The sequence below is a fragment of the Hyperolius riggenbachi genome, chromosome 5 (assembly GCF_040937935.1).
Source record: "Hyperolius riggenbachi isolate aHypRig1 chromosome 5, aHypRig1.pri, whole genome shotgun sequence".
NCBI classification, from domain to species: domain Eukaryota; kingdom Metazoa; phylum Chordata; class Amphibia; order Anura; family Hyperoliidae; genus Hyperolius; species Hyperolius riggenbachi.
Genome location: NC_090650.1, coordinates 362,147,562 through 362,219,650, shown reverse-complemented (window position 1 = coordinate 362,219,650; position 72,089 = coordinate 362,147,562). Strand labels below are relative to the sequence as shown.

The window sequence follows — 72,089 nt, the reverse complement described above, 5'->3', positions numbered from 1 at the left end:
GCTTAACTGCTTGAGGACCGCGTTGTGACCGCCCCTGGACTGCCTAACGCCGATCGGCGTAAAGTCCTGGGGCTGGCTTTTGTAGGAGATCGCGCGCGCAGTCTGCTCCGCCTTCAGTCTCCCAGCGGCGATCGCCGCTAGGAGACCGATAGACGGCAAAACCGCTGTCTAATTAGCATGTACAGAGCTACGATCTACAGCAGCGCTGTACTGGGGACAGCCGTATGACACGACTGTCCCCCTGGGGGACACAGAAGCGATCGCTGTGATAGGCAGACGGGGGAGGGAAATTAAAATAATAAAAAAATAGGAAAATGTAATAAAAAAATATTTATACAAAATAAACAAACCTGGGGGCGATCTGACCCCCCACCAACAGAGAGCTCTGTTGGTGGGGAGAAAAAAGGGGGGCAGGGTCACTTGTGTGCTGTGTTGTGCGGCCCTGCAGCTCGGCCTTAAAGCTGCAGTGGCCTATTTTACAAAAAATGGCCTGGTCTTTGGGGGGATAAAGTCTGTGGTCCTAAAGAGGGTAAAGGCTCTGCCTCTGACACAGGAGACCTGGGTTTGAGTTTCTTTTTTTCCTGTTCAGTAAGCCAGCACCTGTTCAATGAGGAGACCTTGGGCAAGACTCCCTAACACTGCTACTGCCTATAGAGCGCATCCTAGTGGCTGCAGCTCAGGCGCAATGAGTTCGCCAGGAGAAAAGCGCAATATAAATGTTCTGTGTCTTGTCTAATTGAAATCTATGCCCTGGCAGGGATAACGAGCAGTAAAGGGAGTAGATTTAAATTAATGAGGTCCAGGAAAGGTTAATAAATATTTGCTTAGAATGCACTGTGTATTACAAATAGATGACAAAAATTGGGATTACACTTCAAAAAAGAATTTGTACCATGGCTGACTAATGTTACTGTCCCTAGAAAACAGGAGAGTTGGTAAATTGCCCATATGCTTTGGGATTTGTTGAATCTCATTGGATAAACATTTTGGACAACTTGCAGTGACCAGCGAAGGCCAGAGATAAAATATATAAAAGTGTTGTTTTTTTTTCATCTTGTGTTTACTAAAGCATTAGCACGTGTTTTTCAGACTGCTTGGATAGCAAAAAAAGTTTAGCTACACTGCTGTGAAAACATATCAGTAGTTCCTTTTAAAATGAGCCAATACTTCATTTGTCACATTAAACGGGAAAAATAAACCATGTAAACAGTCATCCAGGATCTGAACAATCTCGCCATCAACGATGCATTATGTTTCATTTTAGTAGAGTGGAGACATAAATAACATATTATAAGCCAAGTCCGCATGAAGTTTGAGGCTACGTTTCCACTTATTCCGGTTCATGTCAATTCCCTGCACGCAAATTCAGCAGCAGGACTGCAGCCTGTTGAAATCAATAGGCTGCTTCCAATTCATGGGGAGGTGCCTGGACTCGGAGCATATTTTCAGACATCGTATCTGAATCCTCATTGGAACGGCTATTGGATTCACATGTGATTTTGCTTCAGCAGGGTGCAGTGTCCGTTTCGGAAATGGATGTGGCGCTCAAGTGGAAACAAAGCCCTAAAGCAACCCTTTCCTTTATACAACATAAAAGTAGAGTCAACCACAAAGGCTTGGCCAACTCCATCCAAAACCGAGGTTTCAATTCTGAGTATTGGAAAGGTGAATCACAACCCGGTATGGTATACCTCTGGCATTTCTTTGGTGAAATACCAATACCTGAATTCTTAGTTTTACCTTTGCCATGCCTTTTTGACCAGATAATTGTTACATTTTCTCACCATGCTAAGCAGGGACGGATTTGTAGTCTCTACTACCCAAGGCCACTTGTCAGCACTCACCCTCCTTCAGTATAGATAGTTACATGACTCCCCCCCCCCCCAGTATAGGTAGCCAGATGACCCTTCCCCTTCCTTCCAGTATAGGTAGCTAATTGACCCTTCCTTCCAGTATAGGTGACCTTCCCCCCCCCCCTCTTCCAATTTAGATGGCATGATGACCCCTTCTCTCCAGCATAGGTATCCTGATGACCAATGCCCCCCTCTAGTTAAATAAGCCAGATGTCCCTCCCCCCTTCTGTATAGATAGCCTGATGGCCCCAATCCCTCCAGTATAGGTAGCCAGGTGACCCTTCCCTTCACTTAGTATAGCCTGCTGCCCACCCGCCCTTGATCCTGTGGTGCCCTAGGCCATGACCTATGTGGCCTTGGCTTAAATCTGGCCCTGAAGCTAAGGTATCAGTTTAACTAGTCGTTGCTCCCATGGAAGTATATCTACACCCTGCAGGACTTCATCTAAAAGTCCAGAGGCGTAAATATAAATCTGTCGCTGTGATTGCCTGCCACACGCATTTTTGTCACCGCCCGTTAGTACACTGATCAGTGAATGGGAGCACAGTTCCCATTCATCGATCAAAGTGCCTGTGACCAATGATCACCAGCATCAATGAGATGCTGTGGTCATTGACAAAGTGAAAGTAAAACATACACACACCACTTCCTGTCTACTGTTCACAGTACACAGGAGGCATAAAGTGTGTGTGTGGTATTTTTGCAAATAATAGCTTGTAATTAGACAGGACAAATGGGCTACTAAAATGTATGGGTTGTATCCATCAATTTTTTTCTTATTATTCCAGTTAAAATGCATTTAGAATAAAATAATTCTTAGCAAATGTACCACCCAAAGAAAGCCTAATGGGTGGCAACAAACACCTCCCCCCCAAAAAAAAACAAAACATAGATCATTTAATTGTGAAAAGTAGTGATAAAGTTATTGGCTAATTAATGAAAGATGAAAGATAAAAATTGCTCTGGTCCATAAGGAGAAAAAACCCCTTAGTGGTGAACTAGTTTACTTAAAGAGAATCTGTATGCACAAAATGAAGTAGAAACAAACATCCCTGCCTGTTTGGGGTCATCTCCTAGCCCCCTCTGTAATATTGTCGCTGCTCTCCGCTGCAATAAAGAGGGTAAAAAAAACTGTTTTATAAACTGTTTTGTAAACAGAGCAAAGAAATGAACAGCGCTACTTAAAAACAGATGAGTGCTTACCTGCAAAAGAGTGCAAGCCCCACTTATGGGATAAAATACACACTGAGCATACACATGACCTGTCTACCACTGGAGGATGTTAGTTTCCTATAACAGCTTGCATGCAACTTGTTAAGTACTTGTCCCTCCCACTGTCGAAGAAGTCTTTCCTCCATGGGAGGGGACCTAACACTAACTAAATCCTACCTATGCATATGCAAAGCCTGGGCGCGCTACCAAGTGAAATTGAAAATTGCGCAAAAAAGTGGGATCAGCGCATCACCAGGCCGCCTCTGAATGGCCTCTGCTCAGAGATGCGCTGAGCCCCCCCAGAAACTACAAACTCACCTTGAACCCAAACAGAGGCTCTACATATACACCAAAGGCAAAACTGTTAAGTGGGAGCAGCTGACCAGAAATAAAATTAAAACATAGCAAAGAAATGAACAGCGCTACTTAAAAACAGATGAGTGCCTACCTGCAAAAGAGTGCAAGCCCCACTTATGGGATAAAATTCTGCGCAATTTTCAATTTCACTTGGTAGCGCGCCCAGGCTTTGCATATGCATAGGTAGGATTTAGTTAGTGTTAGGTCCCCTCCCATGGAGGAAAGACTTCTTCGACAGTGGGAGGGACAAGTACTTAACAAGTTGCATGCAAGCTGTTATAGGAAACTAACATCATCCAAGTGGTAGACAGGTCATGTGTATGCTCAGTGTGTATTTTATCCCATAAGTGGGGCTTGCACTCTTTTGCAGGTAAGCACTCATCTGTTTTTAAGTAGCGCTGTTCATTTCTTTGCTAGGTTTTAATTTTATTTCTGGTCAGCTGCTCCCACTTAACAGTTTTGCCTTTGGTGTATATGCAGAGCCTCTGTTTGGGTTCAAGGTGCGTTTGTAGTTTCTGGGGGGGCTCAGCGCATCTCTGAGCAAAGGCCATTCAGAGGCGGCCTGGTGATGCGCTGATCCCACTTTTTTGTTTTGTAAACAGAAAAGATGGCCACCAAAACAGGAAGTACATCAGCAGAGCAGTGAACTCAGTTAATACACAGTGAGTACACAGAGAATTCAGTCTCCAGAGGTTATGTGCAAGTTTTGAAAGAGCTCTGTGTCAATGAAGCATGACAAGCTGTGTCTTTAGAGCCTGGAGTCTTGGCTCTGCACTCGTGTCAGCCTGACAGGCAGCTTCCTCCTCAGCCAGCTATTCTTTGTTCAGTTTATCAGTCTGTGTTTATCAGCCTCACAGATAGCAGACAAGTTGACAGTGAGAGCAGGGACATTGTCTGTGAGGAATAATTATCACAGGAGCACTGGAGGGGCTTGGAAGGAGTTAACTTGTTCACATTACTGAACAGTTGGCAGCCTTCCAGACACAGCCGACAAGGGAAAGATAAGTTGATTTATTACAGAGATGGTGCAAGTAGAAAGTGCTGCAGTAAGCCAGAGCACAATGGAAAAGCCTTAGGAACTTGTAGGATAGGAGAAATACTGCTGAAATTTTTGTTACAGAGTCTCTTTAAAGTGGAGATGACCTCTACGGTAGCACTAGGGACCCTATTCAACTAACATTTTCTCCTGCATTTTGTCCTGTGTAATAATTTTGCATGTTGCCAATAACATGCTTGTTAAGCCACCAGCAAGCAAGAAAATAGTCAAAATTATTTTGAAAGTACATTCTCATATTACTTTTTTGGTACTTTTTCCATTGTAAAGTGCTAAAAAGTTATGTGGAGAATACAAAAAAATTATATCCTAGGAGAAAGTCAATTGAATAAGGGCCTAAGCCTCAACTATCTCTCTCTCTTTGTACACAGTACACACTAGTGTTGGGCGAACATCTAGATGTTCGGGTTCGGGCCGAACAGGCCGAACATGTCCGCGATGTTCGGGTGTTCGACCCGAACTCCGAACATAATGGAAGTCAATGGGGACCCGAACTTTTGTGCTTTGTAAAGCCTCCTTACATGCTACATACCCCAAATTTACAGGGTATGTGCACCTTGGGAGTGGGTACAAGAGGGAAAAAAAATTTAGCAAAAAGAGCTTATAGTTTTTGAGAAAATCGATTTTAAAGTTTCAAAGGGAAAACTGTCTTTTAAATGCGGGAAATGTCTGTTTTCTTTGCACAGGTAACATGCTTTTTGTCGGCATGCAGTCATAAATGTAATACATATAAGAGGTTCCAGGAAAAGGGACCGGTAATGCTAACCCAGCAGCAGCACACGTGATGGAACAGGAGGAGGGTGGCGCAGGAGGAGAAGGCCACGCTTTGAGACACAACAACCCAGGCCTTGCATGAGGACAAGAAGCGTGCGGATAGCATGCTTTGTACCACCATGCAGTCATAAATGTAATAAAGATAAGTGGTTCAATAAACAGGGACCACGCGGCAACGCTAACCCAGCAGCAGCACACGTGATGGAACAGGAGGAGGCGCAGGAGGAGAAGGCCACGCTTTGTGAGACACAACAACCCAGGCCTTGCATGAGGACAAAAAGCGTGCGGAGAGCATGCTTTGTACCGCCATGTAGTCATAAATGTAATAAAGATAAGAGGTTCAATAAACAGGGACCACGCGGCAACGCTAACCCAGCAGCAGCAGCAGCAGCAGCACACGTGATGGAACAGGAGGAGGCGCAGGAGGAGAAGGCCACGCTTTGTGAGACACAACAACCCAGGCCTTGCATGAGGACAAAAAGCGTGCGGATAGCATGCTTTGTACCGCCATGTAGTCATAAATGTAATAAAGATAAGAGGTTCCATAAACAGGGACCGGCAACGCTAACCCAGCAGCAGCAGCAGCAGCAGCACACGTGATGGAACAGGAGGAGGCGCAGGAGGAGAAGGCCACGCTTTGTGAGACACAACAACCCAGGCCTTGCATGAGGACAAAAAGCGTGCGGATAGCATGCTTTGTACCGCCATGTAGTCATAAATGTAATAAAGATAAGAGGTTCCATAAACAGGGACCACGCGGCAACGGTAACCCAGCAGCAGCAGCAGCAGCAGCAGCACACGTGATGGAACAGGAGGAGGCGCAGGAGGAGAAGGCCACGCTTTGTGAGACACAACAACCCAGGCCTTGCATGAGGACAAAAAGCGTGCGGATATAGCAGCAATGCTTTTTGCCGCCATGCAGTCATAAATGTAATACAGATGAGAGGTTCAATAAACAGGGACCGGAAACGCTAAACCATCCCAGATGTTCATCGGTCATGTTACTTGGTTGGGGTCCAGGAGTTTTGCGTAGTCGTTTCCAATCCAGGATTGATTCATTTTAATTTGAGTCAGACGGTCTGCATTTTCTGTGGAGAGGCGGATACGCCGATCTGTGATGATGCCTCCGGCAGCACTGAAACAGCGTTCCGACATAACGCTGGCTGCCGGGCAAGCCAGCACCTCTATTGCGTACATTGCCAGTTCGTGCCAGGTGTCTAGCTTCATGCCCGGTTTCAGGTCCAGCGGTGCCAGCCACAAATCCGTCTGTTCCTTTATTCCCCTCCAAATTTCCTCCCCTGTGTGCTGCTTATCCCCAAGGCAGATCAGCTTCAGCAACGCTTGCTGACGCATGCCAACAGCTGTGCTGCACTGCTTCCACGATCCTACTGCTGCTGGTGCTGGGTTAGCATTTCCGGATGAGGTACAGCTTTGAGATGCGTTGGAGGAGAAGGAGTCAGAGAGGTAGGTGCTGCTGTTGTTATCCAGCTGTTTGCGGCGTGGGCAACACCCGCGCCGTAGCAGGTGAGGAATCGCTGCCAGGCTCCACAAGGTTCACCCAGTGCGCGGTAAGGGAGATGTATCGACCCTGGCCGAACGCACTCGTCCAGGTGTCAGTGGTGAGGTGAACCTTGCAGGCAACGGCATTCTTCAAGCTTCGGGTTATTTAGCTGACCACGTGCTCATGCAACTCAGGCACTGCAGAGCGCGCAAAGTGGTAGCGGCTGGGAACAACGTAACGTGGGATGGCCACTGACATCATGCCCTTGAAGCTGTTTGTCTCCACCACTCGATATGGCAGCATTTCGCAGGCCAGAAGCTTGGCTATGCTGGCTGGCTGTTACTGCCACGGCCCGGGGGTCATTTGCTGGCAATTTCCTCTTGTGCTCAAACATCTCAGAGACAGACAACTCAACCGTAGCGCTGCACACCGAAGGGCTGTTGGTTGTTGTGTTTGATGAACACTGGGAGACCTCAAGAGCACTAGTCCGGAAAGTGACAGTGTCAGCATCGTCTGATGTTTGTGAATGTTGTGAACCACGCAATGGCTGGGCTACTGCTGCTGCTGAGGCGGGTCTGGTGGTGAGTCTGGTGAACCCAAGGGAGGCAGTGTTGCTGGTGGTACCCTGTCCTGCCGCGTTTGCCCACAGAGTGGGATGTTTGGATAGAATGTGGCGGCTCATGCTGGTGGTGGAGAGGTTGTTAATACTTTTCCCCCTGCTCAGGCGGGTCTTGCACACCTTGCAAATCGCCATGGTAACATCCTCAGTGCAGTCTTCAAAGAAAGCCCAGACTTTAACTGGCTGAGGACTCGGACCTCGTGCGTGATGTGCTGGTGCTGCTTAACCCACTGCTGGACGCTTGAGAGGTCATCCAAGTAATTATCTGGTCCTGTTCTTTTGGATCTGTGAGGGTTGTTGTCCTGGACAACATGGGCAGTATTGAGTGGGTTTTCTTGGGTGCTCCCCTGTGGCCTGTACGTGAACCGTCAGGGGAAACACCTCTTCCCTTGCCCCTCCCTCTTTCACCGGATTTCTTCCTCATTTCACTTATCCTTAAAGTACACGCTGACTGGCAGCAGTACAGTGGCAGTACAGAAATGCTATACAGTGGTGGGTGAGCGGTGTACCACTATTGTCAGCAGTGACACAGAGCACAATGCTATACAGTGGCGGGTGAGCGGTGTACTACTGTTCCCAGCAGACACAGAGTGGAAGTAAACACAATGCTATATAGTGTGGCTGAGCCGTGTACACAGAGTGGCATTAAACACAATGCTATATAGTCTGCTATATAGTCACCCCGAACAGGGTGATGTTCTGCAGAACCCGAACAGTGGCAAACACTGTTCGCCCAACACTACTGGGAGGGAACGCAGATTTTAGTACCTAAACACACGATACAACATGTTTTCCGGGGTCGGACTCTGAGGCACATACAGATGGTCCCGATCATCATCCTCATCATACAACTCTTCTCCTGAGTCTGACCCACCCACCACCTCTGCCACCCCAACATCCCCAGACACAGACCCCTCATCGTCCTCAACATTAACTTGGGATGCTGGCCTGAGCCAGACCTCCTCCTCCACATCAGGCCCCATCATCTCCTCAATGGCAGCCCTCATTAATCGCTCTGGCGACGGACTGATGGACACAACGTTCTCCTCCGGGGAGGGCTGCTGCTGACCACTGGCTGCTGGGGTGGATGTTATAGCTTGCGTGGGGCGTTGGCTGTTGCTGTTGTTGGGAGTGCTGCTCACAGCGGAGGTCTCTGGGGAACTCATGTTGAGCTCATATAGTGGTTGACGGTGAGTGGAGTATTACTGATCCCAGCAATATACACACTGACTGGCAGAGTACGCAATGCTATATAGTGTGGCTGAGCGGTGTACACAGAGTGGCAGTAAACACAATGCTATATAGTCTGGCTGAGCGAGCGGTGTACTACTGTTCCCAGCAGAATCAGAGTGGCAGTAAACAATGGTATATAGTCTGGCTGAGCGGTGTACACAGAGTGTCAGTAAACAATGGTATATAGTCTGGCTGAGCGAGCGGTGTACTACTGTTCCCAGCAGAATCAGAGTGGCAGTAAACAATGGTATATAGTCTGGCTGAGCGGTGTACACAGAGTGTCAGTAAACAATGGTATATAGTCTGGCTGAGCGAGCGGTGTACTACTGTTCCCAGCAGAATCAGAGTGGCAGTAAACAATGGTATATAGTCTGGCTGAGCGGTGTACACAGAGTGTCAGTAAACAATGGTATATAGTCTGGCTGAGCGGTGTACACACAATGCTATATAGTCTGCTATATAGTGTCAGTAAACAATGGTATATAGTCTGGCTGAGCGAGCGGTGTACTACTGTTCCCAGCAGAATCAGAGTGGCAGTAAACAATGGTATATAGTCTGGCTGAGCGGTGTACACAGAGTGTCAGTAAACAATGGTATATAGTCTGGCTGAGCGAGCGGTGTACTACTGTTCCCAGCAGAATCAGAGTGTCAGTAAACAATGGTATATAGTCTGGCTGAGCGGTGTACACAGAGTGTCAGTAAACAATGGTATATAGTCTGGCTGAGCGAGCGGTGTACTACTGTTCCCAGCAGAATCAGAGTGGCAGTAAACAATGGTATATAGTCTGGCTGAGCGGTGTACACAGAGTGTCAGTAAACAATGGTATATAGTCTGGCTGAGCGGTGTACACACAATGCTATATAGTCTGCTATATAGTGTCAGTAAACAATGGTATATAGTCTGGCTGAGCGAGCGGTGTACTACTGTTCCCAGCAGAATCAGAGTGGCAGTAAACAATGGTATATAGTCTGGCTGAGCGGTGTACACAGAGTTTCAGTAAACAATGGTATATAGTCTGGCTGAGCGGTGTACACAGAGTGTCAGTAAACAATGGTATATAGTCTGGCTGAGCGGTGTACACAGAGTGGCAGTAAACACAATGCTATATAGTCTGGCTGAGCGAGCGGTGTACTACTGTTCCCAGCAGAATCAGAGTGGCAGTAAACAATGGTATATAGTCTGGCTGAGCGGTGTACACACAATGCTATATAGTCTGCTATATAGTGTCAGTAAACAATGGTATATAGTCTGGCTGAGCGAGCGGTGTACTACTGTTCCCAGCAGAATCAGAGTGGCAGTAAACAATGGTATATAGTCTGGCTGAGCGGTGTACACAGAGTGTCAGTAAACAATGGTATATAGTCTGGCTGAGCGAGCGGTGTACTACTGTTCCCAGCAGAATCAGAGTGGCAGTAAACAATGGTATATAGTCTGGCTGAGCGGTGTACACAGAGTGTCAGTAAACAATGGTATATAGTCTGGCTGAGCGAGCGGTGTACTACTGTTCCCAGCAGAATCAGAGTGGCAGTAAACAATGGTATATAGTCTGGCTGAGCGGTGTACACAGAGTGTCAGTAAACAATGGTATATAGTCTGGCTGAGCGGTGTACACACAATGCTATATAGTCTGCTATATAGTGTCAGTAAACAATGGTATATAGTCTGGCTGAGCGAGCGGTGTACTACTGTTCCCAGCAGAATCAGAGTGGCAGTAAACAATGGTATATAGTCTGGCTGAGCGGTGTACACAGAGTGTCAGTAAACAATGGTATATAGTCTGGCTGAGCGAGCGGTGTACTACTGTTCCCAGCAGAATCAGAGTGGCAGTAAACAATGGTATATAGTCTGGCTGAGCGGTGTACACAGAGTGTCAGTAAACAATGGTATATAGTCTGGCTGAGCGGTGTACACACAATGCTATATAGTCTGCTATATAGTGTCAGTAAACAATGGTATATAGTCTGGCTGAGCGAGCGGTGTACTACTGTTCCCAGCAGAATCAGAGTGGCAGTAAACAATGGTATATAGTCTGGCTGAGCGGTGTACACAGAGTTTCAGTAAACAATGGTATATAGTCTGGCTGAGCGGTGTACACAGAGTGTCAGTAAACAATGGTATATAGTCTGGCTGAGCGGTGTACACAGAGTGGCAGTAAACACAATGCTATATAGTCTGGCTGAGCGAGCGGTGTACTACTGTTCCCAGCAGAATCAGAGTGGCAGTAAACAATGGTATATAGTCTGGCTGAGCGGTGTACACAGAGTGTCAGTAAACAATGGTATATAGTCTGGCTGAGCGGTGTACACAGAGTGTCAGTAAACAATGGTATATAGTCTGGCTGAGCGGTGTACACAGAGTGGCAGTAAACACAATGCTATATACTCTGGCTGAGCGAGCGGTGTACTACTGTTCCCAGCAGACACAGAACAGTGAACAGAATGCTATATAGTGTGGCTGAGCGAGCGGTGTACCACTATTCCCAGCAGACACAGAACAGTGAACAGAATGCTATATAGTGTGGCTGAGCGGGCGGTGTACCACTATTCCCAGCAGACACAGAACAGTGAACAGAATGCTATATAGTGTGGATGAGCGAGCGGTGTACCACTATTCCCAGCAGACACAGAACAGTAAACAGAATGCTATATAGTGTGGCTGAGCGAGCGGTGTACCACTATTCCCAGCAGACACAGAACAGTGAACAGAATGCTATATAGTGTGGCTGAGCGAGCGGTGTACCACTATTCCCAGCAGACACAGAACAGTGCACAGAATGCTATATAGTGTGGCTGAGCGAGCGGTGTACCACTATTCCCAGCAGACACAGAACAGTAAACAGAATGCTATATAGTGTGGCTGAGCGAGCGGTGTACCACTATTCCCAGCAGACACAGAACAGTAAACAGAATGCTATATAGTGTGGCTGAGCGAGCGGTGTACCACTATTCCAAGCAGACACAGAACAGTGAACAGAATGCTATATAGTGTGGCTGAGCGAGCGGTGTACCACTATTCCCAGCAGACACAGAGTGGCAGTAAACAGAATGCTATATAGTGTGGCTGAGCGAGGTACACAGAGTGGCAGTAAACAGAATGCTATATAGTGTGGCTGAGCAAGCGGTGTACTACTATTCCCAGCAGACACAGAGTGGCAGTAAACAGAATGCTATATAGTGTGGCTGAGCGAGGTACACAGAGTGGCAGTAAACAGAATGCTATATAGTGTGGCTGAGCAAGCGGTGTACTACTGTTCCCAGCAGTGACACAATGACAGGGGGGACCCTGGCTAGCGTGGCTGGAGCGCGAACTACCCTGCCTGCCTACCCAAAGCTAAACCCACAGACAAATGGCGGAGATATGACGTGGTTCGGGTATTTATTTACCCGAACCACGTGACCGTTCGGCCAATCAGAGCGCGTTCGGGTCCGAACCACGTGACCCGTTCGGCCAATCACAGCGCTAGCCGAACGTTCGGGGAACGTTCGGCCATGCGCTCTTAGTTCGGCCATATGGCCGAACGGTTTGGCCGAGCACCGTCAGGTGTTCGGCCGAACTCGAACATCACCCGAACAGGGTGATGTTCTGCAGAACCCGAACAGTGGCGAACACTGTTCGCCCAACACTAGTACACACTAGTAAGCCAAAACATTAAGACCACAAAACTGCCCAATATTGTGTAAGTCCCCCTTGTCCTGCCAGAATACCTCCGATCAGTCAAGGAATGGAGTCTACTAGACCTCTGAAGGTATCCTTTGCTACTGTGTAAGGCACCAAGACTCCCATGGATCAGACTTATTTAGATATACTTATTTTCTAGCACATCCTACAGACATGCAACGAGATTTGGATCTGTGCAGTCAATTGGAAGTTGGCACACCATCCTCAATTCTTCCATGAGAAAGTGCTTGATCCTTGGTGATTGGCTGTTACCTGAACTGAGTAATAAATCTAGTTAGGATCAGCTCACCATAAGCAATATCACAAGTTTCAAAATGTAATTTATTCCAAAATCTGCAAACGCAAAAATTGCATCAGGGTCTTATAAGGATCCCTTTCTGGTGTCAGCATCCATTCAGAAAGGGGACTCGGCAAGGCCCCAAAATGATTGTCAAGTTTGACTGCAGATTTTGGAAGAAATTACACTGATACTTGGGATATCGCTTGTGTTGTGCTGAGCCTTACTTCCATTGTTACTAGATTTCGATCTGGGAAATTTGGAGGCCAAATAAAACCCAACTTTTCAGATCAAGCTACCTACCTCCAGGTCGATTTCTTATGCTCATATGGCCACTTTTTGGTATTCCTGGCTGATAGGGGTCAGCATGTGCACTCTGAGTGACATACAACTATACAGCACTGTATGCAGAAGGCTGCAATGCTCTGTGTTCTGATGTCTATCACTGATGGCCAAGTGTTTCAGCAATATTTGCTACAGTAGCTCTTCTGTGGAATCAAAACAGGATAGCCATTACCCTGTCGCCAGTTCATCAGTTGTGCTTCCTTGGACTACTTGGGTAGGTAGTACTCAGAGCAACACCTCACAAGGGTTGCTCTTCCATAAATGCTGTGCCCCAGTCATCTAGCTATCACAAGACTGTTGTCAGAGTCACCCAGATCCTTGCACATTTTAATTCCCTCTAACATGTCGCCTTGTAGAACAGATGTTTCTTACGGAATATTAATTTAAAGAAAGTAAAAGGGAGTTCTCTGAGGAAATCAGAAAGAATGTTATACACAAGCTACTGTACATGACTGCTTAATTATAATCTGAGAAATGGTTGTTGAGGAAAACAATGCATATTGTTTGCTTTTCGTCTCCTTTAGCTAATGTTATGGTAATTAGAACCTTAGTTTTATTAATGGAAACTGGGCCACGTTCATTTTTATTCTGAGTGTGCTTACTGATTTCAAGTTACACCCTTTAAGTTAATGTACATTTAGGGATGTTGAAAAAAAGAGGGAATGTACAGCACTCCTGTTATGCTTTTTTATTCTTCAAAAGTACACTGGTGTAGACATTCAAAATTGAACAAACGGTGTGCCGGATGGATGTGCGGGTGGTGAGTGCAGGGCTCTAATGTTGCCTCACGTCCGTTTTACTCAAGCATCTTCCAAGGCAAATGTTTTAGTGTTGAAGGCCTCTCCCTTTCTTTGCTAAACATAAGCAACATCCATGTGCCCAAACAGTTCCAGTTTAGTCTCATCAGACCAAAGCACAGACTTCCAATACTTAACTTTAGCTTTCAGCAACAATCATCTTGGCAGATTCCTGGGGCTCCTTGCTGACATCTCTATTTTCCTCTCCGGAGTTCTAGAAATCTTGCACTTACGGCCATGGCCAAGTTTGTTTCTTACAGAATTTGTCTCCTTGTACTTGGCAATGACGCAATGTACAGCAGTTCTAGACACAGTGAATCACTTGTAAACGGCTGTGTAGCCTTCCTGGCAGGAGCCTTTACTATTTTCTTTCTGAGCTCCAGACTGATTTCCTTTGTCTTTGGCATGGTGAGTGACAGTAGTCCTTCTCGTGTTTTCAGGTGCCCTGTTCCTTGAAGTCTTTTTATGCTGATTGAATGTTGACCCTCCCGCTGGGCGGGCGTTCCAGCGACAGTAGAGCGTGTGTACAGTCTGTCGGCAGACTGATAACACGGTTTCTGAACGATTCGTTCAGCAGATCAGTCAGAAACAACTTCTGGTTGAACTCAATGGACGTATGTCTTTTTTCAACCCAAATAACTATGTAACAGTGTTATCAGTCTGCTGACAGACTGTACACATGCTCTACTGTCGCTGGAATGCCCGCCCGGCGGGAGGGTCTGACGGACCCGCCATTCCTTATAGTAGTGCGTGTGTACGCACCTTTAGGAACCAGCTAACTGGACAGGCGTGGTTTCATGGGAGCTCAGTCTGGGCAGGGGGAGGAGGAGGTGTTACTAGCCATTGATTTCAGAGGCAGAGGGGAGGAGGTGGGATTAGGTTTTTTTCACAGTCTGATGGTACAGATAAGCCTGCCTCTGTGTAATGTTTACAAACAACATGGCTGCTGTCATTGTATCACAGAAAGAAATAATCATTTTCTATTAAATCTGTTTGCAGCTAGATTTGCTGTGTAAACTATCTAAACTTTAGATAAGATATATAGACAAGTTACTTGTTATAGTTCGTTTTTCATCTCGGATCCGCTTTAAGCCTCAGAGTTTACTATATGGAAAGCTGCCTTGACAGAACTGCAGTTTATTCTCAGTTACTGATAAGAACTAATTAGGCAGCTTCATCTGGCTAAACAAACAGAAGTGAATTTCTTCAGCAACTATATGTGGAATAACTCATTTTTATTGTGTGCTGTGCATGAGTTTGGGTCCGCTTTAAGCCTACAGTTGGACTTCTTGATTATGGAGTTAAAGGTCTTGAAAAAACACTCATCTCACACGCAGTACTTCAACATACAAATCACCTTTATCATTTCAGTGGGAGTCGGAGACATGAAACGAGTCTCACAAAAAGACATCTTACCTGATTTCATGCGTTTCAGATCTCATAAATCACACATCCGCAATATACACCAGTCAACAGCCACACCCAATTCTCAGCAAAAACACCACTTGCTCCTGTAAGGTAGTTTGCTTTAATAAAACCAGACACTGGTCAATATTTAAGACGTCAAATGATAAAAAAAAAAAATGTAAATCACAGAAATCTGATAGTAATTTCCAAGAGAAACTGAATACATTTAGATACAGAGGTAGAAATTCGCTATACAATGCTTTCTAACTATATTTGTACTTCCTTCAAGGCACAACTGTAAAATGCTTTCTATACAAAAACATCAAAAAGTAGTTTTAGTTTGAACTAAAAAAAAAAAAAAATCTTTACATCTCTACATTTTTTATATATATATATATTTATATATATATATATATATATATATATATATATATATATATATATATATATATATATATATATATATATATATATATATATATATATAGTCATGGGGAGAGGCAGGATGCCCATCTCAACAGGAGGGTTGTTGTGTAGTGTCCACCATTTTCTTCAGCTCCATTGCATTATTGAGGCCTGGAAACAGGGATGGCATCCATTTTGACATGAACGGAGACAGATGTCGCAGGTCGCTAAAATACTAATTAGTATCCTTTCACATCTAAATGCATCCTAAGGCCTCACAAACAAAATAGGTTTTTAATACCAAGCAACCAACCAGTCAGACCCATCTATTAAATATAGCTGCAAACAAGGGAATAAGAAAAGGCTTTGCTGTGGGCTGCAGCATAACAATGCCATACGTACCATTAGTGTTAAACAGAATGCCTGTAGAGTGGAAGTCTATTATCCACAAGTATGTGCCACCTTGTTTATATAATAGGTGAGGAGATCTAGGTGCAGTTTTGATGGTTACAGAAGATCCTATCCTTTTTGGATACATTAGGCCTAACGCTGTTAAAGCATTACTCCAAGCAAAAGCTTTTATTTTAGTTCATACAAAGCTAAAATTAGTCACCTGATATAGTTTCAGGTGGAACCATAGTCCCTAAACTAGGTGCCAAGTGATATTGTATGGGGGCTGGACGAGTGGGAGGCGCTCAACTGATGGTGTTCCAGAACAACAGTGCTTGGGTAAGCAGGATCCAATGTAAGGCTGAATGGCAGGCCACAGAGGGCCATTATATTCATGCTACATTTCTATCTGTACAATCACGAAAGTTTCTCCAGGAAAGAAAAAAATGTATGGTTTGTTTTGAGCAGAGTTGGGAAGAGTAAGGCCCTGTTCACATTGGCATAAAAAAAAAAAAACACCGGTTCATTAAGCGGATTGTAATGGGACTGATCCTATATTAATAGGATCCATTCACACTGCTCCATATGAATGGATCAGTTCATCCTGTTCAACTGAACGGACCACAAGTTTGGGAAGGGAGCGATTTTCAGAATCGACTGACCCATCATGCTAATGGAACAGATCAAAAACTGTTCTGCAGATTAGTTTTTGATCCATCCAGGGTGAACCGGGCTTTAGACCATGGCCCATATGCAATTAACTTTTTCTCCTGAGTTTTCTACTAGGTGATATTTTCAAAACAATACCTTTTAAACAAGCAGCAAGCAAATACTAAAATAATTTTTATAGTATCTTTTCAACTAGTTTTGGTAGTTTTTAGAAATTGTAATGTGTGGAAAAAGTGCTTAAAATAGGAGATGCAAATTATCTCCTAGGAGAAAACTCAGGAGAAAAAAAAAGAGTTAATTGCATATGGGCCCATTTGTTCATTTTTATTGCTGGGAGGGTTTTTTGTGGGTGAAGAGCTGAAAACTTTTTATTCTAACTCACTGCATTCAGGCTTTGTCTTAAAGTCTATGTCCAGTATCCAGTGCAGTTCCCACGCATTTTATGCAATGCACCATTGTGAATGCAACTCAACTATAATGCAAGACAGACAGATGTCAGCGAGTTTTCATTAAAAGAAACTGTAATTGGACAAACAAGAGTAGCTACGAAATAGAAGGTGCTTGTTTAATGCTTGGGAGAGTCAGTAGGGCAGATTTAGCAAGACAAGTGCAAAGTAAACTAAAACTAATACTGTACTCCAAGCAAACAGGCAGAATCCATATTTCATTTAAGAGACATTTAACATGAAATAAATGCAAGTCATTGAATTTCAATTTCTTTTGAGGGCAGTGTTCTCCCAGGCTCTTTTAGCCGGGTGCTCCACCCAGCTAGTTTTGGTGAACACCCGGCTGTCATCTGCTCACATCCTGCTCTGCTGTAAGCAGAATAGTGCCGGCCCTGCATTCTGTCATCTCGCCCCACCCAGCTACTTTTCCATGCCACCCGGCTGGCAAAAAATTCTGGGGAGAACACTGGAGAGGTTCTTTACCAGATATAGTAGTAAACAAAAAACACACCACACCATCATCCCAACAAAGGTCTTTAACTTTCTTGAAGCAAAAGTGGACAAAACACTTGCTACTTACACAGCTTTACTTACTGCACAGTGGAGGCATCTATTCTTTTGGGCTGGACCAACTCCAGATCACAATGAAGATTCAACCTCATGAATACTGGTTGCCATTACAGAGCAGAATGTACAAAGCACGGTTCACAGTGGCATAAAAATAGGACTAATGGAACTGATCCTAACAGAGGATGAACGGATCCTTTGATCAATAGAATCCATTCACATTGCTTCCATTTTCTCAATGTGAAATATAAGAAATTTATATGACTAGTTAGCTTATTTCTCATCACCCAGTTAGAGGCATCCTCATTTACCCAAAATAGTATGAATTCAAAAGTTCAGCAACAAAAAATGACTGTTCACCTTTTGCACATTAGAACTGGTTTAAAACTAAACACTGTAGTTTCAAGGTCCCAAGCATGACTTGAGATAAACAGATGTTTGATCCAGAAAGAGGGCTGTGGAGTTGAAGCAATGTTTGGGTACCTGGAGTCAGTGGTTTCTGAGTTGTCAAATTAATTTTGTCATGAGTATGGGCATAGTTCCCAACCCTGTCCTCAAGGCCCACCAACAGTAAACCACACACAATCACAGGTGGGGTAATTAGTCTCAGCAGAGCTGATTAACTACTCTGGATTTCCACAAAACATGCACTGTTGGTAGGCCTTAAAGGACATCCAAGGTGAAAATAAACCGTTGTACCTATCCTCCTAAAAATGACTTTTTTAGATATCCTACAGTTTTATTTTATATTTCTAAATCTGTTTTTTAGGTTTTTACTGTTTCATTGTTGCTACTCAATGACAACTTCATTGAAGTACGTCAGAGCTCAGATCTATGGATAACTGATCTTTTTTTTTTATCTCTGTCCTGCTCTCAGAAGTCATTTACTAACAGGAAAGTGTTTCATGGCTGTAATTTCTCATCAGTTAGGGTTATGCCACGTACACACTCTGTACTACAGGGAACGACGGGTCCGTCAGACCCTCCGGCGGAGTTGGGGCAGGGGGGGCAAAAGGACAGTCCTGCGGCCCAACTGCAAACGTCCCACGGACAGGATCAGCGGGACAGCTAGGCAATTTGCATTGTTTTAAAGGAAACACGTTAGCCCTCTCACATCAAGTGTCCTTTAAGCCCAATTTACACGATACAACTATTTGTGCAATTCTGGATTAGATTCAAATCGATTTGCCATTGCAAAACAATGGCAAATCGAATACCAATCGGACATGTCAGATTTAATCGGATCGTAAATAGAATCGTAATCAAATCGCACAAAGAATCGTATCATGTAGATGGGGCTTTCAGCTCAAAACATACCCCATTTGTTTGCCTAGATAGAGGTCCTGTCACTGGATATGGTTCACTTTTCAGTTTAAAGCCAGGTACACAAACTGGATTTTGATCAGAAAATTGTTGACCAGAAAGAAACTTTCTGGCCAGATTGATAATCAAGCGTGAGTACAGATGTCCCCTCAAACCCACAAAACTAAACAAATCTCTAGCGGAGAAGACCCTTTAGACGACAAGTGACAACTAGATGTACCGTACATACATTGCAATGGGATCGCTAGTTATGGCAAATAGTCACTGGCACAATGAACGGTCAAAGAAGCCAAGCCAATTGCCATGTGTAGCAACCATGTGTTGGTGATAGGACTTTACAGACATCAGATCTGTTGGGATGGCAAGATTCTGCAGCTCTGCCCAGCAGTGTGAGCAGACAATGGCCTCGATTCTGGTAGCTATGTCAGGTTAAAAAAGATTGTTAGTAAAACCTCATGCGGCATTTTCCTCTTTATTGGCAATTCTGAAAGATTTTTCTGCATTTCTGAAATGGTAAAACAATAGCATGTAATTGTCTTCCACAACTTAGGATGCTTTTTGGAAGGTGTATAGATTTTTTTATTTATTTTTTTAATGGGGGAGGGGGTATTTTACCATGTAGCAACCTATTTATTTAATTTATAAAGCGCCAACATATTACGCAGTGCTATGGAAAGTATATTTATAGACATTCACCTATTAAAAATAAAAAAATCCAGTAAATATATGGAGTTTTATTTCTACTATTCTTCTCGATTACACAGCCCGAATAGGAACTCCACTAAAATCTGCAAATATGCACACTAATTGAATTTTCCTGCCAGGTACAGGCAGGTCTTAAACTGAAAATTATGTGCTAACACACCCCCTATTTTTCATGAGAATTCCAACTTTTGGTAAAATACAGCGCATTTTATGAACCAATTTACCGCATGAGGTAAATGATTCAAGTCTACCAGAATAGCAAACTGCTTTTACCTCATGCGGTATAATACCACTTATGAGGCAAAACGGAAGGCAAGCATACCAGAATTGAGGCCCATGAATAGTTTAGGCTTGAACACTGGAGTTGTAATGAATTAGAAGTTTGATTCCACTGGTTAAATATGGAGGTATCTGAAATGTCCTGTTTGAAATTGTAACATCTTATTCCCACTCTGGACTGCTTTAAATTCAAATACCCAAGGAACACTTTAGCAGATTCCCATAGGTAGGAAAAACTGCAGAGACTGCAAACACAGGATTCTTGCTGACAAAACAGGCCTTGAACTGTTAGGTCTATTGCAATTCCCTCAGACAGGATCACCTGCTATGAATCACTGGATTGTACTTACACTAGCCAGCATAGCACTGCTAGAAATGGTACAATGTGATATTCTGTTCCTAGCAACTGAATATCAAAAATGATTGGTTAGCAAATGGACATGTGACACAGGTGCAAGATCTGGACAGAGCAGATAGTACAGAGCAAGGTTGCCTTGACAGCTCGTTTCCACTAGTGCGGAATCGCTGGAGGAAATCGCATACGGGTGCGATTCCGCATGCGGTTTTTGCAGCGATTCCGCATAGGTAAGGGTATGTGCGATTTTAACCATGTCACTGCCTGTGTAAATTAACATTGATTTTTATGCGGAATCGCATGCAAAAACCGCATGCGATTTCCCTATTAAATACATTGAATGCGATTCGCATAGCGGTGTGCGAATTCTGACTGCTCTGCCGTGCAGATTTTCCCCGCACACAAAAACGCTCCGCACAACGCACAAGTGGAAACGGGCCCATCCACTTGTATTGGCTATGCGAATCCGCATGCGGACAACGCATGCGGATTCGCTATAGTGGAAACGAGCCCCGAGTATCTACAGCAGTCAGATTCCTTGCGTCATTTAGGCCTATATCAGTAGAGTGCCTTGGCAGCCTGTAGACAAACTCGCAAAAAACAAACAAACCCCACACTTCAATTTAGGTCTGTGTAATCTCAGAGTTGGAAACGACTGATAATGGTCAGTTTTTACTGTTTTTTTATTTTTAGTGGTTTCAGTAGCATTCTGTGCCTGCCACACTTGTAGGCAAGTGATTTTTTTTGTGCTGGTCTTCATTGTACCATCTATGTAGCTGAACAGACTTGCTGCTCTAGGCAGTTACTCCTTAGCAACGCATCACTAATGATAGAGATCTGTAGCTCTTTCTAGTGTCTCCCGTTATGCCCCCTCTGTGCCATGGTCCTTACACTGAATCATATTGCAGGCTTGTGGGAAACCTTTTACTTCAGATTTTCCTGCACAACACAAACTTGTTGATAAACTTGTCTGATAAAACAAACTAAGGGCCCGTTCAGACTGCACGCGTCTCCAGCCGCGTTTTGGAAGCGCGTGCAGGAGGCCGACACGCACGACAGACAGTGCATAAAGTGCACTGTCTGATGTTCACACTGCATGCGTTCCGGACCTGTGCGGTCCAGGAACGCATGCTGCACGCAGATTTAGCAAAAACGCGCGGCTGTCCCATTCACTTTTCAGTGATGGGATCAGCCACGCATACAAACGCGGATGGCGTGCGTTCGTACGCGTTGCGTTCCGCATGCATGGCCATCCGCGTTTTTGTAATGTGAACCGGCCCTGGTGCACACCAGAGGAGTTTTTCTGAGTTTTTAAATCTGCTGCTAATGTTATCCTATGTGTCTGTGCACACTGGAGCAAAGAGGTTTTGTAAAAAAACCCATAGCATTACATTGGGAAGAGCTTTTAGAGGTTTCAAAAGCTCTTCCCAATGTAATGCTATGGGTTTTTTTTTTTAAAAAAAACCCTCATTGCTCCAGTGTGCACAGACACATAGGATAACATTAGCAGCAAATTTAAAAACTCAAAACGCTCAGAAAAACTCCTCTGGTGTGCACCAGGCCTGAGGGCTGGTGCACACCAAAACCCGCTAGCAGATCCGCAAAATGCTAGCAGATTTTTAAACACTTTTTTTTATTTTTATGAGGCGTTTTGCTAGCGTATTGCGGATTGCTGCTGCGGTTTTCAGTATAGTAGATTTCATATATTGTTACAGTAAAGCTGTTACTGAACAGCTGCTGTAACAAAAACGCCTGCAAAACCGCTCTGAACAGGCGTTTTTCAGAGCGGTTTGCGTTTTTCCTATACTTAACATTGAGGCAGAAACGCATCCGCAATCCAAAAAATGCCTCACCCAGGCATTTTTCGTTTCTGCAAAACGCCTGCCGCTCTGGTGTGCACCACCCCATTGAGATACATTGACCAAGCAGATCCGCAGCCGCAAGCGGATCTGAAAACGCCCAAAAAGCCGCTCGGTGTGCACCAGCCCTGAGAGCAGATGCCCACAGCAACCAATTAAGGTTTCAGCTGTAAAATGAAACAAGTGTTCTGATTGGTTGCAGTGGGCCACGCCTTCAGGGTTCTTCACACCAGTATTGGTAGATTAGCATCCCTCCTGCACATTACAATTTAAAAAAACAAGTTAAAATATAAAAAGTTCTAAACAAAAAAAAAAAAAAACAAAAAAAAAAAACAAAAAAAAAAACTTACAGGATGCCAAGCAGCAAATTTCCATACAAACATCTTAAAGTTGATCTAGTTTTTATATCAGAAATTTTATTGATCCTTTTACCTTTAATATAAGCTAATGTAACAGTGCATTGGTAGAAACGGGGTTTTACTGTCTTACAGTAGCTCTACAGAAAGTTTATTGCTACATTTAAGCTTCTCGTATGCTTGTTGGTCACGTGTTGCAAACGTTCTTGCCACATTTTCAGTGTGTCAAACGAGAAGGGAGAAACCACGTTATGAATCAGCCTCCAGCCACGAGTTAGAAGGATAGATGCGCCATAGTGTAGTGTAAGGAAAAAAAGTCACATATGTGAAGCTCTTGCACAAGTGCCTTTCCCAATTCAGTCTTTAACGGGTTGACTGTTCCACAATACAGGTCAGTCTAATCACGAGACAAAAAAAAAAAAAAAACAAAAAAAAAACAACTAAAAAATGATGAAGGAAAATTATATTCCGTTCTTAGCTTCGTTGTTATTTGTGGCTTGTTTCCGCTGAGCAATAAAGGGGTACATGCATTTGTCTGCTCCCAGGAACCGGTACATACACACCACAGCTTCAAAAGGCAGGATGCTGCAAACAAAAGGAGACAACAGCTTACTACAAGAAAGGAGAGCTCAGCAGGATTATTCAGAAAGTCAGTACAAAGAGCAATACAATAGTTACTTCAATATCCCAGCGCAGTCAAAATGTTACTGTTGTTACTTGGTTCTCATCTGCTTTAAGATTACTAAAGGTGCATACGCACATCCAATTTGATTGGCCAATCATTGACCGATTTTTACTACCTCCATGTAGTAGGATGACCAATAGACTTCAAATCCTATGAACAGATTATGTAAGTAAGCTCTCAAACACGGAAGTGGTAAAACTAGCCAATCAAAATTAAATGTGTGTACCAGGATTCAGGATATGCATTTGTTGGGCTGTATCTGAAACCAGGATTCAAAAGCTGTATTGTTCATTTGTTTTTGTCGTTTTCTTTTTTTCCCCATATATAAATACAAACACAGTAGATAGATTATAGATCTAAAACTAGAAGTCTGCGCATGTATGCATAATGGGTAGAGATGGTCAATGAGACGCAAATAATTTTGAGTTCATGCAGGATTATGCAAATTTCGTATGCAAATGTGGGCACCTGAAAAATGGACCAATTTAATTTTTAACTCCGCAGGATTGGATTAGTTTATATTCAGGCTGCATACATTTGCATACAAAATTTGCATAATGCTGCATCAACTCAAAATTCTCTGCACCTCGTTGACCATCCCCAATAGTGGCACGTTACCAGAAGCACAATATTAAAAACGTAAGGGCCCCCAGGTTTATTTTTCTTCAGCTATACCCAAGGCCACCTTCATAGTGACCTTTGTGCTCTCTGTGACAACAGTAAGGCAATAAAATCGGGACAGTGGCAGTGAAGCATACAGTCAATGAAAAGGACGCTTCACCGTTATAGTTAATGTGCGCGTTTAGCATTAATGCACTGCATGCAACGCATTACGATGCCACAACCCGTGACACTGCAACCCACCTGCTACTCTGAATGTCGTATAGGTGGTGCATTGCAGTGCAGTAAGCGGCATTGCAAAGTGGCTTTTACACCGCAGCACTGAACGTAGCCTAACTGTCCCTGTACACAGTGCTGGCCATTCCTACGGTTGACAGAAAACTGCCTACTGACTGCATTTCATAATTGCAGAAGGGGTTGTGGATTGATTGACAGCCCATCGCATACTGCTTCGAGCAGGGCAATGCAGTTTGATCGATTGTTAATACAATTAATGCTGAACTCTACTGAAAATGAACATGCTGATGGTGTTAGGCATCAATCTCTCTATGATCTGAATCTGATAATTTTGCCAATTCTCTCATTGGGGTTGTTGCACTAAAGTACAGTAAATATTGCTGTGTGCAGACAGCCCACGACAGTACCACAGTTACCATCAGCAGAGTGCAGCAAGTTATGCTAATACACTACCCGTGCTACTTGAGTAGTGTGAGCGTTGCCAAGGTAATGTGCGCTGCTAATGGTAATACTAGTTGGTAATACTAGTTTGTAATGCGCATTACCATAGCAACACTCGCGCTACTTAAGTAGCGCAGGTCATGCAAATAGTGTAACTTGCAATACTCTGCTGCTGGTAGCAATATTACTGTACTTTGTGCGCTGACCCTTGTCACAATAGGTCACTAGGTTGATGCACTAATGTCTCTAGTTCACGATCAGTATAGTGTAGTATCTGTAGTTATACATTGGTTTGTTCTGTTAGATAACTGTTCGTCACATTTACATTTAGGCTTTGTTCACACATAAAAAGGTGTCCAGTCCTGTCAGGTGTTAGTTTTGTAAGATAGAAAACTGAAGCACAACTGATAGGCCATGTACAGATGTGTGAACAAAGCCTTATTATCCTGGCATTATGCACAGATTATTCACCTCAGGCTTTCAGTTTTTCCAAAATCAAAGTTTCACTTAGAAGTGAAGCTCTGAGAGGGATTTGTTATTCATTATATTCAATAAATAAGAAAGGGCCAAGGTTCTGAATACTTTTACTAGGCATAATAAAAACTCTGGCCAATTCCAGACATGGCTCACAGCCCAGGAGCACGCTGGGTAACCTGTCATTACTTATACACAGAAATACAATGCGCTTGTTTCAATAGGCTCCGCCACACACACAAAGCAGTGAAGAAGATTCCCTGGTTACCTTTTCATGCAGGTCACAATGTACATGAGCCGAGGCGTACAGATCATCGGCTGGTCTGTTAGGATGGCTCTCATGGCCTGCTTCACACAGTAATCTGGTTTCAATGGTGGGAGGAAAGGCTCGATTTCTTTCCTGAAAAGATAAATGTTTCAGTGAGTTTTATTTACACATTCCATCTCCAGCTCTGTCTCCATCCTTCATAACAGCCACAGAATAATGAGGTGCACCTGGATAGAAGCTGCTCGGCTGCCCATTAGGTATTGTCTGGGTTTACTCAACAAACAGACATTTAAAAAAAAATAAAAAATTATGATATATGGGAGCAGAGACATGACTTAATGCTTTTAAATCTGCAGTTTATTCCAGATACTAAACACATACTTGAAAAGCAAAAAACTGCTGACCAACAGCGCACAAGTATGTGGGCAACACAGGCAGCCGAGTACACTTCAGGGGGGGGGGGGGGGGGACACTGAACTTTACCAGCAGCACAGGAGTCCAGTCAGGTGAAAACACCTCAAATCTCTTGAGGATATACAAATGTGACTGGCTACAACAACAACAGGGTTCCCCAAACTTTTTCTGTCAAGGGCCGGGTCAACATACTTCAGACGGATGACGACCACTTGCAAGTCTCACTGGTGGTGCCGCTGAATAGATTGAAGGGGCCCATACACTATTCGATTTCAGCCTTTGATCGATTGGAAATCGATACTATCGAATCAGCAGAGTTGCATTGGATCTAATGGTCCAATAATGCATTTAGATAGATTTTCAATAGATTTCATTCTGAAATCTATTGGAAATCTGTTCCTAGTGTGTGGCCCACATCAGGGCAAGTCTCCTGTACAGTAGAAACCCCATGTCTACATGAGGGGAGGGGAAGGCACTTTGCAGATTACAAGAAGGAGGTGTAGGAAATTTCAAGACCCCGCTCTCCTATCAGAAAGTAACAGCTACGGGTTTTGAGCATATATGAATAGCTGCAAAGCAACAGGCAAGCATAACTACGCAATTGATTTTTCAAAGTTTATTCCCAAAAGGCAATACTTCCAAATTTACATTAAACATGATTGCTTTTATGCTTTCATAATATACTTGTTCAGTTTTGGGCAGACTATATTTTTCTCATATCTGCCCTTTATAGGCCCAGTGCACACCAAATCCGCTAGCAGATCCTCAAAACGCTAGAGGTTTTTGCAGCAGATTTCAGAGAGACACTAGGCATGTTTAGAGACATTTTCTAAACATGCCTAGAGTTTTCTGGAGCGTTTTTGTGTAGCAGATTTCATAAATTGTTACAGTTAAGAGGTTACTGAACAGCTTCTGTAACAAAAACGCCTGGAAAACCGCTCTGATCTAGCGTTTTTTCAGAGCAGTTTGAGCTTTTCCTATTCTTTACATAGAGGCAGAAACGCTTCTGCAAACCGCAAAAGTGCTGCAGGACCCACGTTTGCGGTTTGCTAAAAACGCAAACCGCCGGTGTGCACCAGCCTATTGAAATACATTAGCCAAGCGTTTTCACAGGCGGAAGCGGTTCGAGGATTGCTTAAAAAAAAAAAAAAAAAACACCGCTCGGTGTGCACCAGGCCATAGTCAGCTTTTGTTGATTTGCAGCCTTAAAGAGACTCCGTAACAAAAATTGCATCCTGTTTTTTATCATCCTACAAGTTCAAAAAGCTATTCTAATGTGTTCTGGCTTACTGCAGCACTTTGTACTATCACTGTCTCTGTAATAAATCAGTGTATCTTTCCCTTGTCAGACTTGTCAGCCTGTGTCTGGAAGGCTGCCAAGTTCTTCAGTGTTGTGGTTCTGCTATGAACTCCCCCTTCCAGGCCCCTCTATGCACACTGCCTGTGTGTTATTTAGGATTAGAGCAGCTTCTCTCTTCTCTCTTATCTTCTACAAGCTGGATAAATCGTCCTCTGAGCTGGCTGGGCTTTCCCATACTGAAGAATTACAGACAAGGGCAAAGCTGTTTGCAGGAAGAAACAAGCAGCCTGAAACTTCAGTGCATGAGAACAGGGGGAAAGAAACACACAAATGATCTCTTGAGATTCAAAAGGAAGGCCGTATACAGCCTGCTTGTGTTTGGATGTATTTTCTATGTGTGGACATACAGTACATCAACCTACTTCCTGTTTTGGTGGCCATTTTGTTTGTTTATGAACAAACTTTTTAAAACTGTTTTTAACCACTTTTAATGCGGCGAGGAGCGGCGAAATTGTGTCAGAGGGTAATAGGAGATGTCCCCTAACGCACTGGTATGTTTACTTTTGTGCGATTTTAACAATACAGATTCTCTTTAAAAATGAGGACACTAAAATGAATTTCCTCACCTGTGTATACACAACTTACGTCATCCAAGTGAAAGAAAATAGCAACTGGGTTCACAGTGGTCAGTTGCAACCCCAGTTGTAAGGAGTGTGAACTGCAATGGAGACTGGACATAGACTAATAGAAAGCCAGCAGGCAGCGAGTTAGAATAACGCGATCAGTTACAAAGCGGTACTGTGAACAGCCCCATAGCATTGTATGGGCAGTAAGTTGACATGCAGAATTATTCTGTAACGCAACTGAACTAGCCCTTAGAATCTTTGAGGTAGGATTGACAACTCATGGACTCCATGTGGCCATTCTTGAGTGGCTTTTTTTCTTGTAACCCTCCCATACAAGTTCCACTTGCTAGGCTATTGTGAAATGCGCAAAATAACCAGTCTTTGCCATACATTCCTGTAACTGAAGTGGAGAAGACTAGCGTCTGATAAAATCTGTATCCATCTTCTGAAGTGCCCATCCACAACTTTATCTGACGTCTTTTGACAGTGCCTTGACACCCATAGCTGATTGTGTGTTTTCAGTTGCAGCACCAAGAACTGGAATGCTCCAGGAATAGCAGTTTAGGCTGAATCAATCAAGGATTCCATATGAGGAATTATTCAGATATTCCAAATGACAACAAGTGGAATAAAATTAGATGTGTGCAGCAGAAGGGATGCATTACACCTGACTGAGTTTACAAGCTTTTTTTTGGATCTTTTATCCATTGCATGCAATGGAGACTGGACAGACTTTATTCTAGCTTGCTGCATGCAGGCTTTGTATTAACCGGTTCAGCACCGCCGTGCCGAAAATCTCATGCATCCGAGCAACGTTCACCTCCCATTCATTCGCCTATAACTTTATTGCTACTTATCACAATGAATTGATCTATATCTTGTTTTTTCCGCCACTAATTAGGCTTTCTTTGGGTAGTACATTTTGCTAAGAATTATTTTTTTTCTACATCTATTTTAACAGGAAGATTAAGAAAGAAATGAAAAAAATTCATTTCTCAGTTTTTGGCCATGATAGTTTGAAATTAATATACGCTACCGTAATTAAAACTCATGTATTTTATTTGCCCATCTGTCCTGGTTATTACACCGTTTAAACAATGTCCCTATCACAATTTATGGTGCCGGATATTTCATTTAGAAATAAAGGTGCATTTTTTCAATTTGCGTCCATCACTATTTATAAGCTTATAATTTTAAATATTATAACATATTCTCTTGACATGCATATTTAAAAAGTTCAGACCCTTGGGTAACTATTTATGTTTTTTTAATTGTATTTTTTTTTTTATAAAAAAAAAAGTGGGTAATTTTTGGTGTGGGAGGGAAACTGCTAAAATATATATTTTTTTTTATTTATTAAAAATGTGGGTGCAGTTTACCATTTGGCCACAAGATGGCCACAGTGAAAAAAGTCCTGGATGCGAACGATCTCGCATCCAGGAACTAAAATGCTGGGGAGAAGTTTCCTGGGGGCAGAAATACCGCGCTTTCTGGATAGAAAGCATCGGTATTTCTGCGGGGAAGTTAGATCGGTGAATGGGAATTATATTCCCATTCACTGATCGGGGGGCTAGCGGCGGGAGCGCGCGCGTGGAGTGCCCGATCGCGTGCACCAGCCGGCGGTAGCAGCACCTATCTGGACGAGGAAGCTAGTCCAGATAGGCCGAACTGGTTAATGTGATCAGTTACAACGCTGTACTGTGAACAGGTCTATAGAATTCTATGCAGAATGCAACTGAGCACTGAACTAGCCCTAATGCTGGGAATACACCATATATTTTTTTCAGCAGATAGATGGTTCGATAGATAATTTCCGACATGTTCGATCTTATTTTCGATCGTTTTTACTGTTCTCATAGAAGTGAATAGAAATAAAAGATCGGAGAATCGAGCAGAAAAATGATTTGAAAATCGATCGGATGGAAAACAAACCAAAAACAAAAACGCATAGTGTATTCCCAGCATTAGCTTATAAAATGTGTCTGCAAATCAGGATACACAATTAATATTTTTAAGCAGTGATTTTTTCCTGTAAAACCATGTAAGGTTAAACATAAAACAATGCTTGTTGTAAAAATAGCCTTTGCTACTTTCTGTACCTGAGCTCTACTCACATCCATTTAATGTGTAACACACGTAACAATTACTCATCCAACTAGTATTCACAGGTGTCTTAAACAACTCAATACCACAATGTATAGATTTGACATTATGAATAGCCACTGGAACAAATGAAGACATCACTTCAAGGACAGTAGAAAGACAGCTTGCTATAGGCTCTAACCTGATTCTGCAACCCCGGAACATGCCTGTATCCACCAGATAGGGACAAACCAAAGTAGTTTTAATCCCATCTTTGTCTGCAGCTTTCAGTTCATGGCTAAGAGACTCGTGGAAACCCACAGCGCCGTACTTGCTTGCACAGTAATCCTGCATTGCAGAGAAAGGAAAACATTAATAAAAATGCATAAACTGGCAAATTAACATTCTGCTAAAGTAACCAAAAAAAAACAAAAACACCAAACAAAAAACCATAAGGCCCCATTCACACTTGCAAAACGCCGGCGATTTTTGCAGGCATATTTTCCCGAGATTTCATGCGGAAATTAAAAAAAAAAAAAAAAAAAATCACTGAACACTGCGGCGATTTTGCCACGATCACGTTTAGCGCTTCTATAGCATTGAAACGCGATCGCCGGGAAATCGCCTAAAAATTGTTCCGGGCGATGCGTTTGCGTTTTTTGGCGATTAGCACAAATCGCCCAAGTAAGAACGGGCCCATGGGGTTTCATTACGCTAGCGCTTTTAAAAAGCGCTAGAGTTTGAGTGTTTTGCCGAAACTGCGGCAAAACGCTCTAGTGTGAATAGGGCCTTAGGGAGAGGAATTGTCAGGAAGGTGAGCATAAAGCTTGGTACAGATAGCAGCCAAACAGGCAATTTGGGCACTGGTGGGTGATCAAATGGGCCCTGCAAAGACTGCAATGTAAATTGTGGCACCCACTGTAATTGCTACAGCTGCAGTAGTACTGTGCAGACGCAGAACGCTCCCGCGCATGCTAGAGTGCACAACTGGCAAATTTACTAGGCCTTATCGCAGGCAGCCCAGGAGGATGGCGATGGAGCCAATGGTGTGCATGGGGCTGGAGGAAGCCCCAAGTATAACTACTGCAGCAGTAAAAGTCTCAGGTACACAAGGCCCAGTTCACAGTGGTTAGTTATGTTGCAGAATAATTCTGCAAGTCAACTCACTGCCTATACCAGTGATGGCTAACCTTGTCACTCCAGCTGAGACAAAACTACAAATCCCATCATGCCTCTGCCTCCCCAAGTTATGCTTAGAGCTGTCAGAGTATTGCAATGCCTCATGGGACTTGTAGTTTCACCACAGCTGGAGTGCCACGGTTAGCCATCACTGGCCTATACAATGCTATGGGTCTGTTCACAGTACTGCGTTGTAACGGACTACATTATTCTAACTCTGCATGCAGGCTTTGCATTGAGGTCTATGGCCAGTCTCCATTGCAGTTCACAGTCATAACATACTTTATGCAACTAACCACAGTGAACCTAGCCTAAGGCGTACACCTTAACCTAGCTGCATACACGCTGCCGGGAGAGCGCATGTGTGAGGTCACGTGCTAGTGTGCTATGTGCCAGCAGCGTGTATGCAGCTAGGAGAGTGGCAGAAGACAGGTAATGTATAAAACGCACACTTAGGCCCAGTGCATACTAAAACCGCTAGCAGATCTGGTTTTGGGAGCAGATTTCAGAGCGATTCTAGGCATGTTTAGAGCGGATTTCTAAACATGCCTAGCGTTTGTGTAGCAGATTACATAAAATTGTTACAGTAAAAGCTGTACTGAACAGCTTCTGTAACAAAAAAAGCGCCTAGCAAACCACTCTGAAGTAGCGTTTTGCCTATCCTTTACATTGAGGCAGAAACGCTTCTGCAAACGTGCAGCAGGAGGCACGTTTGCGGTTTGCTACAATCCTCAAACCGCCGTTGTGCACCATCTCATTAAGATACATTAACCGAGCGGTTTGACAGGCGGATCGCATCAAAAACCTCTCGGTGTGCACTGGGCCTATCAGCACATTTATACATTCGGGAATGGCAGTGGGAGATTTGTCGCTCGTCCCGATAGCGCTCGCAATACCGACATGCACCCAAACAAGCAAGCCGGCCCGACATCTACCAGCATGTCTAATCGATGACTACGACCAATTTCAGCCCGAAATTGGTTGCATCGTTGATCGTGCATGCACTTTGCGGCATCCAGTTCCATTTATAGAATGGTCATCAGCCGCCAAGTCACCTGATGCATGGTCAAAGGTGACCATGCATCAGGTGACTTGGCTAATTGAAGTGTCTGAAGAGCTGTGCAAGCATTGGCCTTTGTCATCCAGAACAGCCATTCTGGGGAGACCATCAGCCTGAGTAAGGCCCGGTTCACACTTGCGGTGGCCCTCCGGAATCGCCGTGCCGGAGCCGCACCGCCTGCAGAACGGACGGAACGGACGCACGGCATAGCAATTAAAGCCTATGCGTCCGTTCACATGGGTCCGTTCTGCAGAACCGGAGCCGGGCCGGATCCGGCCTCCGTTCCAACATGCGCTATTTTTTCATCCGGCCCCTCCGGCAGCCGTATCCGGGGCGGAGCCGGACTGCACCATCCGGCCAATACAAACAAATGGGAACCGGAGGCCGCACAACACACTGGCTAAGAAATCCGGATCTTCTACCCCACTTCCTATGCGGATTTTTGCGGCGATATTGGCTGGGGACACATGGGCAAGCATTTTGGAGTGGAGCAGCACGAGCTGGAGGTGTTGGCAGGATGTTGGCAGCATGTCGGAGGTGGAGGTGAGTGCTAAACAGCAGAGGGCCTGATTCCACAGGTCCCCCTTCTGCTGACCTCCCAGACCCCAACATTTTTTTATTTTTTTTTACGTATATTTTGCCAAACGGATCCGGATCCCATCCTGATTGCCACCTGATGCAACCTGACCGGATCCGGATCAGAACCGTACGGTTCCGATCCGGTCAGGTCATCCGGTCCGTTTGGCAAACAACCGCTAATGTGAACCGGGCCTAAAGGTACGCAGGCTGATGGTCTCCCCAGAATGGCTGTTCTGGATGACAAAGGCCAATGCTTGCACAACTCTTCAGACACTTCAATTAGTGAAGCTCATAACAATAGCTACAAAGAGCGCCATTACTGTGGAGTGGAACAGATCAGGACTCACCTCTACACCTGCAGTGCTGAATAAACCCAGGGAACTGGCCACAGTGACAATGTGCCCATGATTCATCTCCATCATCTTGGGAAGAAAAGCCTTTGTAGTCTAGAAAAGAAAAAAAAAACAGGAGTCAGTGGAGAATTCCCCATTTACACTTGATCTCAGACACCACAGGCAGCCAAAGGGAGATTAGCTAAACAAGCGCTATCAATGAATTTACCATCTGTCAACTAAGCAACAATAGCAAAGAGAGTGACCAGGACAATCAGCAAAGTCTGCAGCACTATTTAAACTAAACTAGTTTCCTGGCAGAAAGCAAGCTAAATCGACAGCAAAAGGCTACAAGAAACAGTAGTTAAAGTGGATCCGAGATGAACTTTTACTCATTGCATAATTGTGTTCCTTTCCTATTGTTTATAGGGCATTCCTCAAGCCAAATACGTTTTTTGTTTTAATACCCTAATTTACTATAAACTAAACAAACCACACCCACAGCTTCTCCAGAGTGCCTTGGCGCTTGCAAGGGATTGTGGGATTTCAGTCTGGGCAGGTGAAAAAGGTGTTACTAGCTATAGATTTCAGAGGCAGAGTTTTCACAATCTGAGAGCTGCAGTGCAGATACAGATCAGTTGCCTGTGTAATGGAGGAGATAAGAGTGGAGTTTTCACAGAATATGCAGATTAGCATGCCTAGATACAGATAAGCTTGCCTGTGTGTGTAATTGTGTAATAGTGACAAGCAGAAAACATGTCTGCTCCCATTGTATCACAGGAAAAATTATTAATATACTGTTGAAGCTGTTTGAAGATAGATTTGCTGTGTAAACTATCTAAACTTTAGATAAGATATATAGACAAGTCACTTGTTATATTTAGTTTTTCATCTCGGATCCGCTTTAAAGTGTAACTGTCAGCCATAAAATAAAAAAACAATTCTTTTATCTGGTAAAACAAGTAATACGGATGCTAACCAGGCAATCCAAAAGTTAAAAATTACTATTACTTTTCTTGTTGGTAAATGATAATTTCCCAGTTTACCTGATCCTTTGTGTGTACCAAATAAAGTTGCAGGGCATGCTTTTTGCTTCAATATTTCCCCTCAGACTTAACTAATGCAGCCCGATTGGCTGAAGCCTCTTTCCCCTCCCACATCTCTGTTCCTCTGTGACTGGCCAATATTTCAAAATGTGGACAGTGCAATACATGTGTTATGTAAGTAGAGCAAGTATTTATCTACTTATATATGTGGGTTTTTTTTTTCCTGAGATAGTATGGCTGACAGCTCCTTTTTAAGGTGGACATACATCAGGCCACTTGGCGGACGAAAATCTGTGCTCTCTCAAGCATGCCCCATTTTCTATTAAACTGATTTTAGGGCCAAAATTGGTCATGCTGGGAAATCTCAGGCCAACGTGGTCAAACAGGCTCGTGGTGGCAGCAGCGTGCACCCGTCAAGGACTCCCGGCCGCTGCCCCCCCCCCCCCCTTCCTTCCCAATATAAAATGTGCATAAATACACTTTCCCTGTCCACTGCCGCCCACCGTGGTGCCCATACATTCTTTCATTTCCACCCCATGTGGCTACCGGCATATAGCGCCATGCATGCTACACACCAGTAGCTACGTGAGGTGGCAATGTGGAAGTGGCATAGGCACCACGGCAGGAGTCAGTGGACAGGTAAAGTATTATAATTAAATGCATGGGCACATTTACGTGGGGGCCAGCGACGGAGGCAGCACCACGAGGCCGAGTCCCTAAAAAAAATTCAAAAAAAAAAATTTGTGAGTCGGCCTGCAGTGTGTGGGCAGTCGATCAGAAAGATCTGACTCTTGGCTAAATCTGCCCATCACTAGATGTAAGGGCACTGAAAGTAGCTGGGGTTCAGTACCCTCCAGCCACTCTGCACAGGAGCAAATGAAAGGCACAATGCCAACAGAAGCTGAGAAAGTGGGGAGATTTTTCAGCGGGCTAGATTCTGCGTATGCATTCATAACGTGAGTAAATAGTCATATCACCAACTGTCCAGAGGAGCTCACAATCTAACCCCTAAAATGGCCAGGTCTCTGGCATAGTCAGAGGACAGTTTTTCAGTGGGAACCAAGTCAACTTCAGTTTTAGGTTGTGGGAGAAAAAAAACAAAAAAACAAACAAAAAAAACAAACAAAAAAAAAAACACGAGAGCCTGGAGGAAACCCATACAAACATGGGAGAACTTTCCAGGGCAACATCACTTGATGCATGAACAGAAACAACATTAGCCCTTTAAATACATAGGGCCTGATTCACAAAGCGGTGCTAACAGTTAGCACGCTAGTGAAAAGCCCTTTATCACGCCTAAACTCAGTTTAGGCATGATAAGTTTAGGTGTGATAAGTTTTTAGGCGTGATAAGTTTAAGCACCAACTGGGTTAGCACTGCAGTGCACAGCTGATCAAAAAGTTTTGTGCTAGCAAAGTCTGGTGCAGTTTGCATAGAGTTTAATGGTGCTGCTTTGCGTGCGATCTAAACTTATCATGCCTAAACTTATCATGCCTAAACTGAGTTTAGGCATGCTAAAATGGTTATCACGCCTAAGTCTTTAACTGGGTTATCACCGCTTTGTGAATCGAGCCCATAGTGTACTCAGATGGTTGAGTGGTGTAGTTACCAGTTCAGTGAAAGGCGGTTGTCAGGATTTCCTCCTGCTCCACAACACCCCTCTTTTCTCATTTGCCCAAGATGCCACAAGCGATCATCTAAATTTGATCACTTGCACAGGAGAGGAGGAAAAAAGCAGAGAAATCTACCCTTTGTGTGTTTTGTGAGAACAGCCTGTCTCCCTTCTTAGCAAGTAATGAGCCAGTATAATTTGAGCGGTCAACTCTGTCTGCTAGTAGTGAGCTAATATGTAAACAAAAAACTTCAAGCGGTAAAGGACTATTCTGGTAGAAAAAGGCTGGAGAACGATCGGTGAAAGGAGAGTAGCACTGATAGTCCGCAGCAACAGGAGGGCAACGCTACAACAAATTTCAGCTGAATTCAATGCAGGTGCATCACAAAGAACATCCCAACAAGACAGACTTTGCAAAGGATTGGCTTTAGCAGCAGGAGACCCTCAAGGGTACCTTTGGTATCACAGAAAAATAGGTAAACAGACGCCTGTTGTGAGGCCTTGTCACTGAGCTCAAGCAGTTTCAAATTGCTTGAGAAACAGAGTTTCACCTGCTTCCATGGCCAGCTCAGTCCCCTGATCTCAATCCTTTTGAGCATTAGTAGGACAAAGTAGAAAGAGCACTTCAAACGCCAACATCCAATCTGACCCAACTTAGAGCTACCATCATGCCAGCATGGGCCAACATTCCTCAGCAAGGGTATCAGCATCTTGTTTGGTCCATGCCCAGAAGAAGATCGGCTGTGATCAGATCTTAATGTAGACCAAATAATCTCTAATTTTTTGCCCAGGGTGTATACATTTATTTTCAATGGTAAAAATCGCAGGTGAAAAATAATTTAGAAAAGCACGTCAGAAAATTCAGGTTTTCGGCAAAGGCAAGCTTGCTCCAAGCCTAGTACACACATCCAATTTTTGATGTGCCAATTTTACCACCTCTATGTAGGTAAAATGAGCAAACTGTAAGTCAACCCTCATACTACATGGAGGTGGAAAAACTGGTCAGTGGTTGGCCATCATACTTGAAAGTATGTACCAGATTTAAATCTTTTGGCCCTCATACGGCATAGACGCGGTAACATTGCATAATCAAAATTGTATATGTGTAAGCACCCTAAGGCCACGTTCACAGTGGCTGCTGCATTCCGTGACAGCAGGAAGACAACAGGTTATGCTCGCATTGCGTCGTATACAGCGAAGCACGCTTCACTTTTACTGTTAATGTGCACGTCTAGCATGCTGCATGCAGTGCATTAGGATGCCGCAACCCGTTATACCACAACACTCCTGCCGCACAGGTTCGGAATTATAGTGCGGCAAGCCACGTTAACACCACTGAGTGTGGCCTAATGCCTGGTACAAAAAACAAAAAACCCCAAAACAAAAAACCACACACACACACACACACACACACACACACACACACACACACACACACACACACACACACACACACACACACACACACACACCCCCCTCAAAATAAAATAAGTAATAGCAGAACAGCTATTGGGTTCTGCGTCCTAAACACAAATATATACAACAAGACGTTAAATGCAAAAAAAGTATTATACAAAAGAGTGACAAAATCGATCAAGCAGATACAAAAATATGCAAAATAGCAATATAGTACTTCACATCAATAGCAGTGCTCATTGGTAGTACAACAAGTACAGGTATGATGCACAGGATAAGCAGGATATCTTGTCATTAGAATAGTCCCAATATAGTATCAAAGTTCATATATACATGTGGTAAAGTGGCTGTAGTAAAATATGAGCACTTGCAATGAAAGTCTCTGTAACACGCTATATGGCAAAGTGGCAAACCGTTCTAAGAAAGTTTACACAGTGTGGTGGAGGGGAACCCCCGCCTAATATTACCCAGACAGCGTAATTTCTAACACAAAGTTCTTTATCAATGGGAGGACAAGGCAATTGGAGCAGCAGTCCTGGTACACCATGCAATTTCCCATCAGACAGACAGATTTGAATAGATTCGATCTGATTTCCTACAGTTTCTGATCACTTACAAAATTGATCGAAAATCAGATCGGACCTAACGGAAATAATCTATGCGATCCATCTATCTGATGGTAAAAATTGCATGGTGGTGTGTACCAGGCAACAGATACAAGCAGGTTTCTAAAGTCTGATGTACCTACAATAAAGATACAACTAAGGAAGAGACCAGGTGAACTTATACAGAAGAAAATAAAGGCATAAAATTGCAACATAATATAATAGATTCCTAATGTATTTGCTAGACCTTTTTGAAAAAAAAAAGGCTGGGCCCGAACGATTGCACTGAAATGTTCTCATAGGAAGGCCAAGAAAAACAGGTAGTTTTCAGATCTCCTTGCACTTTTCAAGATTTCCAAGTAATTCTTTGAAGCATTCTTAATTTCTGTCTAACAAGATTATCACTGTGTCCCCTGAAATCAAATCTGCTGTAATTTCTGACTCTGCTGGTGCCAACTGCTGAGCACAGAGTAATCATTGTAATTTAATCAACAAACTCCTGAGAACCATCTTGTGTTTGTTTAAGATCTAACAAAGCTCTGTGATGGAGCCATGTCCTTCCTTCCAACACAGCTTCATTACCACACTTGCCAATTCACAAAACACAAAGCGCGGGGGAAACAGGGAGACCGGCGGAATATAGATTTTATATTTAGATAGGGAATGCGTCCAGGAGAAAGCAGGCACGGCGCAGAAGCACTCGCATTGTGCAGGACGAGGCTGATGACCAGATCTGGCACGCATTCCAAAACTGCAATTTCTTTTTTGGTCTAAACAGCTCCACATGTCCTTCTGCATAATGGGCTTGCAGGTGTTTAGCAACTAATCCATGCTGGCTAACATTGCACAAATGGAGAGAAGGCGGTTGCACAGGCACAAGGCTGCCAAAGCCAGGATTAGCAAAGTTCTGTACACGGCTGTTTTTCATTGGGAGCGTTTGAGGCCCTTTATGTAGCATTCCACCTTGTTTGTACATGAAGGCATACAAAAGTAGGCATGTTTCTGAGACTTAATCAGCGGCTAGCATTGCGGTCCTACAGCTTCTAAATTTATGTAAGAGGTTATAATGTCTAAAAACACACATTTCACATATACAGTTAGCATAAAATGTCATCACCTGCCGGGTCTTTTTTTTTTTTTTCAACTCTCCCCAGAAACATACGTGTTATAAAAAGGCATCTATAAAAAAAATGGGCACCGGTTATCGCTAGTAGAATATCAGAAAAATGACCGATATTTTACTACTTAAAAAAACATATCAGTAAAGATAACTGATATACTATGGCTGTACCCTACTCTCAAACAGAACAATCCCAGTACTGATACTCAGCCCTAGGCAACTAGTATTACTTAAAAAGGAGTAATATAAAGGGAAAAAAAAAATATTCTTACCTGGGGCTTCTACTAGCCAGTACCCCCCCCCCCCTTTTAATTTATTTACTGTATTTATAAAGCGCCAACATATTACGCAGCCCCTTCAGCAGATGTCTTGGGACAAAGCTATCCTGCGGTCCCTAGTTCTAGTTCCAGGGATTTATCTACTGGAATTCAAGTACCACTATCGTGAAAACTGTATAATACAAACATACACAAATTAGTATGTTTCTTCCAGAGTAAAATAAGCCATAAATATTACATTTCTCCTATGTTGCTGTCACTTGCAGTAGGCAGTAGAAATCTGACAGATCCGCCAGGTTTTGAACTAGTCCATCTCTTCATGGGGGATTCTTAGCAAGGCTTTAATTTTTTTCAGACATTCCCTAAAAAGTATTTATACAGTGATGCTGCCCAACCTCTGTTCGTTGCACACTTTTTTTGGTAGTTGTACAGAGCTACTGACATTCACTAAGTACTTTTGATACTAAACAAATCCCTTAGAAACCCCCATGAGGAGATGGGCTAGTCCAAAACCTGACGATTGTCCAGATTTCTACTACTTACTGTAAGTGACATCTAAAAAAGTTAAATCTGTCCAGCCATCCACAGGGATGGGGACTTTTTCCTCGGGTGACAGTTCAGGTCGGAAGTTGTACATGTGGAAAGGCTACAACCTAATACCACATTTGGAGCTAGTATGGTTGAGGTGAGCCAGTGTGAGTGTCCATAGGGAACAGTTCAATCATAGCAACGTCTACAACTTGAAGCATTCTAATTGGCCAAATAGTGTGGGTGTACTATTACTACAATCCATCTAAAACCTAGTAGTTTAAGAGGGTGCTGTCGACCCAATCACGTTACCACGATTTCCCAATGGATTTTCACGCTGCCTCACACTAAGATTTTCTGGCCGATTTACTGTCAGGTTGATTATTTCCAACATGTCCGATTTGCTTTCCGATCGATTTCCGTTCACTTTAATAGGAAGTTGATCAGCAAATGTTCGGAAATCGATCGGAAAGCAAATCGAACAGGTTGGAAATAATCTGACAGTAAATCGGTCAGAAAATCTCATAGTGTGTACCCAGTTAAACATACTAGCTCTACACATCTTGCTGCAGTGGAGGGGGAAGGGGCAATGAAAGCACAGCAAACAATGCAGCTTCTGACAGGTGATACATTTGGCTGAGAAAAATCAGGAACTATGGATCTTTTTGCAGCGCATCGGATTGGCTGTACACATACCTCAGTGACTGTCTTAAGGTGGGTACACACATCAGATAAGTCTTTAACCTCCTGAGCGATAATCCCGAGCTGAGCTCGGGGTATATCGCGCAGGAGGATTTCTCAGGCCCTGGTGGGCCGATTTGCACAATTTTTTTTTGTTACACGCAGCTAGCATTTTGCTAGCTGCGTGTAACTTCCGATCGCCGCCGCTCATCCGCCGCCGCTCGCCGTGCAGCCCCCCCCCTCCCCCTTGCGCAGCCTGGCCAATCAGGCCAGGCAGCGCTGAGGGGTGGATCGGGACTCCCTCTGACGTCACGACGTCCAAGACGTCGGTGACGTCATCCCGCCCCGTCGCCATGGCGACCTTCCCCGGTTCTGAACGGGATTTCCTGCTTACTCTGATCGCTGAAGGCGATCGGAGTGGGTGGGGGGATCCCGCTGCGGCTATCATGTAGCGAGCCCTGGGCTCGCTACATGATTTAAAAAACAAAAAAAATTTAAAAAAATAGTGCTGCGCCACCTCCTGGGCGATATAATTGTATCGCCCAGAGGGTTAAGATGAAAGATCACAATTTTACCCCCTTCCATGTAGTACATGAGCATACTCTATGCAGTCTATTCTGTTGAGCTGAACTCCAGCATCTTGCAAAGATTTTTATCTGATGGGAACACAAAGATGCTGTACACTGGAAACAGATCAGTATCTGCAAAAGATCAGCTCCTGCAAAATGCATTCATAGTCTATGATATCTGCAGATCTCACACACCTTGTTTAACAGACAATAATCTGCAGATCAGATCCACCAGGATGGATCTTCAGATAATTGTCTGATCTGCAGATGAATGTCCTTTAAACAAGTATGAGATCTGCAGATATCATAGACTATGAATGCATTTTGCAGGAACTGATCTTTTGCAGGTGTACAGCATCTTTGTTTTCAGCATCTTGCAAAGATTTTTATCCGATGGGGATTTCAGCTCAATAGAATAGACTGTGTAGACTGTAGAGTATGCTCACATACTACATGGAAGGGGGTAAATTGGTCTGTGATCTTTCATCTTTAAAAGACTTATCTGATGTGTGTACCCACCTTTAACCAGCCGCTTCTGGCAAGTCATCACCACACTCCATGTTCTCAGTCTGCCTGCAACAGGCCTGGCAACCATCATTTTATCCACAGCCATACTTCTATATTATGATGCAGTCATTTCTTTACAGGAGTAGAGATGTACACACAGGATATAGGATACATACATAGTCTACCTATAGACACACATACTCTACCAGCCTTTACTCAGAGTTCAGCACTATTTACTGATTAGGCACAAACGTGTGAAAGCTGGACAAGCGTTTACATGTCACTTCATAGCTTTAGTAATTGGTTCTCAACGTTCTTGTTTATGGCAAATTAACTTCTAACAGTCCAGCACTTCTTCCCAGCCCTTCTCCAGAATTCTTCAGTGATTTTCACAACAGAGGAAAGGTTTAGCAGCACAAAAGGCCGCCACAGCTGCAGTGTCAGGACAAATTAAGCAAACGCGGAAAACAAGGAAATAACGTATTGAGCACTATGGGCAGTTTCATAATTACATTTTAGGATAATGACTTTTACAGACAGATTAGCAGGCCTTTATTTTCTGCTTTTCAGCTTAACCCCTTATGGTATGTTGATGGCTGTGCAATGAGCATCACTGTGGCCCCAACCTCCCCCACGTCTCATGACAGAAACCTTAATCTGGCCAAAGAGGGATAGTTCTCTTGTGGACAATGGGCCATATGCAATTCACTTTTTCTCCTGAGTATTTCCCTAGGAGATCATTTTCATCTCCTCTTTAAAGTGTAACTGTTGGGCATAAAATAAAAAAATCAATTCTTTATTTTTATCTGGCAAACAAGTGATAAGGATGCTAACCAGGCAATACAAAAGTTAAAAATCACTATTACTTTTCTTGTTGATAAATGATCCATTCCCCAGTTTACCTGACTTTTATTTGGTACATTGCCACACAAAGGAAGTTGCATAGCATGCTGGGCTGTCTTTTTTGCTTCCTTACTATTCCCTCAGACCCGATTGGCTGAAGCCTTTTTCCCTCCTGTTTTTTCCCCCTCCCACACCTTTGTTCAAAATAACCACAGGTAAAAATGGGAAATGCCAAGAAGGATTTTCTCAGTAGAAAAATCACTTCAATCAAAAAATTGACAGTGCAATACATATGTTCTGTAAGTAGAGCAAGTATTTATCTACTTCTAAATGTGTTTTTTTACACTGAGATAGTATGGCTGACAGTAATAAAAAAAAAAAAAAAAAAAAACACACACCACACACTTCTCAATTGAAAGAGTACCAAAATACTTTCCAAAAAGGAAATATTAGTTTCCTTTAAATGTCAGTTGCCTTGCACTCCCGCTGAGCTCTCTGACTGTAGTAGTATCTAACTAACACCTGAAACAAGCATGTGGCTAATCTAGTCAGACTCCAGTCAGACCTGCATGCTTGTTCAGGGTCTATGGCTAAAGGTGCGTACACACATGCGACTATAGTCGTTTGAAACGATCATTTCAAACGACGATTGTTTGAAAAAAAAAAAAAAAAAAAAAAAAAAAAAATGCCGCCAACGACCATTAAGTCTAACGAACGATCTAGCTTGGCGGATTTTTCCCAACGACGATCGTTTGCAAAGGTAGTACATCGTTGGAAACAGTCGTTAGTATTAGGCTTGACATGCGCATTTCACTTTTTCTCCATGGAACTTTTCATTTTTATGCGCAAACGCAATAGTTGCTTTATGTGATGTAACGTTCGTTTTAACGATCAGATCGTTACACACCTTTTAAAACTAACTTTACTTAGGTCGTTCTTTCTTCAATTAAAAGTTCGTTCCTCGTTCATAACGAACGATCGTTGTCGCATGTGTGTACGTAGCTTAAGAGTATTAGGCAGGGAACATGCGTAGCAGAATCGCATACATTTTTCCACTATGTGCTATGGGGAAAAGGCAGGCAATTCTGCCAAGTGTGTTCCCTGCGTTAGAAGAGAATCAGCAGGACAGCCAGGCAATATGCATTGTTTAAAAGGAAATAGGTCAGTCTCCATATCCCTCTTACTTCAGGTGTGCTTTAACACATAGGAGGAGCCCCCCCCCCCCCTCTTAGTTCAGGTACCTTACAAAAAGCAAATTCCAAGATTACAATATTGTTAAGATTATTCAAACCATGAACTTATTTTGGGTCTAGAGCTGATGTAAAATGGATCCTGGTCAGGCCTCAAAGAAACAAAAACCAAAGCACAGAATTGGTCTTAAAGGATACCACAACTGAAATGTGACATAATGAGACAGACATGTGTATGTACAGTGCCTAGCACACAGATAACTATGCTGTGTTCCTTTTTTTCTTTCTCTGCCTGAAAGAGTTAAATATCAGGTATGTAAGTGGCTGACTCAGTCCTGACTCAGACAGGAAGTGACTACAGTGTGACCCTCACTGATAAGAAATTCCAACTATAAAACACTTTCCTAGCAGAAAATGGCTTCTGAGAGCAAGAAAGAGGTAAAAAAAGGGGAATTTCTTATCAGTGAGGGTCACACTGTAGTCACTTCCTGTCTGAGTCAGGACTGAGTCAGCCACTTACATACCTGATATTTAACTCTTTCAGGCAGAGAAAGAAAAAAAGGAACACAGCATAGTTATCTGTGTGCTAGGCACTGTACATACACATGTCTATCTCATTATGTCACATTTCAGTTGTGGTATCCTTTAAAAGCTACTCTATTTAAAAATAAGTACAAGGAAAAAAAAGATCCAAGTCAGCAACATCATGAAAGGTGTACTAGAGACTGGAAAAAAGGTTACCTGCAGCTCCTTCCAGGAGTCTTACAGCTTCCTTGGGTCCCCTCCGTTGTGCTTTGGTTAGCCCTGTACTGCTGGGAATACACGATGCGTTTGTGGCCAATTTGACGTTTGATCGTGTTTTGATTCGTTTTTCCACTCTACTCTCTTATCAATTTCAATTCACTTCTATCAGAAATTAAGTGGTAAAACGATCAAAAGTGAACTCGGACAAGTTGGAAATTATCTTTCGGCTTGATAGATAATTTTCGAACTTGGCTGATTTCACTTATGATAGTTTTACCGCTCGATTTCTGATAGAAGTGAATGGAAATTGAGCGAAAAAAAAACAAAAAAAAAAAAACACACACACACACACGTTTCTTGGTTGGAGTGTGATCGAGGAGGACCGTGCATGCGCAGTAGAAGACTATTTGGGCTGACAGAAGATCAGAGGGCACCGAAAGAATAAAGTCTTATGTCGCATCTGAGGATGGTGATGCAACTACATTGGGGGTGGGTTGGTGTACACTGCCTGTGCTGAGCCCTAGCACTCGCCGTGCCACAGACAGGAGCAACTGACAAGCGGTGAATTCCTCACCTTCAGCTGCTCCTGGAATAGAGGCCTTATGCATGTGCTGAATGTCAGTGGGCTCTTCTGCTGCCTGCCTGGGATTGTGGGTTTCTGCTTGTCCCCACTTTCTTGTAGCAGGGCAGAACAGGCAGCATGGTAGAGAGATGAGCAGCATGGCTGCACAAATATTAGTGATGAAGAGCATGCTACTTATTCAGTTATTACAATTTTTATGCAGCTTGGAAATGGACCAAATAGGGCAATTTTCATAAAGTTAGCCTCAGGTTGGAATTAAGACCTCACTGGCCTACCGGTATATCACCAATCTGTCTTTAGCCTGCTCATTCTATGGAAATCCTTCAACACCACAGAAGACACGCCCCCAATTTAACATGGCAAATGGACCTACTTCTTTAACAATGCATTCTCATTGTCCTTTACTGTAATGATTTACTACCTTATAACAGATTCCAAACATCTCCATCCCCCATATCCTGTGTCCTCCAGATTGTAAGGCAAAAACCTTCCCTTGTGTGACAATACCATACATTCCCCAATAGTTTTCTGTATAGCACAATGTAACACGTTTACATGCTCAGTGAGCGTTGCATTCCCCGTTACAGCAGGACTGCAGCATGTTGTCAGTGCGTTGTGTCACACAATGTCCATGAAAAGTACTCTTCACTCTCAACCCCTGGGTTGTGGAGTCTGAGTCGAAGCAATTTTGGGTACCTGGAGTCTGTTTCAAAAACTGAGGAGTCAGATAGCCCTAAAGGTAGGAGTTTTTTTTTTTTTTTTTTTTGCGGATACGCACTTCATAGACTGCATTGGGATACCGCACGCCGTTATACTGCATTTGGCGCACTGTGACAATCGCATAGGTGGTGCATTGTGACAAGTCACGTTACCATTATACCGCAACACACCACTGAACGCAGCCTTAAAGGACCACTATGGTGGAAAAAAGTAGGCAGTTAAAAATCTGACAGATTTTGGGCTAGTCCATCTCCTCATGGGGGATTCTCAGGGTTTTCAAAAGGATTTCCTGAACTGCAGTTTAACTGCCAAAATATCAGCCAGCCTCCCTACTCACTTGCACACTATTTTGTCAGTTAGACTTGGCAACTGCTGTTTAGGAAATGCTGTTGAAAACAAAGAAAACCCTGAGAATCCCCCTGAGGAGATGGAGTGGCCCAAAACCTGTCAGATTTTAACTGCCTTTTTTTCCCTCCCGCAATAGTGGTCCATGAATGAATGGAGGATGCCAATACAGTTACAATGGCATTCAAAGCCAGGAATTTGGTCCAGGATAAACCAGAAACTCTTGTGCATCTTCAAAACCCAAACACAAAGCATTAAGAATGTGCACATATATTTCCACAACACTCTAGGGTAGTGTATACTGTACATTTAATGCATATAAAAAAATAAAAAAAAAATATAAAACCAAACCTATAAGGCTTATTTCTTCTAACAACAAGAATTCAAAACACAATAGTAGCTTAAAGAAGCAGACGTCACCTCAAGTGTCCCTTGTAACGCCAAACATTACATCAAGCAGGCTGCGCCACCTGAGTGCTTCTGTGAGGGAGTCAGCAGCCTGGACCTCCAAACCTTGTGCTACTGCCAAGTAGTGACTAAGAAATCGCTACAACTGGAGCCAAGGCATGCTTACAAGCAAGCATTCTCCTATGACAAGATGCAGGAATAATGTACAGCATCAGAAATGTGCAGATTGGATATGCTACAAGCAGCCAGCTATGATCTAACTGTGCCCCACTAGCACCAAAACTGAACAGAAAGGAACTGCAGAGGAAATCAACCTCCACCAATCAGAAACACACCTCACTTCCACGCTGCAAGTTTTTTTGTTGTTTTTTAAAGCAGCAGCATATAATATAAAGTAATAATCATGATACGAATATCTAGAGTGTGCCAGAACTTTAAATTACCACTATTACAAAAAAAGTGCAATTTAAACTACATTAAAACACAAATAAAGTAAGTTTATCCCAGAGTAACATGCTATAAATTACTTTTCTCCTATGTTCGTCACTTACAGTAGGTAGTAGAAAACGGACAGATTTTGGACTAGTCATCTCCTCTTGGGAGATTCTCAGGGTTTTCTTTATTTTTAAAAGCACTTTGTGAATAGAAGTTGCTCAGTCCAACTGCCACAATAGAGAGCAAACAGGTGGGGAGTGCTTTTGGAAAAAAAAAAAAAAAAAAAAAAAAAAAAAAAAAGAAATACTGAGAATCCCCTATGAAGAGATGGACTAGCCAAAAGCCCGTCAGTTCCATCAGATTTCTACTAACTTCTGAAAGTGACAGCAACATAAGAGAAAAGGAATTTACAGCTCATTTTAGAAACATACTCCTTATTTGTAAGTGCTTACATGTATTTTACATTTTGCAATTTTTTTTGATACTGGTCCTTTAAGGCCCCTTTCACAGTGGGACGTTAAAAGTTTTTTTTTTTTTTTTTTTTTTTTTTGAGAGAGGCCTTAAAGTGACTCCGTAACAAAAATTGCATCCTGTTTTTTATCATCCTACAAGTTCCAAAAGCTATTCTAATGTGTTCTGGCTTACTGCAGCACGTTCTACTATCACCATCTCTGTAATAAATCAACTTATCTCTCTCTTGTCAGACTTGTCAGCCTGTGTCTGGAAGGCTGCCAAGTTCTTCAGTGTTGTGGTTCTGTGATGCATCTCCCCCCTCCAGGCCCCTCTCTGCACACTGCCTGTGTATTTAGATTAGGACAGCTTCTCTCTTCTCTCTTATCTTTTACAAGCTGGATAAATCCTCCTCTGAGCTGGCTGGGCTTTCACATACTGAGGAATTACATACAGGCAGAGCTGTCTGCACTCTGCAGGAAGAAACAGCCTGACACTTCAGTGGAAGATAGCTGCAGGGGGAAAGAAACACACAAATGATCTCTTGAGATTCAAAAGGAAGTGTGTATACAGCCTGCTTGTGTATGGATGTATTTTCTATGTGTGGACATACTGTACATCAACCTACTTCCTGTTTTGGTGGCCATTTTGTTTGTTTATAAACAAACTTTTTAAAACTGTTTTTAACCACTTTTAATGCGGCGAGGAGCGGCGAAATTGTGACAGAGGGTAATAGGAGATGTCCCCTAACACACTGGTATGTTTACTTTTGTGCGATTTTAACAATACAGATTCTCTTTAATACATATGTTTAAGGCTTTAAGTGACATTTTGCAGCTCATCTTTGAAAATGCAGATAAATAAGAGATCCCATAGAGCCCTTTCACACTGGCTAACGCATGCAAGAACCTAATTTCGTGCACGTGTTAGGAATCACAGCATGACGTTGGGAAGTTGCGGTTCGACGCATACCAGTGGCGCTAGTTCTAATTCACCCAACAGGAAAAACACAGACGCTGGATGATTAAAAGCTCCCAGAAGTGTTACAACGTAGCGCTCTGGAACGCTTTGTCTAATGTGAAAGGCAACCTGAAAGTCAATAGTCTTTCATGTGACCTTTCTTACCGCATCCTAGGTGCATTCCATCAAAACAGCTCCTTGTGTAAAAGGGCCCATAGACCTGAAAACTCACTTTACCCATCCGAGGTAGACAAAAATCACTAAAGTACAAGGGCCCCAATCAAAAGACGTGCAAAGGGGGGGGGGGGGGATGCAGATACTCGCTGAGGTGGGAAGCATCTCCTCCCCACAGTGACTAAACTGAACCCAAAAATGGCCTTTGGAATCCAATAGTCAGAGAAATAAGGAAGTAGGCAATGCTGGCCCCCTCATGAGAATGCCATGTTGAAGGTTAGGGTGTCCCCATAGTTACTGGACGCTTTAAGACTGTATTAACATGTGTGGCCAGCATTGGGTTTCTGAAAACGACTGGAAGCTGCCAGCATTGCAAGCAGTGACCATGTGACAAAGACTCCCTCCTTTGCAGAAGGGAACTTTTATTACCTCACAGGTTACAGCTGCTGGGAGAGAGGAATTCGCTGTATGAAATAAACTAGTTATCACTGAAATTGGCTGCCTCCAGTATACAGATGGATCTCGTCACTGGAGGTGCTAGATGACATCAAGAGATGCTTGTAGACATCTGTTCTCTGCCCAGCGGAGCACAGGCATTGTATTCAATTTCCTTTCTTTTGGGAGTACTCCGAGTATACAACCCTTACAGGCCACTGCAAAAGGGTCATTTGTGTCTATCACACAAAAAAATAAAAAAAGGAAACCATTAATGCACAAGAATAACTCGTGAAAAAACAAACACAAACACACACACACACACACACACACACACACTTAAAGGGAAGGTTCAAGCAAAAAAAAAAAAAAAAAAAAAGTTTCACTTAGCTGGGGCTTCTCCCAGCCCCATGCAGCCATCCTGTGCCCTCGTAGTCACTCACTGCTGCTCCAGTCCCCCGCTGGCAGCTTGCCGACCTCAGAGGTCGGCGGGCCGCATTGCGTACATTTTTTACGCATTCCCACCAGTGCAGGAACATTAAGGCCTCTTGCACACTGCATGCATTTCAGATTCCGATTCCGCTTTTTAATCTGTTTTTACATCCGATTCAGATTTTTAATCTTAACTGCATGCTGCGTTTTTTGATCCGTTTTTCTGTTGAATGTATTCAAGGAAAATCGGAAACGGAATCGGATTTGCAGTGTGCAGGGAGCCTAAAACATACATTTTTTCGCATTGCTGGTTCAATGCGTAAAAATGAACGCATTGAACCAGTAACGCGTCAAAATGTATGTGTTAATGTTCCTGCACTAGTGGGAATGCGTAAAAATGTACGCAATGCAGCCCGCTGACCTCCGAGGTCGGCAAGCTGCCAGCGGGGGACTGGAGCAGCAGTGAGTGACTACGAGGGCACAGGATGGCTGCATGGGGCTGGGAGAAGCCCCAGCTAAGTGAAACTTTTTTTTATTTTGCTTGAACCTTCCCTTTAAAGCAATGACTTGGTGTGTAATGCTACAAAAACACAGCTTGTAAATAAGGCAGAAACAGGCTATATGCTGACCATCATGGCAGAGCTAGTGAACAGTGACACCGGTCTATTATGCTTGAACATCCACGACTATTGCAAAAGTAGCAGCAGATTGCTTTAAGGGCAGACTGCTGGTTCATTAAGTACTCAACACTGGATTTGATGGGCTCCAAAGATGTAAAAATAAATAAAATTATATTGCCCATCTTTTTCCTCTTTATTCAGAGCAGAATGGCACCATTTAATGCAAGTTCTCAGGAGTTCTGCAAAATATTTTGACTTCTGAAAAACAGCAACAGTCAAATGACTGAGCGGGACGCCCTGCAGTGGACTTTGAGTGCCCGGGTGGACAGCCTCACGCAGGCATATATGCCGGTTTCCCTTCAAGTTATGCAAGTGCAATTCTGGAGTAGCATGTGAAGCTGCATGTAAATGTTATTACGCTATGGCATCTCGTTTTTTTTATGAGTATTGGATTAAAGTGAATATATTTATCAGACATTGAACACGGAGTCGGCTTGTCTACTGTATAGAGATTGTAGGTTATTCATCTTGAATGCTAGATCCACCTGTTTTCTGAGGTGGCGACAATCTGGTGAGCCCCTCACTGTTGTGTGTGTGTGTGTGTGTGTGTGTGTGTGTGTGTGTGTGTGTGTGTGTGTGTGTGTGTGTGTGTGTGTGTGTGTGTGTGTGTGTGTGTGTGTGTGTGTGTGTGTGTGGTGCCCCTGGTGTTAGCATGCAGTAGTGATCTGGACAGTTGGCTGCACTTTTGGGGGTCATGTGAAGTTATATGCACCATTATGAAACGGGTTCACACTACACTATGCCAGTTTGTCTTTTTTCTAGGTCAATATATAACTGGAGAGCACAGACAGAACATTGACGTATACTTTTCAAAAGGGATATGTATACACCAAAATAAAAAACATTGAGACTTCACTGCTCTACCACATCATTAAATTGCCAACTGAAGAAAGTCTGCAATTTCAGGAAAGTTGTCATTTCAGCGTTGTTGGTTGTAGAAAGGCTACCATAAAATACGTCCGAGTCACAGGCAACACATAGCAATATGCTCCGGGCACTCTGGTTTCCTCCCACATCCCCCCCCCCCCCCCTCAAAATAAATAAATACAAGTTAGTTAACTGGCTTCCTCCTACATTGGCCCTAAACTAGGATACATAGACATGACTATAAAAGGGATTAGATTGTAAGCCTCTGAGGGACAGTTAAGTGACAAGACAATATAATCTGTAGAGCACTGTGGAAGAGGTTGGCGCTGTATGAATAATAATACACACACTAGAGGGAACCTGGTGAAGGTGGCTGATCGGTTGTCTGGAGCAGCCAGCGTGCACATCTGCTTCATATTACAGCAACAGGCACATTGTTCCCTGCTTACCCCACTTGGTAGAATCCGCTCTATTGTCTTTCCACCACTGTACTTCTAAACAGAGTCTATAATATATTTTCATCAATAACATTTTTTTTATTGATCATATTCATGTACAGAACATAGAATGATTTTACATCTGAAGCGTTAACAAGTATTAACAGTATGTGATGTGAGACAGGAAAGTTCTTTCAAACCTGAGTAAAGTCCATTGGAATTTACATGACCTTATCGGTTTCCAAAGGCTGTTCCTCTTCCATATGTCCAGGCTGTGGTGTCTTCAGTCGGCCGAAGCCGACACCAGAGCACACGGCTTTAAACCTGTCCTCTTCCTGGCTTAATTTATCTGATCCCTCTGTTACTTGTTATTGACAGCTAGATCGATCAGAACTCAAAATCATTTAAGCAAATGAACATAGATAAAACCTAATAACCATCAACCAACAACGTAGGTCTAACTCAGACCTTATTTAACTATTTGTGTCCATAACTGCGACTTATATTATAATATATACTATGCCCTTTAATGTGGGTGATGAGGTGTTAATTTTTGTATCTAGTGGGTACCTGGTCGTGGGGAGGGGGGGGGGGGGAGGTGAGTATCGGGTGGATTTTAACCTGGGGTTAACTCTCTTATTCTATGGGGCAGGTACTGGGACATAATCCTTCGTCTGTCACCATGTATCTGGGATAGAAAAGCTCTCTCTGTCAGTATTTAGTCTGCCTCTGATCGTATATTCCATATTCAGATTTAGTTTAGTGTTATTTAAGAGAAGGGCTGTAGGAAGCTCCTCATCGGACTTCCAGTTTAAGAGGATCAAATGTTGAGCACTGAAAATGATGTGGCAGATGAGGGATCTGTATCTATTAGGTACTTCATTAGCACCCACACATAGTAATGCTAATTCCGGTGTGAGTCTAAAGCTAGGCCAGAGGGTATTTCTTATAATAGATTCAACGTTTTCCCAAAGGCGGGAAACTGTAGGGCATTCCCATAGCATATGTACTAGAGTGCCAATGTTTCTCTTACATTTCCAACAAAGGGGAGAAGTGTGGGGTGAAAAAGTAGCCGCTTGTCTGGGAGTCTATAATATATTATACCCAGAACTGTTGGGTCCCTTTGTGTGACAGTTATGGTTCATATGTACACACTATCAAAGTAAACCTGAGGCAAACCTCGCACAAGAAACAGAGGGAGAGGGAGAGCTCTCTGGATCCTTCAAAGGCTTCCAGTGTCCTTCTCACCCCTAGTTCTACTGCCTGGATGATCACAACCATGCACGAGTGTACAAATGGCTCTGGCTTACTGCGCAGTCAGGGCCCTACTCAGGCAGATGCACTACGGCAGCATTCCTGCATGGAGGACCACGGTCTCAATCAGGATTCTGACAATCTTTTGGTGGATCTCTTTTGAGGGTCAGCTCACAGTAACAGTGGGGGACGTGGGAAACCTCTGCAGGATCCAGGGGCATTCAGCTTCAAGTATTAATAGCATTATTACCATCATCAATCTTTTTGCCTCTGGTCCACTTTAAATAAGGCTCATACTTGCATGCACAAAAAAAGAGCACGTAGCTTCCCATGAGTTTCAGACACCAGGTCCATTTGTATGCATAACATTTAAAAAGTTAAACACCTGTATTCAATGCAAAGCAGCTAAATCAAATACATTTCTGGGATGTATAAAGCAGGAAGAAACCAAAACAAACAAAAACCTACTCCCTCTGTATAAATCACTTAGTCCACATCTGGAGTATGGGATACAGTTTTGGGCACCACACAATAGAAACGATTAAAGTAAAATATGTCCACAGCGCTAAAAGTAAAAGACCTTTATTAAACACAATGGATACAATAGTATTTTGATTCTAGGCTCAATATAAAGCACCTTCCCCTCCCAAACACATCCAGTCAGGCATACAGCAATCACTCAGCCTCACTGCAGTGAGAAAGTCCTAAAAAAAAAAAAAAAAAAAAAGGCATTTAAAAAAAAAAAAAAGGGGATCCCAGTAAAGAATCAAAAAATGTCCTTTGTATAAAGGAGATTGTAGAATATCAGGTGGAATAATGTAGTCTGCCTGTAGGGGCTTCGTTCATATGTCCATGTATCTATGCAAAGGTGATTGGAAATAATCCAAAAATCTTCCAATCACATAGAGAGATCTCCACACAACACTTTCAGCACAGATATATAATGCTAACACCATGAATTGCAACGTCCAGTACTTCTGGGTATATAGATCTTTAAGCGGCATACATTACCACCTAGCCGTCCGTCTATGCAGCAATCCGGGCATGCAGCCTCAGTTGTCCAAGTTAGCAGCGGTCTGGGTGTGTAACGGATCTCCGCACTAGCCTCTCGCCGTCCACTCTGGCCAGACTCAGTGAAAACGCAGAGGTCGTGCGGGTGCTGGAGTAACTAATCCGGATCTTCTAGCTGAAGTTTGGTACATCCGGTTTATGGATGGGTGCGCTTCACAGCGGTGGATTTGTTTGCAGTGACGTCACTGTAACGTGCGAGCAAGGGATGCTGACGCTTCAAGGGGTACGCCCCTCTTCTTCAGAGCTACCCAACAGTCTCCATCCACCGCTTATGAGCGCCTCCAGCCCCTCCCAGATCCGCCCCTTTGTCATGGATAGATAGGCACACATCCGTGAAACGATAGAAACGATATTATCCAGACCTTGTTTCCCACTTAGGGTGCATACACACATCAGACCATAGTCTTTGGAAAATGAAAGATCACAGACCAATTTTACCCCCTTCCATGTAGTATGAGAACCATACCTACACAGTCTATTCTATTGAGTTGAACTCCATCAGATAGAAATCTTTGCAAGATGCTGCACACAGAAGATCAGTATCTGCAAAAGATCTGTTCCTGCAAAAGATCCATTCCTGCAAAATGCATTAAGGGCTGGAACCCACAGGAGCGCTTTTGGCAGCGTTTTGGCAGCACTGCGATATGCTAGCAGTTTGCCAAAACGCTGGGCTAATGTTAATGGATGGGGCAACTTCCACAGGAGCGTTTGCGTTTCTCAGAAACGCAAACGCAGGACATGCAGCATTTTGGGAGCGTTAGCGCTTCAATGTAAAGTATTGAACCGCTAGCGGAAACACTCAGCAAAACCTAAACTGAGCGGTTTTGCTAGCGTTTTGCGGTTCAGCACACTGTAACAAAATGAAAAATAATTCACAGGACCAGTCAGGATAAAAACGCTAGGCACCCGCTGGGGAAAAAAATACAATGTTGCAAAACACGACCAAAAACGCGCATGAACCCGCTTGCAAACCGCTCAGACAAAACGCTAGCGGTTGCGTTTTGCGTTTGCGGTTTTCAGTGGGTTCCAGGCCTCAGTCTATATCAGCTGCAGATCTCATACACACCTTGTATAAAACAGACATTCATCTGCAAATCAGATCCACCAGGATGGATCTTCAGATGATTGTCTGATTTGCAGATGAATGTCTGTTTAACAAGGTGTGTATGAGGATCTGCAGATAGACTGAATGCATTTTGGCAGGAACAGATCTTTTGAAGGTGTACAGCATCTTTGTGTTCAGCATCTTGCAAAGATGTCTATCTGATGGGGAGTTCAGCTCAATAGAATAGACTGTAGGTAAGGCTCTCATACTACATGGAAGGGGGTACAATTTTTATTAAATATAAAAAAAAGTGCTACTGTAGATAAAATAAACACAAATTTTGTTGTTTGGCTATTCTTACCACTTCACAAAACTTAGATTATGTTCCTATCACAATTTATGGTGAAGAGATTTGATTCTGAAATAATGCTAGAGTGAATTTTTACTATGAACTGAGAAAATACAAGTATTTTTAATGGTAAAAATTAATCTTATTAGCTCAGGAAACATATTCCCGTTCACCAATTAGTCATCAGATAGTGCCAGAAATGTGCACAGGAGCAAGCCCAATCCCGTACAGCACTGCTTCTGCTACAAGACGTATATTTACTGACCGGAAAAACGCATCGTGTGTATTCAGCATTAGATGAAGTCACAGAGGATGTAGATAAAGTGGTTAACATACTTGAACAGGTGCAAAGACGGACAACAACATTAATCGGGGATGGAAGGTCTCATTAATACAAAAAGGTTGGACAAACTGGCTTATTTAGCTTGGAAAAGAGATGGCTGAGGGGTAACCTGATTAACATGTATAAATACATCAAAGGGCAATACAAGAGCTTGGCAGATGAGCTTTCTGCTAACAAAAAAAAAAAAAAAAAAAAATTCCAACAGACTCATTTTTTTCCAACAAAAATAAAATTAAAAAAAAAAAGTGGGAAACAAATGAGAAAGTGTGTGAAAAAGTGTGATCCCTGCCCAAGTCTTCTCCAGCCTCATCCAGCACAGAATTGCACAGGACAGTCAGGGTGTGAGGTGTTGGGTGACAGAAGAACAGATCCATGAAAGTTGACCCCCACAAAACCCAAATCCTGTGACAAGGGGCTGGAGCGTCACTTGGAAGTGTATGGAAACTGGTCAGACTACAGTTAAAAATAAAGCTATATTTGATTTGCTAATGTGGAAGTCCCACACCCAGTCATGCTCATTTACAATAAAACAGATAGCGGTGCCTGGAGGCATTTCATTTAAATGGATACACCTACCAAAAGCTGGATGCCAGCAGTATCTTTGTAGGCAGCCTCACTCTTCATGGATTCCCTGATCTGTGCTCAAACTCATTTACACTTACGTAAATTAGGAGCCTTGAAGGAGGCAGATCACACCAGTGTGTAAATGTTAGAACACAACTGTGACTTATAAGGCACCCTGCCATAGAAGATCTCTGCCTTTGATGTGACAGTGCATCCCTAGTTATATAATCTGGCAGAGAAGAAGAATCCCATGTGTGAGGGACAATGATATATATATATATATATATATATATATATATATATATATATATATATATATATATATATTTTATCATATATTGATATGCACTCAAGAGAGTCCAAGCCCTTAATCTTACAACAGGAGGGAAGGGGTGCGCAGTCAGGTGACATGCTCTGTGCTGGGGAAGCAACTCCCTTTCTTCAGACAAGAAGGAAGCTGGACCAAGCCAATTCTGGCATTTTAAAAATAGAAGGATTGCAAAAACGCTATGCATAGCCAATTTACACTAATTGACTTTCACATGCATTCCAAGAAATGGGAGGCCAAACTAAAGCCTGGTAAATCCAATCTTGTTGGCCAACTTTAGCACCTTAATGTAGTATGAGGACTAATAGATTTTGAATCGCATGCGGAAATGCTCTTGCGGTAAATCCGAATGAAAGCATCGACATTCACAAAACGTTACGCATGTTTTTCCCTGCATGCGGTAAACGATGCGTAAAAAGTGCGGTAAAAGTTAGCAACTAATGCGGAAAAATGAAAAAAAAACAAAAAACAAAACCCCCGTGAAATTCACAAAGAAAAAAGGGGAGCATCATTTCTGACTTCACTACTGATTTTATATCCCCTACAAGTGCTTGGTGAAATATTTTGCTTCCCATTGAGTCTGGAGCCTTGAGTTTACTGGACTTAATTTTTTTTTTTTTTTTTTAATTTATGACACTTCTGCCTGCATGGTTTCTGCATGTTTACGCATGTTTCCCCCAAAAATGTTACGCATTGTGAAAAAAAAAAAAATTGAATGCACATCTATCCAATACAGAGTGCTTACCACCTTGCTACACATGCTATTGGATCAGATTTGATCTGCAGTACCCCCCCCCCCCCCCCCCCCCCAGTAGAGAATATCATTTGCCAACATAGATTGATAAAACAATCAAGTGTTGGTGGTTGAGAAGGCCTTCATTTTTAAAAAAGATTTCCTCCACTTTTTTATTGCATCCATCATCCAATCTACAGATACTAGAGTGTATGATAGCCTGATAAGGCACACCTGTGCAGCACTAGCAAGAAGGCAGCCTATGTTGTTATGTGCATTGAGGCTCTCTGGGGACTCTGTTTAGAACCAATATAAACCAGCATGCACTAGAGATTCTTTAGGATGAGCTGACCACATGTACATGTTCAAGTTTAGAAGACAGACACTTCAGAAGAAGCTTCTGAACTTCAAGCAGAATACACCCTACAGAGCAGAACCTTCACACAGAGGTGGGAACATCTTTCCCTCTCACTTATTAACAGCCGCTAATAGAAGGGGTCTGTCTGCATTTGAAGAGACAACATAGTAGTGGTTTAATCAGTTTACAGCTAGTATGAGAAAAGCACACACTCCCTCCTCACTTAAACCTCATACACAAGGACCAACCTGCTGCCTGAATGTCTGACTTTAGTCTGTTGGATAATAATCAGGCATGTATGTGCACAAACAACTAGTCAAGCGACTAATAACAGACAGTTTGCCCGGTGCAACCATTGAATCTATTCACACGACTGTTGGGCTAATATCATGCAGTTGGTTGCGTGTGTAAAAGTGGATGAATGACTTGTACTTGTTTTGAATGCGGCCAAATCATACAGTCCATCATTCTGCTTGTGTGCGAAGTATGCAAATGAGTTGGTCATCTGGATGCGTGGACATACAGGTCGGGCAGTTGGTGGACGCGCCTTTACAGAGAGTGGTGCTAGAGATTTATTTTTTTTATGGCAAATTGGATGCAGTGAGGAGTAGAAAACAGGATTTGCACATCTGACAAATTCTAATTTTCCAGTCAATTATATGTCAAGTGAAGATGTATTCAAGGTAAAGGCTCTGGATCCTGTAGGCTTCCTACGGCCTCCTGGCCCCGCACCGTTGCGACACATGGACCCCCCAGAACATATCTGTTATGTGGCTGCGCTCCTCTTCATGGACAAGCGTGGCCATACTGCGCCAGTACGGTCTCACATGCGCAGTAACCTGGAGCTGCTCCATGCTACTGCGCAGGTGCGGCTGTACTCACGAGTGTGATGCGCTCGTGCACAAAGAAAAAAAAAAAAAAAAGTGGTTGTGATTTACAAGGATCCAGAAGCTTCCCTCAAATATTTTTTGTAATCTTTTCATCTCGGGTTCTCTTTAAAAAGCCCATAAGCATTAACGCTACTTTTACTTTGAGTCAGACAGGAGAAAACAACTTTATAAAATGTTTGGCTACTTCTACAAAAAAAGGGTGGCTCTCAGTGAATTCTAGCACGGCACCCTCTGTGCTACTAAAAATATTCCGCAGCCAACTGTTAGCGGCATTATGACAAAGTGCAAGCAATTGGGAACAGTGGCAACTCCACTGTGAAAAACTCAGTGGGCCAGATTTATCAAAGCATTACCAACAGTTCTTTTGCGGGATTGCCAGCCACAAAACCAAATTCTATTTAAACACTGCAGTGTATAAAAGATATATTTTTAAGCGCTGGCGATTTTGTAAAGAGCTTGTGCAATGATTTCCTATGGGAGTGTTCATATATGAGTGCTCCGCTTTCTAATGAATCGCAAATGCAGCTCCTGTACCATCTGAGCGTTTGTGTTCAATAGAAAGTATAGGGAAATCGCAAATCTCTTAAAGCGCTTTGAATTGCGATTTCCTGAGCACTTTAATGAATACATTGTATTTATTCATTTCCAGGTACAAGAGTTTACTTCCTGACTGATGTCAGGAAGTGTCAAAATAAACCGCTCAGCAAAAGCACTTACAAAGGCGATCTAAGCACAAAGTGCAGGGAAAAGCGATAAAAAGGCACTTGCGCTAGCGATTTGTAATGTGAACAAGGCCTTACTCCTTATTGAATCGCTACATTGATGCACAAAATGTCTTATTCAATGTATAAATAAAAACCACAACAATCCAGAAGAAGTTTAGATTAAATATGCTAGACTATTGTGGGCGAGTACTGTGGCTCATCTACTACTGCAGGCCAGTAGGTCTGAGTGACCTGAGCAAAGTTCCCAGTAAACACTACAGATACACTCTAGCGCTCAGTGAGCCAGTATCCGCTCTTCAGTACGGCTCAGGAGCTCAGATGAAGACAGACAAGACAAATAACATTTATATAGTGCTTTTCTCCTGGCGGACTCAAAGCGCCAGAGCTGCAGCCACTGGGACGCGCTCTGTAGGCAGTAGCAGTGTTAGGGAGACTTGCCTAAGATCTCCTACTGAATAGGTGCTGGCTTACTGAACAGGCAGAGCCGAGATTTGAACCCTGGCCTCCTGCATCAGAGGCAGAGCCCTTAACCATTACACTTTCCAAGCTTCATCTGAGCTCATGATTCATGCAATCGCCATATTTTACTCCCCTTTTTCCCATTGTTTGAGGCAACCTGTCAACCAGCCATGGTATAAGGTCTTCTCATTTGTAAGACAGCCATTTATGAGAAGTTGTGAAATACATATGCCTGGTACACACCATGCAACTGCCGGTCACATAGACAGGTCGAATCGATTATTTCCAATCATTTTTCTGATCAATTTTGTATAGAAAAAACACAAAAAAAAACCCACACGATTGGAAATCAGATCGGAAATAATAGTTTCAACCTGTCTTTCTGATGGTAAATTAGAAGAGGTGTCCTTTTCCACCTGCAGAAGCAACAGTCACTCATTCATGAGATAAAGCAGGGCTGGGAAAAGAAGCTCTCCAAGTCTCAAGGACAAATGGACACTGAGGGAAGATAGATAGCGATAGAGAACAATATTCCCATTGTCAGGGAAGACTTATCAGCATGTGAAATAAAGCTGGGTGCTAATCTTTAGTCAGACATTCCTCCTCCCCCTACCTTCCAAATGATATGTCCGAAGCGCAATGTTACAGACTTGTCACTAGGGGTTACTAAATATGGATTATATTCATGAACACTTCTGCTTAGTGCATGTTCAGTAGGTGACCTGCAGTGCTACAATCAAGAACAGCCACAGGGGGCAGCATACAGAACAAGCTAGCTAAGGGCTGCTTCACACATGGGAGTTTGAGGAGATTTCAGTGCTTTGTCAATTGCTGGCAATCAGCAAAGCCTTGTGACAAATGCATCACTAGGGATGATCAATAAGATGCAAATTCTTCTGAAATGATGTACATTTTTATGCAAATGTATGCAATTTGAAAATGGACCAATCAATTTAACCCCCTCCCAACACCAATTGGTGCCGGTAGGGTGGCAAGACCACGTAACACCAAGTCCTGGGGCGGGGTTTAGCAGGAGATCGTGCACATCTCCACTTGAATGATGGAGCTCTGCTCTGTCATCAGACTCCCAGCAGCGATCGCTGCTAGGAGAATGTTAGAAGGCGAAACCGCCGTCTATTTACACTGTACAGCACTGCGATCTACGGCAGCAATGTACTGAGGACAGCCGTGTCACTCTGCTGTCCCCTGGGGAGGCAAAGGAGCAAACGGCTCCTGTAGGTTAATGCCCATGACAGCTGAACGCTGTCATTGGCTGGCAGGGAAAAAAAAAAAACGAAACAAAAAACAACAATAACCTGCAGCAGTGATCAGAGCCCACGACAGAAAGCTCGGTTGGTGGGCAGAACAGGCGTGGGAGGCACTAACCAGTGGTAATATTGTCGCATGGAAACAGCACATGGCAAGATTACCGGTAATACTGCATGTTACACTATTAGTGAAACCTGTGGTACTTAGTACCGTTTCTATGGTAACATGCTGTAGTAATCATATCTCTATCTCACAGTCATCACATACATGCACATGCAGTGATGGCTAACCTCAGCACTCCAGTTGTGACAAAACTACAAATCCCATCATGCCTCTGCCTCAGAGTTATGCTTAGAGCTATCAGAGTATTGCAATACCTCATGGGACTTGTAGTTCCACCACAGCTGGAGTGCCAAGGTTAGCCATCACTGACCAAGGGTTTATAATGCTAGGTACAATCTATGAGATTTGACAGATTTGCTGTCAGATTGATTTCCAACATGTCCGATCTGATTTCTGATAGAAGTGAATGGAAAACAGCCGGAAATCAGAGCGGACATGTTGGAAATTATCGATTTGACAGTAAATCTGTCAGAAAATCTCAATAGTGTGTACCTAGCATTACAGAAGCTGGTAGATAAGGGCATCTTAATGCCTGCTACCATGGAATTTTTCGCCAGATAGATGGTCCAATACAGTGTTCTCCCCAGAATTTTTTTCCAGCCGGGTGGCATGAAAAAGTAGTCGGGTGGGGCGAAATGTGAGAATGCAGGGCCAGTGTTTTTCTGCATAATTCCGCTTATGGCAGAGAAGAGGAAGTGAGCCGATAACAGCCGGGTGCTCACCAAAACTAGCCGGGTGGAGCTCCCGTCTAAAAGGAGCCTGGGGAGAACACTGCAATAGATAATTTCTGACAGGTCCGATCGTTTTTCTGATCACTTCTATATAAAATTGATCAGAAAAACTATCGAAATCAGATCGGACCTGTTGGAAATTATCTATTGGACCAACTAACTGGCGAGAAATTGCATGGTGTGCACCAGGCATAAGTTTGGTGCAATCACTAAAATGGTCTGGTTGTTGAAACATGAGCAACAATGTATTCTGACCCCATGCAGCCAATTATGCCTGTAGGAGCGTTGGAATTTCTGGACAGCCTCATAACGCTAAACAGTATTACTGCCAACAGTGGAAAGAATAGCAATTTGAGCTTACAGGTGCACACATAGCAGAAACGCTAGTGTTGCGGAAAACACTGTTTTTGCCGCAAATGGAAGTCTATGGACCACAAGAAAAACCACAAATGTGTTTTTAAAAACACTGGCAATGGCCTCAATTCACGGAGCATTATCAAACGTTTGATAATTTACCTCATGGGTAAAATCTCATTTTAAATTCACTAAGGTGTTATAGATTTATTGAATGTTTTACCGATAAAACGTTCAACAAATATAGTAACACCTTAGTGAATTCAAATTAAGATTTTACCCATGAGGTAAATTATCAAACGTTTGATAAAGTGTTTGATAAATGTTTGATAATGCTCCGTGAATTGAGGCCTTTGTTGCATAATCTTCAAAAACGCACATAAGGACAGTCAATTGAAAACGTAATAGTTACATAGTTATTTTGGTTGGAAAAAAAAAAAAAAAAAAAAAAAAAAAAAAAAAGACATACGTCCACCGAGTTCAACCAGAAAACAAAATGGTATGAGTTTTTCTATGAATTTAAAAAAAAAAAAATATATAAAAAAAAATATATAATTGTTTTATGATGCATTTCCGCTATGGTCTTTCTAGTGATTTGCATAAAACAAAATGAAACTCATACAACACACATGCTTTTTTTATGCAAACCACAAACGCGTTAAAACTCCTCTGCCGAAAAAAAAGAACAAAAAAAAACCTGAGTTAGTGCGCAGTTTGGCTATCCCATGTGGCTAGGCTCTTTAATAGGACAATTTGCACTGGTATGCAAGGACACACACACTACCTGGCTGCGCATAGATAATTAAGAGGGAGGGTCTACAGATATACATGCCAAGCATCTATGGGGGAATCCCAGAATATGCCTCTATAGTTGGCATTACCCTGGCATTCCACAAGTTGCAGAAAAACCATTGGAATGTTGGATCGGCATCAGGTAGAAGCACCAATTTAAAAGCCAAAAAGTAAATTCCTGGACAAAAAAAAAGATGCAATATTTGTGATGCTTCACAGACTGTTTCAAGCATAAGAAGAAGTCTTCAGCTTAATACGACACTAGGTACCATCAATCCACCATGCAAATTCCAGCCTGTTAATCTGCTCGGAAAAGCAACTAGACGGAGACATCAGGGGAAAAATAAATAAATCTGTAACTTTGGCTAGTATATGGAAAGGTTAGAGCAGTGTTCCCCAACCCTGTCCTCAAGGCCCACCAACAGTGAATGTTTTGTATAAATCCAGGAGGGAGGGCTGGTGCACACCAAAACCCGCTAGCAGATTTTTAAACGCTTTTTCTTTATTTTTATGAGGCGTTTTGCTAGCGTTTTGCGGATTGCTGCTGCGGTTTTCAGTATAGTAGATTTCATATATTGTTACAGTAAAGCTGTTACTGAACAGCTTCTGTAACAAAAACGCCTGCAAAACCGCTCTGAAGTGCCGTTTTTCAGAGCGGTTTGCGTTTTTCCTATACTTAACATTGAGGCAGAAACGCATCCGAAATCCAAAAAAAATGCCTCACCCAGGCATTTTTCGTTTCTGCAAAACGCCTGCCGCTCTGGTGTGCACCACCCCATTGAGATACATTGACCAAGCAGATCCGCAGCCGCAAGCGGATCTGAAAACGCCCAAAAAGCCGCTCGGTGTGCACCAGCCCGTAGTGAATCAACTTTGCTGAAACACTAATTACCTCACCTGTGAATGTTTGTGGTTTCCTGCAAAACATGTACTGTTGGTGGGTCTGGAGGACAGGGTTGGGGAGCTCTGGGCTAGAGGACCCCCAACCAGGATTTTACCTCAGAGATCTGCCTTCTCCTCCCAGCTCATGGACCATAATACCAAGGAATAAAAAATATAAATAAATAAGTGGAGGTCTACTTCACAGCATATTTGTGGACTCATCTACAGTAAAGTTCACTTGACACTAGCAATCAAACTAGTGACAGAACTGTAAAAGTTCACAGTTGTGGCTTCATTAGCCACTGGTTAACTCAGGGGTATCCAAGCTTTTAGGCCAAGGGCCGTAATAGCCATACTTGAGAGCGCTAGGGGGCCGAACTAGCTAAATGAACACAATTTTTGCGGATTGCCATTAGGTACACTATGGCTGTGACATATTGTCAATTAAAACCATTCCACAGATAATAATCCATATACACTGTGTGCAGTTAGGGCAGTGGCAGTTGCTAATCAGTGGCTGTTACTGCTGCCAATCTGTGGCTACTGCTACAGTGGTGGCTGAACACCTACAGTGTTCTCTCCAGATTTTTTTTCCAGCCGGGTGGCATGAAAAAGTAGCCGGGTGGGACGAGATGAGAGAATGCAGGGCCGGCGCTTCTCTGCACAACTCTGCTTATAGCAGAGGAAGAGGTGAGCCGATGACAGCCGGGTGCTCACCAAAACTAGCCGGGTGGAGCACCCGGCTGAAAGAGCCTGGGGAAAACACTGACCTACAGGCAAACAAAGGGGGAGGCAGAGCAGTGACACAAGGTGGCCCCTCCATGTGGCATCGCAGCTACTCCTGCATGATATTAACAACTGTACAGAGCTTTGGGGGTCTTCAAAAATGTCTCAAGGGCCGCAATATAGACATGCATCGTTTAATTGAATTGGTACACACACTGAGCGCTGTGCAGTTCATTTCCCTGCACAGCTTTGCTGACTTGGCACAACTGCTCCTCTGGAATTAATGGAGCAAATATGCTGAGTTAGCAGAGATGACTTTCAATGGGCTGTGTTGCAGCCAAGTGTGGGCACAAAGGGATGAGAACAGAAAAAGAAAAAATACCACACACACTGTGACTGGTTTGAGTGACCAGCAATCAGTTCAATGGAATCAGTGATCTATTGGCCAAAAGGGCTCAAACATTATCAGTTTTATCAGATAAGATGGGGGTCATGCTGGGCAGTAGACTATAATCAGGAGGGTATGGGCATGTGTACAGCCATATACTGAATGAGCTGTACATAGGTAGGAGAGGCAGCATCTCTGCTGAAATCTGACTGGCAGTCAACTTAAGGTGGCCATTCACTGGTCGATTTGCCATCAGATGGATCCCTCTCTGATCAGAGAGGAATCGTATGGCTGCCTTTACTGCAAACAGATTGTGAATCGATTTCACTATGGAACCGATTCACAATCTGAGGAGCTGCCGCATACATTAACTGATCCGGCCGCTGTGAGTCTCCTGTTCTCCGCTGTCTTCTCTGCTCTAGGCTCCAGCTTCACTTTACTTCCTGCCAGGGGAAGTTTAAACAGTAGAGGGCGCTCTACTGTTTACACTTCCTGTCGGGACAGGAAGTGAGTGAAGCCAGCCTGAGCCCAGCACGGAGAAGGGACAGCGGAGAACAGGGGATTCGCGCCGGTGGAACAGGTAATGTATTGCCGCTAGCGGACATTCGAACGCCGCTATGGACGCACTCCCGACCCGCCGGCGATCGAACGAAATCCTCCGCACGGATCGGCAGGACCGATCGATTTCGGACGGAAATCGATTGTTCGGTCAGCGTTTGATCAACGACTTCACAGCAGATTCGATCAGTGATCGAATCTGCTGTATATCGGCGGGAAAATCTTAAGTGTATGGGCCCCTTAAGAAACACAAGCCTTTCTATTTCCGCTACTGTGATTTCAGCACGATCCGTTGGGGTGTATGGTGCAATTGCCGACAGAACAAAAAGAAAAAATAAATAAATCTTATAATCGGCATGATTGTGTTGGAATTTTCAAGCGCTCCTAGACTCTATATAGGGGCGCAAACAGAGCAAAAATGCAGCAGGCTGTAGATTGCAATACTGGAAAATAATAAATAAATTGCAGCACCGGCACCACGAATTACATGTTCGTTGAGGCGCCATGCCACAAAAACGCAAGCGATCCAACTTTCAGGTCAAAATGCAGCAGGTGGAAAAGGGCCCTAACAGCGAAGAATGAAGCGGTCAGATTGGACCACTACTGAACTGTGTATGGCAAGCTCAAGTCTTTGAAAGCCAGTACTGACAAAAGGGAAAGCGCTATACGGTCCTGAGTGCTGGCCCTGACAGGTGTTACTGTAAACCTAAGGAGTCACCCTACACTACCTACAGAGCACAAGTGCCGCAATCAGTGAAGCCTGCATAGCACAAGTGAGTGTGGTGTGTCACTGCGATGCAACCACCATCAACGGCAGCAGTCAAGGGCAGCACAGTGGCCAGGTGGATAGTCTTCTTGCAGTGTTAAAGAGACTCCGTAACAAAAATTGCATCCTGTTTTTTATCATCCTACAAGTTCCAAACGCTATTCTAATGTGTTCTGGCTTACTGCAGCACGTTCTACTATCACCATCTCTGTAATAAATCAACTTATCTCTCTCTTGTCAGACTTGTCAGGCCTGTGTCTGGAAGGCTGCCAAGTTCTTCAGTGTTGTGGTTCTGCTATGAACTCCCCCATCCAGGACCCTCTCTGCACACTGCCTATGTGATATATAGATTAGTGCAGCTTCTCTCTGTTCTATTATCTTTTACAAGCTGGATAAATCCTCCTCTGAGCTGGCTGGGCTTTCACATACTGAGGAATTACATACAGGCACAGCTGTCTGCACTCTGCAGGAAGAAATAGCCTGACACTTCAGTGGAAGATAGCTGCAGGGAGAAAGAAACACACAAATGATCTCTTGAGATTCAAAAGGATGGCTGTATACAGCCTGCTTGTGTATGGATGTATTTTCTATGTGTGGACATACTGTACATCAATCTACTTCCTGTTTTGGTGGCCATTTTGTTTGTTTATAAACAAACTTTTTAAAACTGTTTTTAACCACTTTTAATGCGGCGAGGAGCGGCGAAATTGTGACAGAGGGTAATAGGAGATGTCCCCTAACGCACTGGTATGTTTACTTTTGTGCGATTTTAACAATACAGATTCTCTTTAAACTACGTACCCATGGGCAGATGGATCAGTGATCCTCGCCGACGAACAAACGTTCCCCGACCCATCTGGCCTAATCTGCAAGTGTTTGCGTCAAACGATTGCTGAAACTGGAGCGGGAGTCTATCAGGGATATGAACAATCGCTCAGTGATCAGACATGACAGTCGTTAATTATGAACTATTGTCGCAGGCAGTCATGCATTGTTCAACATTTTTTCGTTAAAACAATGCCTAAAAATGAAGTTGCAAAAATCATGTAGTGGATATGGACCTTTAAAGGAGGCCATACACTTGCAGCAGATTCGATCGTCAGATAGATTTCTGTCCGATGCCTGTCAAGTCGAATCTGACGTGTGCTCCACACTAGGAACAGATTTCCAATAGATTTCATTCTGAAATCTATTGGAAAGCAATCTAAATGCATTATTGGACCATTAGATCCAATGCAACTCTTTGCTGGCAGCAGATTGACCTAGATTTTCCATCCAGTCAGAGAGACCAAATCGATCAGCTGATTCGATAGTATAGATTTACGATCGATTCGATGGCTCAAATCTACCAGTGTATGGGCCCCTTTAGGATCGCTGTCTTGAAATGTATCTAGGATTCCCTCTACATCCCAAGAACATACTGATAAGGTAAGTGGTTTCTTACCCCCAAAATCTTGCCTTAATATTCAGCAGAACCTTAAACTAAAAGGTGGCCAAACACTGATAGATTTGCAGCAGATTTGACCATCAGATAGATTTCTGTCAGATGCCTGTCAGGTCAAATCTGACAGAAATCTCATGTGTGCCACATACTAGGAACACATTTCCATTAGATTTCAGAATGAAATGAAAATCAATCAATCTAAAGGTATTACTGCACCATTAGATCCAATGCAACTCTATCGGCCATCGATCTGCTGCCAGGAGCAGATCTATTTGACAGGATGGAAAATCTAGGTCGATCAAAGCGATCTACCAATCGAATGTGCATCGATTTGCAGCCAATCAATTGGATGCAAAAAAAAAAAAAAAGTGTAAGATTAGAATATGAGCTCCTCTGATAGACGTTAGTGACAATCAAATGCAGAAAGACAGAAATGTACAGATTTGCAGCTCCTCTCTACTTGCTGGGAAGCAGCTTTACAAACCCGGCCGCGCTGCAATGTGCTGTACTTCGCAAGTGCGCCTGCCACGCTATGCCTTGGTGCGCCAGGAGATTAATAAGTATCCCCCAGTGAGTGTAGGAAATTGCAGAAAGAACTGTCTGCAGCCCTAATTAACCAGGATTAACACATCTCCCTGCATGAAGAAAAACTATTAAACTTACAGAGAATATAAAGAAAAGTAATGAGCTTGAGGACCGGAAGTCTCTTGAATCGCCAAGCAGAAGCACAGTACTAGAATTAGGAAGAACTCCTTAGTAACAGATACTGAACCTTACCCAGAAGTGAGCATGGCAGTTAACCATCATAGTCCTTTCAATCAGTTCATCTGGACACTCGAGGAGATGGTGTCCCGACACAACGCCAGCGTTATTGAGCAGCAGAAACACGTCGCCTACTTCCCTTCGGACTTTTTCGGCTGTGGAGTAGACGCTCTCCCGCTTGCCTACGTCACACGTGTACGTATAGACCTGGAGATTGGAACATGGGGGCTCTTCCTCTGCAGGATTGCCGGCTATTCATACAGATAGGAAAGAGGGGGGGGGGGGGGGGGGGGGAGAAAGAGAGAGAAGAAATACAGGGTGAGTCTTCAGCATTTCACAGATGATCTAGATTTCATTTGGCAAGAAATTGTTGTGCAACATTCATCATAAAGTCACTACAGTATTTACTTTACAAGGGCGCTTTGCTTGACCAAGCGAGATCCTCTGACGTCAGCTTGGAGGGCTTTATGCATTATAAAAATGTGCAGCTTCAAACGTCGTACTAATAACAGATGTAGAGGGCATTTATTTATGCAAGAAGGAGCGGGATCGCGTCCAATGCAAACTGTGACTGTGCTTTGATCAAAAAACAAGACAATGCACGGCCAAACAGTTTTACAGCTTTGAGGCAAATCTGTTGTGTAGCGCGCTGCTTGGACGGGATGATGAATGTTGTGCTGTGTATCAAAAGCTTTTAACCGTTTACTTGGGCTGGCGTTCCAGACGGCCTGGAGGACACCTGCAAGTCTCTAGCCCTGAATCAGTAACAGTAAGGGCCCTTTCATGCTGGGGCGATTAGCAGCCATTTACCGCTAATAACCGGCTATCGCTAATGCAATGTAATCTATATGGTAGGGATCTCACTGCCCCGATCGCCAGCGATCTGCGCTAAATGCAAACATGCCGCATTGTGATTTTAGAGAGATCGCAATGTATTTTAACCGCGATCGTTCAAACCTTCGTGAAAATGTCCAGTAAAGAACCAAAAAATTAAAATATACGTTTATCACGTAAAAATCTATGCGGCAAAACGCTAATCGCTAGCCTTTTGCAATTTTAAGTGTGAATGGGCCCGAACACAACCCTATCAGCAAGCCATTAATTCTGTAAAGGTACCCATACATTACTTGGTTTTCCTGTAGGATACAATCAACCATTTTGATTATTTTATCAGATTGGAGGAGAATCAATTCTGTACAATCAATGGAAATTGGCAGATTTCTGGTCGAATGTACTCAAACGAGCAGGAGGGAAAAAAATATTGGTTGATTGTAAATGGAATGGATACAGTTTCACATGATTCTGATCGAAAGAATGGATTTTTTATTTCAGAGCATGGAAGCATAACATCGTCCAGATCAATTAGTGAGGGATCTTGCGTGTAATGTGTGAGCCACTAGTTGATCGACTTTCTAGCAACCATACTGTAGTTGATCGATCAAAGGAGCGATAGATTTTTTTTGTTTTTACACACACACACACACACACACACACAGATTTGAGGTTTTTGATCATTCTTGTTATAGATTAACATAATGTTAACATCAGGGTATAATCTGGGTCCCAGGGTCTACGCATGCATACTGTATATACCCCTGAGTTTAGCTTTTTTGATTACATGCTGTATAAATGTGATGTGTATCATCTTAAAATACATCTTGAAGGTTTGAATTGTTTACCACTCACATATTACTTTGTCCATATGAAAGCAAGTTGCATTTTTTTAAACTGTTGGCTTTCCTAGTTCACTCATATAAAAATACAGGACGCTATCATCAACATATCAAAGAACTCAAGACACAGTGGAGGTGCATGTCCCAGGTACCAAACATGTGGCATGTGTACTCTTGAGGGGTATTTGAATTTGTCACAAAATTATTATAGAAGGTTTTGAAAGTAAAAAGGGCGGTGAGAGTTAAAACATGCATGGGCAAACATAACTAGATGTGTTTATTACATTTGAGGGGGAAGAACGTTTGGCTTAGCAGGTCACCACCAATAGGGGTTACTTGGAAAAACACCAACTTTTAGTATGTGCAGGAATAATGTGAGGAAACAATAGCATGCACATGTGAGTGCAGGAGTTATGTAAGAATGATGATATCTGATAGGAAGAACACTAAATTGCCCAACAGTTTCCAGACAGTGATTAGAAATAAATGCATGCTGGACTTGGGCACTGTGTTTACAGTGTGGGGTTGTTAGCACAATGCTAACACAAACATCACAATATAAAGGGAAGAGTGAGCTTGGATTCTGCATCTGCAGACTTGGGCAAAGTTATAAGAAGTTTAGCAGTGGTGATAACAGGGCTGGCACTTCACTGGTGAGTGCCTGCTCTCTCATTGGGCAGAGCAGGCACTCATAGCAAGGCTGGCATTGCACTGGACACACTGGCATAGGGCAGAGTAGGCACTACACTGGCATAGGAGGCACTCATAGCAGGGCTGGCACTGCACTGGGCACACTGGCATAGGCAAGAGCAGCATTGCAGGGCTGGCACTACACTGGCATAGGGCAGAGCAGGCACTCATAGCAAGGCTGGCACTACACTGGCATAGGGCAGAGCAGGCACTACACTGGCATAGGAGGCACTCATAGCAGGGCTGGCACTGCAATGGGCACATTGGCATAGGCAAGAGCAAGCACTGCAGGACTAGCACCGCACTCACCCCTCGCAGCGTCCTGGGCTTCCAGCTCCCGGTAGATCTCTCGCACCATGCCCGCCGTCTCCTCGTTGCTCTGCGTATTGATGTCCCATAGGACGAGCTGAGCCCGGCGGCGGGCGAACTCCAGCGCGAAGAGGCGGCCAAGCCCGCTGCCAGCCCCGGTGATCAGGCACACCTGCCCGGACACGCTCTTCTCCTTGGGGCGCACCAGCCACTTGGCCCCGGACATCACGAAGGCCCAGAGGACCTTAAAAGTGACCAGGAAAAACTCCAGCACGATATTCATGTTCCCGCAGCAGCAGAGGGTCTCCCGGGCAGGGATCGGGCACAGCAGCAGGACAGGGGTCGGGCACAGCTGGGCAGGGAACTCTCCCGGGCAGGGGTCGGGCACAGCTGGGCAGAAGTCTCTCCCGGGCAGGAGTCGGGCACAGGGAAGTCCAGCAGAGTTGGTTAGCGGCGCTGCACGGCGAGAGCGAGGCTTGGGGTCACAGTCCTCTCCATGCCCCGTCTAGCAGTCCCAGAGTGCGGAGTGCCCGGCTGGCAGCAGCTGCAGATCAGAGCGCCAGTCTGTGCCGTGTAGCTGCTGCTGATCTCCCGCGCATGCAGCCTGTTGATCTGGGGGCCCCCACTCTGCATGTTGTGCCCGGGGATCGCCCTATATACTCAGGCACCGGCCAGGAGGTATCACACGCCCCGCCTGCTACAGCACACACGCAACATACACGCTAGGGCGGAGCGCCCATTACATGCTGGGAGGGGAGTTACAGGCTTAAAGGACAACTCCACCCAAACTCATCTCACTTCAGCATTTACGCAGATGATCGCTGGAAACCTGAAACAATTGAGTAGGACGAAGTTTCTCAACAGATTTTCAATATGTATCCAATTATGAATGCCAAGTTCGCCCTAGCATTTATAACATCACAGCAATGACCTCTAGACATGTATGCATTCAATGGCAGTACGGCCATAAAAAGATGTTATCACCAGTGATACATTTCAGAATGTAAATCAGGGAGAGGAAAGATTTTACAATGAGCAAAAACACTGACTAAATAATCTATTAATGGATATTGTAAACAATAAGCAATTATTTCTGCCTGGCGATCTGTACAGAATGTTTGTTACTGAGAGTTCTATGCACAGAGGGAGATAATGCATGTTTGGTAGTTGGAAAAAGCTGTTATAATACAACAAAGTTCACAGACAGCAAAGGATATCTCACAGTGTGTGCGGGGATTTACCACAATATCAGCCACACAGACCCCCCTGATGATCTATTCCAGAAAAGGTAAATATTTCTCAAGGAAAAGGGAGTATCAGCTACTGATTTGGATGAAGTTAAAGTGAACCTCCAGACTAAAAATCTACTCAGCAGCACTGAAAAGGCTTGGTGTTTCTTTAACAGGTTCACAGCGTCAGAACTGTGTTTTTCTTACCCAATCCTCATTTTTAGCTGCACAGAAGAAAACTGCCCGGGCATTTTTCCCTTGATGCTGTGCAAAGCATGATGGGATTTCTGATGTTGTTGTTCTCCTTCTGCTGTTTAAGGTGTACATTTGTTTTTTTTAAACTTTGAATTTGAGATTAGAAGTCTAACGCGTGCAGCTGGGAGGGGTGATCAGGACACATGACAGTTGGAACTGTGTCTCATGCTCCCTGTCACCTCCTTTCAACCAAA

General features: G+C 43.5%; 1 protein-coding gene across 1 annotated transcript; it reads right to left on the bottom strand.

Annotated features, from left to right (window-relative positions):
- Positions 1-22,502: 22,502 nt before the first annotated feature.
- On the bottom strand, positions 22,503-71,097 carry RDH10 (retinol dehydrogenase 10). Its single transcript, XM_068237507.1, has 6 exons — positions 70,412-71,097; positions 67,755-67,990; positions 32,776-32,874; positions 29,813-29,958; positions 25,189-25,320; positions 22,503-23,047 (listed from the first exon to the last, which is right to left on the bottom strand). Exons 1-6 carry the CDS (start codon positions 70,692-70,694, stop codon positions 22,924-22,926), a joined length of 1,020 nt encoding a protein of 339 aa, XP_068093608.1. The 5' UTR covers positions 70,695-71,097; the 3' UTR covers positions 22,503-22,923.
- Between the last annotated feature and the right edge of the window lie 992 nt (positions 71,098-72,089).

Bases quoted from the DNA above. Each gene is read 5' to 3' on its own strand.
- RDH10 (XM_068237507.1), bottom strand. From the start codon at position 70,694: ATGAATATCGTGCTGGAGTTTTTCCTGGTCACTTTTAAGGTCCTCTGG. The intron at 32,875-67,754 runs GTAAGGTTCAGT...TTTCTTTTCTAG, and splicing joins ACTGCCATGCTCACTTCTGG to ACTACAAAGGCTTTTCTTCC. The intron at 23,048-25,188 runs GTAACCAGGGAA...TTTTGTTTGCAG, and splicing joins ATTGTGACCTGCATGAAAAG to CATCCTGCCTTTTGAAGCTG.